This window comes from Rhamphochromis longiceps, linkage group LG20 (genome assembly GCF_057381845.1).
Source record: "Rhamphochromis longiceps isolate RC_006_pf linkage group LG20, R_longiceps_female_GT1.1, whole genome shotgun sequence".
NCBI classification, from domain to species: domain Eukaryota; kingdom Metazoa; phylum Chordata; class Actinopteri; order Cichliformes; family Cichlidae; genus Rhamphochromis; species Rhamphochromis longiceps.
Window position 1 is genome coordinate 28,271,969 of NC_140576.1, and position 72,089 is coordinate 28,344,057.

A 72,089-nucleotide genomic window follows, 5' to 3' on the forward strand; every position below is an offset into this window, starting at 1 on the left:
GACCTGCAGAGAGCTGGGACCAAAGTAACAAAGGTCACCATCAGTAACACACTACAACGGCAGGGAATCAAATCCCGCAGTGCCAGACGTGTTCCGCTGCTGAAGCCAGTGCATGTCCAGGCCCGTCTGAAGTTTGCCAGAGAGCACATGGATGATACAGCAGAGGATTGGGAGAATGTCATGTGGTCAGATGAAACCAAAGTAGAACTTTTTGGTATAAACTCAACTCGTCGTGTTTGGAGGAAGAAGAATACTGAGTTGCATCCCAAGAACACCATACCTACTGTGAAGCATGGGGGTGGAAACATCATGCTATGGGGCTGTTTTTCTGCCAAGGGGACAGGACGACTGATCCGTGTTAAGGACAGAATGAATGGGGCCATGTATCGTGAGATTTTGAGCCAAAACCTCCTTCCATCAGTGAGAACTTTGAAGATGAAACGAGGCTGGGTCTTCCAACATGACAATGATCCAAAACACACCGCCCGGGCAACAAAGGAGTGGCTCCGTAAGAAGCATTTGAAAGTCCTGGAGTGGCCTAGCCAGTCTCCAGACCTCAACCCCATAGAAAATCTGTGGCGGGAGTTGAAAGTCCGTGTTGCTCGGTGACAGCCCCAAAACATCACTGCTCTCGAGAAGATCTGCATGGAGGAATGGGCCAAAATACCAGCTACTGTGTGTGCAAACCTGGTAAAGACCTATAGTAAACGTTTGACCTCTGTTATTGGCAACAAAGGTTATGTTACAAAGTATTGAGTTGTATTTTTGTTATTGACCAAATACTTATTTTCCACCCTGATTTACGAATAAATTCTTTACAAATCCTACCATGTGGATTCATGGATTTTTCACATTCTGTCTCTCACAGTTGAAGTGTACCTCTGGTGCAAATTACTGACCTCTGTCATCATTTTAGGTGGGGGAACTTGCACAATCAGTGGCTGACTAAATACTTTTTTGCCCCACTGTACATACATTTTCACTCCTATGCAGATGACACCCAGCTCATGAAGCCAGATAACACACACCAATTAGTTAAACTGCAGGAATGTCTTAAAGACATAAAGACCTGGATGGCCGAAAACTTTCTGCTTCTTAATTCAGATCAAACTGGGGTTATTGTACTTGGCCATGAAAATCTTAGAAATATGGTATCTAACCAGACTCTTACTCTGGATGGCATTACCTTGGCCTCCAGTAACGCTGTGAGGAACCTTGGAGTCATTTTTGACCAGGATATGTCCTTCAACGCACATATTAAACAAATATGTAAGACTGCTTTCTTCCATTTGCGCAACATCTCTAAAATTAGAAATATCCTGTCTCAGAGTGACGCTGAAAAACTAGTTCATGCATTTATTACTTCCAGGCTGGACTACTGTAATTCATTATTATCAGGAAGTCCTAAAAACTCGCTGAAAAGCCTTCAGTTAATCCAAAATGCTGCAGCAACAGTCCTGACAGGGACTAGAAAGAGAGAGCAGATTTCTCCTGTTTTGGCTTCCCTTCATTGGCTTCCTGTTAAATCCAGAATTGAATTCAAAATCCTGCTCCTCACATACAAGGTCTTAAATAATCAGGCCCCATCTTATCTTAACCCTTTAAGACCTACCATAGAACCAAGTCCGCCAGAGCTTATATTATATTTTTACATGCTGTGGAGCCATTTTTGGGAGCATTTCAAGTTGCTATACATCAATACAACCATTATAGCCCAGATTTTAATAATATGTATTCATTAAGTGCATAGTAATTACATAAATTGCAAAAAAGTGCAATAAACTACAAAAAAATTGAAAATCGTTTTTGCTTTTTTAACATATATTTGTACTTAGAGAAATTTAAGAGGCTTATCCCTCAATACTGTAAATACAAAAAAGTTGCACAACATAGTTTCCCACCACAGGAAATTTATTTTGAGTGTCTTCATAGTTTTATTTTTGAAATACACCAATTTTTATACACTGCAGGAAAAACGAAAATAAATATTATACTGCAAATTTGCAAAAAAGCAGCATATGCATCAAAATAAACTATTTCCAGCAGTGCAATATGAGTCCTAAGCATCCCAGAAACGACACAGAAAGTCATAAAGTCAAAGATAACTTTTAAAAAGACCAGTATAGGCCCTGAGGCCCTGGGGCCTGTTCTTCGTACCGCGCTAAGTGAGTTAGCTGGATGAGATTGTTGACGATTTCGCGTGATCCTGGATCGTTCGGTTCCCCGAAGCCCATCCGGGACTTGCTGTCATAGCAACAGAGCCGTAAGCGTAAACCTGCTGGGGAGCAGGTTTACTTTATGTAAACAGGATTAGATCGCGGCCACGCAGGTATGTCCGCGTCATTCATACGAAAGCAACAGCGATATTCCACCACTGTTTCACCATAAATAAATAACATCAATGTAACTAAAGATAATGCAGCACTTGATCCTTTTATTGATTTCACACAGATACATACAGGTCATTCCCTAAAAAAGGGAAATGTACTATTAACATTCTATTACATGTATGTGATTATTACAGATGTAATTCATATTTCAGAGTAGTAATTGTAAATTACTTCGTGTAATCAAGATGAGAGACCACGGCTATAAAAGCGAAGGTGGATTTGGGAAGTCTGTCGCAGTCATATCCTGTCCGTTTACGCGAGCAACCCATTGCGGAAGGTGCAAGATTGATAAGGAGAGTCCTCAGAATTCAGCGTATATTGCGGGACAGACAGGATCCTTTAGCTCAGCGCGACAGTGTGCTCATAGAGAGATATCGATTTTCCCGTGAGGGTATTATTCACTTAACCAACTTGTTGACGAGGGGGTGCAGGACCACCACCTGTCTTTTTTTTTGCTCTGCCCTTTTCTTGGTTGCTGTTATGAACAAACAAACAGAGTATTCCAGGGTCTCTTTCCAAGAGACGACAAGCAATATAAGTGATAAATATTACCATTCTGTAGAATATTCTTATATTTCACTTTTACTTGTTCCCATGTTCTAGTGGGTCCTGTTGTGGCTCTAATGTGAAAGGGGATATAATATAACATATTATAATATAATATAATGTAATATAATATTGGATAATATGGTGTGATATGATAAATCTACCCTACCGCCTACTGGTGTTGGCCAGAGGGGCCGATGGCGCAATATGGCAGCCTGGCTTCTGTCAGTCTGCCCCAGGGCAGCTGTGGCTACAACCGTAGCTGCCTCCACCAGTGTGTGAATGTGAGAGTGAATGAATAGTGGCATTGTAAAGTGCTTTGGGTGCCTTGAAAAGCGCTATATAAATCCACTCCATTATTATTGTTATTATTGAATTACTTACGAGTTTGATTTGTCAGCAACTTTCTGCCAGCCCTCTCTCCTTGCTTTTGCAGCCTTTGCAGTGTTCCCTTGCGTTTTAATTAAACTCTGAAACTCCTGAAATCCCTCACTCAAGAGTTCTTGCTCTGCTGCCGAAAAATACCGAGCGTGCTCCTTCGACATTTTCGCCGACCAATCAAAGGGTTGCCGATCAATGTTTCTACTATCGATGCGTAGCCCCTGTTGGGCCACCCAGTGATCTCACATTACTTCATCCAGCTATACTAATCGTCAACAACAGGTGTGTTCGGGGAACCGGAATAGCGAGCTCAGAGTTAGCGCAATGATTTGGTCTTGGATGTTTCATTTGATCTTGGATGTAGTAAGCGACGTACGAAGCACAGGGCCCTGATGGTAAAAAAAGACTACATTTCCGCGAAAATGACGTCACTTCCGGTTTCGGGCAGGTAATGGCGGAAATGCAAAAGTTCGCGCTGATGTCTATTCCAACGTAGGAAGTGTTATGAACAGCTGATCTGATCGGCAAAGCGTGTTTCTGGAATGTTATGTTTTTGTTCCTGCAAGCGCTTTTTATGCAGTTTTTGCAAAGCTTTATGTGGAAGGAAACCGTGACCTAGGACAAGCTGATGGCATAAGATGTAAGTACAACTCCTCCGGTTTCATATGAAAAAAAATTTTTTGCGCTAGCTTACGTGGTTGCAGTGCTTCTGGGATTTAAAAATAGTTACGCAAAACAGAGCGTGCCCGCTCCGATCGGCTCTAAAGGGTTAATGACCTTGTAGGACCATATCACCCTATTAGAGCACTTCGCTTTCACACTGCAGGCCTACTTGTTGTTCCTAGAGTATTTAAAAGTAGAACGGGAGGCAGAGCCTTCAGTTTTCAGGCCCCTCTTCTGTGGAACCAGCTTCCAGTTTGGATTCTGGAGACAGACACTATCTCTACTTTCAAGATTTATGTTATGCTGCAATAGACGTAGGCTGCCGGGGATTCCCATGATGCATTGGGTTTTTCCTTTCCACTCACCTTTTTCACTCAGTATGTGTTAATAGACCTCCCTGCATTGAATCATATCTGTTATTAATCTCAGTCTCTCTTCCACAGCATGTCTTTTATCCTGTCTTCCTTCTCTCACCCCAACCGGTTGGAGCAGATGGCCCCGCCCCTCCCTGAGCCTGGTCCTGCCGGAGGTTTCTTCCTGTTAAAAGGGAGTTTTTCCTTCCCACTGTTGCCAAAGTGCTTGCTCATAGGGGGTCATATGATTGTTGGGTTTTTCTTTGTACCTATGAAGTGCCTTGAGGCGACTTTTGTTGCGATTTGGTGCTATATAAATAAAATTGAATTGAATTAAAGTCAGCATCTTTAACTAAGGATGACCACAGCAAACTGCAAGTGACCAAAGCAATCAGATTGAGGTTTTCAGTGCAACATTGTATTCTTCCTTTGTGATTGAGTTCACCTATACTGCTAACAACCTCCCACAACCACTTCCCAACCGGTCAGGGAATAAACATTTTCCTAGCAACCAGTGATGACCAGGCAGTAGTTAACCAGTCGCTAGGCCTGCATAACTGGGGCATAAGGGATGTCACAGCAATTTTAACATATACACACCACATATAGAAGATGATAAAAAAATAAATGTTGAAAAGTGAACATAGAATTTACATGCAAATCATATTCTGTTATAATACTTCAGTAACGATTAAACCAATAATCAATAAGTTCTTTGATAGTTTAAAATTAACAACACAGCATAGAAGGTTGCAGAATTTCAGTATGTAATATCAAAACCCTTTGCACAAAGAAGAAAGAAGGCAAACAATTGAAGACTACATGTTACCAAAGATGATTAAAGCAGTAATTTCTTCCAAAACAAAACATCAATTTATCTGTTAGCAGGTTGCCTCTTATTAGCATGTTTTAATTATGAGCAACACTAATGCTAATTCAATCATGTGTGTAATAGCTCTTCCCTAGATAATTTTATTCATTGTGAATCAAGCATTTCACTCAGGAAATTGTGATGTTGTTTATTTACGCTGTCCTTATCACAGTAGCGAGTAACATTAAAGCACAGTGTTGCTGAGAAACAAGATATGTAGAGTTAAATGTATTGTCTGTTACATGCAGCATATATAAGAACAAATAAAGCAATTTACAGTATTATAAACAACTCAAGAAAGGCTGGTTTTGCTAATTTTCAAAGCTACAATTTAAATTTTGTTTTTGTCTTTTTCTGAGAAAAAAATATTTCACCCTCATTTTTAGAAGCTTGAGGTTCTTGGGATTGATATATCAATCACTGACTGCTTCAGCATCATTGCCCTAAAAAAGTGTTCCAACTGCATAATGTTGGAACACAAAGGTTAAAAAAATATGCTATTTGAATAAATAAATGAAATCAAAATCTGTCTTTAAAACACCAAAATATTCTTCTTCATATACTCATGTACACGCACATATGTTTTTGTATACTTATTTCAAAAATGATATTAGCGTTAGAAGTAGCTGACATTGCATCCTGTGCAGATTTGGTTCCTGAAGAATAAACACTCAGGTCAAAGGTCAAACTCTTTTCATCCAATAAATGTGGTTTGTTGCCTGAGAGCGACGCCATGCCATAGAGAGCTAAACACCACTATTCCAAAGACTCAAGACTTGCAAATTCAAATATGTGCAACTTGTTATTCCCCTACTGCTGTCTTTGATATCAGACTCAGGGGATCAGTGAATGAGAAACAGTCATCTGTTTTCCAAATAACTTCAGAAGAAAAGCTGGACTTTTTAGTGTCCAGCTCTCTTAATCACTTTTCTTTCCACAAGGGGATTCAATGATATGTGAGAGTTGCTTGGATGTTTTCATTTCTACAAAATTTTCTCTTTGTCTCATATTTCTTCTGACTAATCTCCATCATTCTGCCCTCGATGCTTCTGACAATTTCAGTTATAGGATTTCCCTCATCCTACACTTGTCCTTGCCTATTTGTCCCAGCCTACAATCCTTTTATAACATTTCCACCTCCCTTTGTCTCCTTGAAAATTTTGCCCTCGCTCTTTGTTGTTGAACCTTGTGTCTGTACATGTAATTCGTGAAGACTGTAAGTTCCGGTTGTGTGACAGCAAGGCTTAAACTGTCCAAGACGTTCTCTACAGTGATTAGCTCCAATTCCACAACTCGGCTAGAAGCTGACAATCATGTTATGACTTTCTCTTACATTTTATTGCACTTTCCCCTTTTCAAACTAATGGGGGTGAGCATGCATTCCTATCTTGCTGTACGTCCCTCCCCTTTCATTTTCTCATTTTAAGTGTCTCTGCCTTGACTTCATCTTCTCGGACTGCTAATCCAGTCTTGCCCCTTGTACCCCTGACATAGGGAGGAAGTGGGAGGTAACGTAAATAATCACAAAGACAGGCAAGACAGGCAGACGTGGTGTCATATGTGTGTGTGTGTGTGTGTGTGTGTGTGTGTGTGTGTGTGTGTCTCTCTCTCTCTCTCTGTGTACAGTACTTCTGTTTTGAAGCTTGTCACTTGTATGGAAAGAGGGCAAGCTGAAGTCAAGACAGTTTTAGCACCCTTCACAGTGTTGATAAAAAGTCAGCAGAGAGTTATGTTTTCTGTTAGATGTGACCCCGATTTAAGGAAATGGTTTCACACTAAACGATCACATTCTGTGAGATCTTATGAACCTTCATACTGGTCTCATTGATAACATATAATCCATAAATCACCTCCATAAATCAGCATGCGTGCTATAGATCAGCTTCCAGTGCCAGTGCTTGACTCAAGACTGCCAATAAATTGCTAAAATATAGAAAGAGAGAACCTAACGTGGAACTTTTCCATTATTGATCTTTCAAGGTAAAACCAGTACGTATAACCATGGTTAAAAAGAAAGTACACCTTCCATTAATTCTAAAGTTTTACATATTACGACATATAAGAAAATATCTGGTCCACAGTGTGATTATTTATTTAACACAAACTAAGCCAATGTACAAAAGCAGTGTATGGAAATCTAAGAACACTAACAGGCACTTTTAGCAGCAATAACTTGAAGTATTATTTTTCCATATCAGTCTTTCACATTGCTGTAGAGGAACTTTGACCTGAATTCATGGTCAGCTCAGTGCCCAATTTGCCCAGATCTTGTGGCAGCAATGCAAAGTCCAGTCATTTCACTGCTTATATTCTCCATCCATCCATCCATCTTCATCCGCTTTATCCGGGGCCGGGTCGCGGGGGCAGCAGCCTAAGCAAAGAGGCCCAGACCTCCCTCTCCCCAGCCACCTCCTCCAGCTTATCCGGGGGAATACCAAGGCGTTCCCAGGCCAGCTGAGAGATATAATCTCTCCAGCGTGTCCTGGGTCTGCCCCGGGGCCTCCTCCCGGTGGGACATGCCTGGAACACCTCACCCAGGAGGCGCCCAGGGGGCATCCTTGTCAGATGCCCGAACCACCTCAGCTGGCTCCTTTCGATGTGGAGCAGCAGCTGCTCTACTCTGAGCCCCTCCCGGATGGCCGAACTTCTCACCCTATCTCTAAGGGAGAGGCCAGCCACCCTTCGGAGAAAACTCATTTCTGCCGCTTGTATCCGCGATCTCGTTCTTTCGGTCACTACCCACAGCTCGTGGCCATAAGTGAGGGTAGGGACGTAGATCGACCGGTAAATTGAGAGCTTCGCTTTTACACTCAGCTCCCTCTTCACCACGACGGACCGGTGCAGCGTCCGCATTACTGCAGCTGCAGCCCCAATCCGTCTGTCGATCTCCGGCTCCCTTCTCCCATCACTCGAGAACAAGACCCTGAGATACTTGAACTCCTCCACTTGGGGCAGGAACTCATCACCGACCCGGAGTGGGCACTCCACCCTTTTCCGGCTGAGAACCATGGCCTCAGATTTGGAGGTGCTGATCCTCATTCCCGCTGCTTCACACTCGGCTGCGAACCGTTCCAGTGCGAGCTGGAGGCCCTCACCCGATGAAGCCAACAGAACCACATCATCTGCAAAAATCAGAGATGAGATTCTGAGGCCACCAAAGCAAAAGCCCTCTGCCACTTGGCTGCGCCTAGAAATCCTGTCCATAAAAATTATGAACAGAACCGGAGACAAAGGGCAGCCCTGGCGAAGCCCATCACCCACCGGGAACGAGTCTGACTTATTGCCGGCAATGCGAACCAAGCTCTTGCAACGGTTATATAGGGATCGAATGGCCCGTAGCAATGGGCCAGACACCCCATATTCCCGCAACACCTCCCACAGGACACCCCGAGGGACACGGTCGAATGCCTTCTCCAAGTCCACAAAACACATGTAGACTGGTTGGGCAAATTCCCATGCACCCTCAAGTATCCTGGAGAGGATAAAGAGCTGGTCCAGTGTTCCGCAACAGGACGGAAACCGCATTGTTCCTCCTGTATCCGAGGTTCGACTAACGGACGAACTCTCCTTTCCAGCACCCTGGCATAGACTTTCCCAGGGAGGCTGAGGAATGTGATCCCCCTGTAGTTGGAACACACCCTCCAGTCCCCCTTCTTAAAGATGGGGACCACCACCCCGGTCTGCCAGTCCACAGGTACTGCCCCTGATCTCCACGCAACATTGCAGAGGCGTGTCAACCAGGACAGCCCTACAACGTCCAGAGCCTTCAGGAACTCGGGGCAGACCTCATCAACACCAGGGGCTCTGCCACCAAGGAGTTGTTTAACTGCCTCAGTGACCTCGCCCCCGGAAATTGGCGGGTCATTCCCCTCATCCCCAGACTCTGCTTCCTCCTCGGAAGACGTGTCAGTGGGATTAAGGAGGTCCTCGAAGTATTCCTTCCACCGCCTGACAATTTTCTCAGTCGACGTCAGCAGCGCTCCGCCAGCACTTTACACAGTGCAGGTAGAGCACCGCTTTCCCCTCCTGAGACGTCTGACGGTTTGCCAGAATCTCTTCGAGGCAGTCCGAAAGTCTTTTTCCATGGCCTCTCCGAACTCCTCCCACACCCGAGTTTTTGCTTCAGCCACTGCCCGAGCCGCATTCCGCTTGGCCTGTCGATACCTGTCGGCTGCCTCCGGAGTCCCACAGGCTAACCAAGCCTGATAGGACTCCTTCTTCAGCCTGGTGGCTCCCTTCACCTCTGGTGTCCACCATTTGGTTCGGGGATTACCACCACGGCAGGCACCAACCACCTTGCGGCCGCAGCTCAATGCAGCAGCTTCGGCAATGGAGACGCTGAACATGGTCCATTCGGACTCAATGTCCCCAGTCTCCCTCGGAATGCTGTTGAAGCTCTGCTGGAGGTGTGCGTTGAAGATCTCGCGGACTGGGGCCTCTGCTAGACGTTCCCAGCACACCCTCACTATGCGTTTAGGTGCACCAGGTCTGTCCAGCGTCCTCCCCCGCCACCTGATCCAACTCACCACCAGGTGGTGATCAGTTGACAGCTCAGCCCCTCTCTTTACCCGAGTGTCCAGAACATATGGTCGCAGGTCTGCTGATACGATTACAAAATCGATCATCGACCTACGGCCTAGAGCGTCCTGGTGCCACGTGCACTTATGGACACTCTTATGTTCGAACAGGGTGTTCGTTATGGCCAAACTGTGATTAGCACAGAAGTCCAATAACAAAGCACCGCTCGGGTTCAGATCAGGGAGGCCGTTCCTCCCAATCACGCCCCTCCAGGTCTCGCTGTTGTTACCCACGTGAGCATTGAAGTCTCCCAGCAGGACAACAGAGTCTCCAGGTGGAGCACCCTCCAGCACCCCCCCCAGGGACTCTAAGAAGGCTGGGTACTCTGAACTGCCACTCGGCGCATAAGCGCAGATGACAGTCAGGACCCGTTCCCCGACCCTAAGGTGCAGGGAACAAACCCTCTCGTCCACCGGGAAAAACCCCAACGTACCGGCAGCAAGCCGAGGGGATATTAGAATACCCACCCCAGCCCGCCGCCTCTCACCAGGGGCAACTCCAGACTGAGACAGAGTCCAGCCCCTCTCCAGGAGACTGGTTCCAGAGCCCGAGCCATGTGTAGAGGTGAGCCCGACTATATCTAGCCGGTACCTCTCAACCTCACGCACTAACTCAGGCTCCTTCCCCACCAGAGAGGTGACATTCCATGTCCCTATTGCCAGTCTTGGCAGCCAGGGGTCAGTCCGCCAGGGCCTCCGCTCCTGGCCGCCACCCGGCACACAATGCACCCGACCCCTATGGCGCCTCCTGCGGGTGGTGGGCCTGCGGGAGGATGGGCCCATGTCTCCTCTTCGGGCTGTGCCCGGCCGGGCCCCATGGACTGAGGCCCGGCCACCAGACGCTCGCCCTCGGGCACCCTCCCCAGGCCTGGCTCCAGGGCGGGGCCCCGGTAACCCTATCCCAGGCAGGGTAAACTGTTCCCTCGGTGTCCTTTTCATAAGGGTCTTATGAATCGCTCTTTGTCTGGTCCCTCACCCAGGGCCAATTTGCCTGGGTGAGAATGCTTATATTCTCACATTTTGAAATTGTTTGAGAATAACTGCATAACTTGGCTCCAAATCTGCAGCTACTATTATATTTGTTTCCTATGAGAGTCTGACAAAAACTGAACAGTCCGTTCTTTGGCTCTTTTCAAACTATTTGCAAAAGCATAAACATGCTATTAAAGATGAGGGATTTAGAAATCTTCAGCAGTAGACCCAATAGCAGTAGATTTAGAGTCTGATTTCTTTTATTTTTTATTTATTTATTTATTTTTTGGATAAATCTTCAGCAGTAGCAAAGATGTTTGTTTGTTTGTTTTGTTTCTTGTTTTGTTTTGTTTGTTTGCGTGCTAAAGAAAACCTTCAATTTTATCTTTTCAATAAAGAAACCTTCAAATCCTGTCTTGTGTAAAGAATTCATTTACAACTTTTCTAATCTATTTCTTAGGCAACCCCAGATGCTCAGCCCTGCTATTAGGTATCTTTCAGACCTGACATAAACCACCTATTATGCTGAAACAATGAGCAACCTTATTGCTTTTGTTATTGTCTATCTTTAACCAGATTCTTTAAAATTACACGTATTAAAGCTGCTTTACATTCTTTCAGCCTTTTGTACTGAATTTTCTTTTCTGTTTTGTGCTCTTTCAGTGTTTCTTTTTGTTGGCATATTGCATTCTTTAGAGTAGACCAGATGAAATCACACTTCAAATTCTACCCCTTACAAGGAATAAATGGTAAATGGCCTGTATTTATATAGCGCTTTACTAGTCCCTAAGGACCCCAAAGCGCTTTACATATCCAGTCATCCACCCATTCACACACCCATTCACACACTGGTGATGGCAAGCTACATTGTAGCCACAGCCACCCTGGGGCGCACTGACAGAGGCGAGGCTGCCGGACACTGGCGCCACCGGGCCCTCTGACCACCACCAGTAGGCAACAGGTGAAGTGTCTTGCCCAAGGACACAACGACCGAGACTGTCCAAGCCGGGGCTCGAACTGGCAACCTTCCAATTACAAGGCGAACTCCCAACTCTTGAGCCACAATCGCCCCGGGAACTGTGTGCATCTTTTGTTTATTGCAATAGCTGATCTCTGATTTTTATGGAAGCATGCTAAATGAAATGAGGTGTCGTGGCTGCAAAAAATAAATGGATAAAGCAGTTTTTTGGACATTCTTCTTAATAGCCTAAATTATACACAAAAGAGTAGTAAATTTGGGTTTATAACTAATATATGAAGTACAGCTTCTACTTCATTTGCTTGTTATTACTGACAACAGCTAGATTTTTTGTAATATTTAGTTGTAACCTAAATAATGTGTCATTCTAGTAGCCCAAGACCTGAAATGATCAACAAGATGAACCTGAATTATTTAATAATACAATAATATAATGACAGAGAGGTGGTGATATGATTTCAAGTAATCTCGGTGGAAATTCCTGCTATTTGTGTCTTACCTGACTTTGTGGTGTAGTTTCTTAGTTTACTCATAAATAATTATAGATGGTAACAGAAAAAATTTTTCCTAATATTTTGTGCTAAAATAATTGCATATATATGAATCTTTCATTCCTCCTGAAGAGTAATAGGTGATTGTAAGCTAAAAGATTGTGTAGTTTACAGTATTTCCTCCACTCGATAATGCTGTTTGAGTGCATCAGGCTTCTTATCAACTAAACCTGTAGATGGTCTGACTTTATAGCTGCAGTACTTTACTGCAATAACAAATATTAATAACTAGGGATGGGTACCGGTGTCCGGTGCCATGATGGCACCGGTTCTGACATAAACGGTAGTAACCAGACCGAAAAGCAGCGCACATTTCGGTGCTTTATTTCGGTGCTTTTTTTTCCTGAGCTGTGATACACTTTAGAATCTAGCCAATCATTTTACGTTTCCGAGGACAGTAGGCGGGGCCAGGTACGTACGTTCTGTTAGAGCAGAGCTACAGATTAAAAATGTCCAAGGCGAAGCGGTCAGAAGTCTGGCTGTACTTCACAGCAAAAGATGCAAACTCAGCAGCCTGCAACAAGTGCTTTAAGCTGATACTGTGATACTGTCAAAGGAGGTAACACCTCAAATCCGATGAAACACCTGGCGACGCATAGCGTTTTTTTTAAAAGCCCAGAAATGCGCTGTATTTGATAGCTTGCTGCGAGACCTCACACCGAGCACATCTACTGCGGGTGGGTTGCCTGTTATGCAACATCCCCCAAAAACACGAAGAGGAGAGTCCTGGCCCCTAGCCCTGCCAGTGTAGCAGAAATGATGACGGATGATGGTGGCAGCAGCAGCCGTTCTTCTCTGCGTGAGTAGCTAATTTACGTTGAGTAGGCTAACCACGTTATTACATTAATGCATGTAAGGTGAACTAGCAAACATCATCATAGCTACATGCGGCTGTCCTCTTGTTTGATGGCAGATACTCCCTTCACCCTGGCTAAAAAGGCTAAAATGACCAAAGAAAAAGTGGAAAACAGTTAAACATGAGAGGTTTAGGACAAAGTTTGTGTTTTTTCCATTGTTTAAGCACTGCTTCCAGCCAAGAGTGATACCATATATGCCCCATAGCTGCAGAAAAGGCTAACATTGTTATATTTTTACAAAAAACAGCTGAACATGAGAGGTTTTTGGACCAATTTTGTGTTCTCCATTCTTTAAGCACCGGTTTGAGCACCGTTTGAGCACCGGCACCGTTTCAAAAGTACCGATTTGGCACCGGTATCGGATAAAACCTAAACAATACCCATCCCTATTAATAACTCGTCAAAAGAACCAAAACAAACATGAAAATGTTTTAAAAATGGATCACACTAAATTGTTAACATTTTAGTAGAGGTCTGCATAGCTGCGTCTCTGAGGCCCAGGTATGCTGTATGTCATTATTTGATCTTTTCAATTTTGCCACATTCTTCATTTAAATGGTTCATTTCCTGAACTGACTGCCAATTGAAATATATGTTTTTGAAACCAGAGCTACCAACACACTTTTTTATTAAGACTAATATAAATTTTAAATGATATAATGGAGAGTGAACAGCAACACCCAAGTATTACAAATAAAGTATTTGTCCATACCTATTTCTTTGTCCAAACTCACATCTTCTCATGTACCCTAACCAACTATTTCTTCTTTTTAGCCAATAAAATCATTAGTATCTCCTCATTCATGACCCATAATCGCAGTCACAAACAACTCAGGTTGACCAGTACAGTAGTTTACCTCCCTTCGGGCCATAGACATAGACAGCCCATGTGAAAATATCCTTGCTTTAGCACAAACTTTGTTCCAACATGTGATGGTAGAGTATTTTTTTTTATCATTTGCAATCATTTAGAATCAACTTGCTGATAGTCCAGCCATGGTATGAAGTCTGAATACAAATGTCTGAATGCTGAATATTCAGTGTTTATTCATTAAGGCATAAAAAACCTTAATGGAAGTTTGGCTTGGCTCCCATGTACACTTAACTTGTTGCACATACTCAGAACTGCACATAAAATGTAGTCTGAAAGTCTGAGTGCACAACAAGAGCACATTTATTCCATCATTCATTTTCAAATGCTGTGTCTTGGGATGTTTTGCTTTACACGAAACAGGAAAAGGGTATAAATATGCATTTGTTTTTTTTCATGTGTGAGATATCCATTTGGTGCTGCCTTGGTGATAAGTCGTCAAACTTGAGTCAGGTTGAGATGAAGGAGAATGAGAAGCAGAAGATTTAAGCATTCTGTGGATTATTGAACTGATTCTGAAATTTCAGGTCAATCAAGGAGACTGAAAATGCAGCATACTTTTGCTTTGGGATCACATTACATGAATGGAATAAAAAGACAAGCTATAAAGCAGAATTTGTTTTTGTTTTTTAACAGCAACGTGTTCAGTGATGATGACAATTTAACAATTATTTTTGCTAAGAGTAATTGTTATTGTGTAATTGTTCACTTATCAAGAGAAAAAAAACACTTTGTTTTCAATGAACATTAAAAAATGCATCTTAATTTAAAGAAGTTCATGCACTAGAAGTTCATCAACTTATTTTCATTAATTCATTAATTCTGCTGTTCATTGGTAAGTATTTTCCTCTTGCTCTCACTACTGGACTTGAGGTCAGCATACATTCACTCTGGGTTCCTTTATACCTCTATGTTTGCATGCTGACCATTTTTTTCGTCACTAAAAACTGTAATCAGCTCTCTGCTCATCATACAAAAATTGAACCACCATTCTCTGCACCTGATTATAAAACATGCAAAAAAAGATTGCCTCTTTTTTTTAGAATCTCTGAAAAACAAATTTGTATATCAATCAACTTTTTAATTCTCAGCTTGGTCCCTGACTCCCTGGTTACCATCCCTCTTTTGGCTACTGTCCACCCAATTATACTTGTTCCCCATTTTTAGTTTTATTTTAGTATTGTCTTCTATTCCACCTTCAAATTGTACGACCCTGTCAAGGTTCAGTTTCAAAATGGGCCTGTAGTGTGTGGCAGGGTTAGACCGTTAGTCTGGTATCTTCGGGTAGATCACTCTAGGATATATCACTATGGTAGCCTATGCTCCACATACAGTATAACCTGCTCCAACTTGCTCTGTGTTCAAGCTCCAGGCTGAAAACCATTACCATTTTCCACAAATGGGAATGCAGTGGTTTTCTTTCCCTAGACATAAGACAATACGCTCTATGTCTCATCAGTCCTCAAAACATTATTCCAAAAGCCTATCATTTTATTTTTAGCGGAAAACAGATGTGCACATGTGCTCTTTTTTGGGACGCAGTGCTTTATTGTTGCTCAGTATTCTCACGATTATTGACACATGAACATTAGCAAATATGGGACAGGCTTGTAGTTCCTTGTGAACTCTTTCTGGAGTGACGTTTGATCGCTCATGAAGAGCAGATCAATAGTCTTGAATTTCCTTCATGTGTATACCCTGTCTAAGTGGAGTATTTATCAACTACGTGACCAGCCTTCTCCTTTTTTTCCATCATGGTATGAAGTGAAGATCAAATTTTTTTAGAGCCTTCTTTCTTAAATAAAAATTGTTTCCTACGAACAGTTGTCACTAGTGCCATTGAAAACACCTAATTCTAATTTAACCAAACATACTGATAAATCTGGGATTCACTTATTATGGCCCTTTGCAAACGTGAAGTGTATAATTATTTTTCTTAGGTAAATGAACAAGTGTAATGGTTTCACATAATTTGATTAATTAGGTTCTCACATTTAACTTTTAGGACTTTAAAATATGATGTTTCAGGTCATATTTCTATTTAATCTTAAAAAACAAATGAAAAGGGAAAAGGCGAAAAATCATATGTCACAAAACATGGCTGGCTTGAAAGTATACATATCAGCTGATGTAGTAACTACAGCTTGTCACATATTACATCCAGCAGTTTATGAGAAAAAATCTACTTAAATACTGAAATTGCATATCTCAATACTTATGCAAATACTAAAGCAAGTGTTTACACTTACACACAAACTTGAGCAGGACTGTATCTACTTACAAGCTATGCTTGGCCACATAAGGGCCACATAAAATTGAATTAGAAAACCCACACAAAGAAATCTCTGGCTCTTTGAAGATAAATTCTAGTGTGAATGGTTATAGGGATTTATACACAAGCAGCTCAACTCTTAACCCCAGGTGATTTAACTTGCCTGTGCCCCTCAGTACAGGTGAAGTAATTGAGTAAATAGAAAGGCTATGAATATATTTCCATCTTATCTCCGCCCATAATTTTCTGTAGAAAGCTTACATCAGCAACTTGTGTTGGTCACAATGAAAACTGTATTGGCAGTGGGTCATGCTGTGTATGCACATCTCTGCCGGCCTTTCAAGATAAGAGTGATTATGAAGTGAAGGGTGGCATCGGATTTCTGCACCATCTTCTCTTCTCTTCTCTGCTCTAGTCTTTGATGAGACTGCGCGAATTTTCTGAAGGTTTCAAAAAGAAGCAGGGGGAAGCATTAAAGCCACTTGCCTATTCTTCTGTAGAATCACAATATGCAACCAAAAGACTTTTGGTCTCTTGAAGTATAGCAAGAAAAATAAGTTACAAGGATAACTTTGCACATCCAATGGATGCATGACCAGGCTAACATCTGGAGAACTGAAAGGACAAGCCAGCACTTCAGCAGCATGCCTGTAAACATACTGAAAAAGAATTACATGACTCATCAGACCACCCTCACTGTCTTTCGTTGACCTATGGCCTAGTCCTGATGTCCATCACAAGCACATTTAAGTGTGAAACAAAATGGTTTGCAGTATGCAGTTTTGGCACTCTTTTCCTTGGGCACCAATGTCCCCACTGTTGCTTCATCAGTTGATCTTCCTTGGACAGGTTTTGGAAGGTACTAACCATGAAAATTAGTAGCAGCCCCCAACATGACTTGACCCATGTAAAGTCACCTTAAGTTACAATCCTTATCCATTTTTGCCCTCCAACACATCAACTTCAAGGAATTCTTACTTATGTGGCTGATATGTTTAATGACTGTCTGATGTAAATGATGAAATATGCTTGATATGGCCTCCTATTTACACAGTGTTGATCAGGGTGAACTATTTTGTTGTTGTGTTCAATCCTCCAAAGATGTCAGTATGTAACATTTTAATGCAGATATTTTTGCCGTTGTGTTTTTATGCCTGAGGGTGAAAACACATATTCTGTGTTTTTCTTCCTTTTTATTATACCCGTCTGTTTTTCCATTTTTGTTCTAGATGGGAAATGCCTCCGAAACATTTCTGTTCATGTCTAAAATATCAAAAGACAATGACTTCATCATGGGAACGCTCTACACCATTTTTGGTGAGTGATTTATCCCCCCAAGGTCAATCCTTTTAATGTGGACTCAAATTCTTCAGCTCTTTACATTATATTGCTCTGTGTCCTAGGTGTGCTGTCGGTGCTTGGAAATGGCATCCTGCTGTTCGTGGCCTATAGAAAGAAGTCCTCCTTGAAGCCAGCAGAGTTCTTTGTGGTAAACCTGTCCATCAGTGACCTGAGCATGACCGTAACCTTGTTTCCATTTGCAATACCTTCAACCTACACACACATGTGAGTGACAATTCAGGTTTTCAATTTTTTTTTCAAATTTCATCTAGTCCTCTTTTATGTCATCTTCACATTTTTATCTTCATGAGAGACAAGGATAGAAGGAAAAAGACAGATGAAGAGTGAGGTTAGAGGAGTGGTTTGAAAGGCAAGGCTGTAGCTGCCGACGAAAACCAGGGCTTTAACAGCCTGAGCAGTAGTTTACGACATGCATTAAAAGACAAATTAAGGTTTTGTAAGCAGATGCTTGCAGACATAAATTCATCATATTTGATTGTTTGTGGATACGACAGATAAAATACAAATAAATGCATTTTTAAAGGATTTTGTGATTTTTCCATTTGTATAAAATGGAGGTGGAAATATACTATCATGCTAGATTTGCAACACATTAATGGTATATCTGATATTGTCACTTCAGCAATCAAAATTTGAAAAAACCCTCCACATTTATGAAAACGTTGATATTCTAATTTTGAGATCATTTTTGCTTGTAATTCTTGCTGTGTGCTCATAGCATAGACCTTGGGAAGAAGCAGTAAGTGATTTCTGCCTCTGAGGGTTTTGCCTCTGAGGCTTTACAAGGTTGTTGAGCCCAACTGCAGCCTGAAAAGATGACTACAGATGCTACTCAAGGTTGGAAAAAATGCTGAAAAAGACACAAGTAGCATAGCAAGGCCCTGTGTAGTGCAGATGAAAAGCCAGAATTTTCAGTTTAACTCTGTGTGAAGTTTCCAGGTGTATGATTTTAAGTAGTATTTGTGCAAAAAACAATAAACAATGCAAATGTCTTTTTAACTCCACTGTCATTGAGCTTTGGACAATAACATGTTTCCTATTTTTGTAATATTTTCTATGTGTTGCACTGATAAAAATGTTTTAGATAATGTGGAAAGCATTTATGTCTCCTTTGTTCATGCATCCTACATAATACCTTTGTCTGTCTTCTGTCTCTTCCTATGATTGTCTGCCTGCTGTCTTATTCTCTGACCATTTGCTGCTGATAGCTGTCATATGCACCATTATTGGGTCAGAGTGCTTCACCGCATGCTACAGTTGAATATGATCCAGGAGACCAGAAAATGTATTGCAGTCTCATTGACTGAAATTCACCAAAGGGAATTTGCAGGCAAACTCTCACTTAATATCACACAGTAACACATGTTCTGTTTTCTTTCTCTCTCCATTCAGGTGGTTGTTTAATGAGACAGCCTGTACTGTGTATGCCTTTTGTGGTGTTTTGTTTGGCCTGTGCAGTCTGACCAACCTAACAGTGCTCTCCTGTGTCTGCTGGCTCAAGGTCTGCTGTCCTAACTACGGTAACAACACCAGTTTTTAATGCTTTACATTGCAAAACAATGCACTATTTTAACACTAAGGAATTTAGTGACCCGCGAGAATGACCCAAACTGAGGCAATAAAGAAAATCAAAGACATGGTTGTTTAGGGTTATTGTGAAACCAGTGAAATAAGATTCTGTGTGATCTCAGTGAGTTTACTTGAAATGTAATTCCATTATTGGTTGTTTTCCATGGATGATCTACAGAAACCTTTTGCAACTTTTCAGGTGTTTTCCATTTAACATTTTTTCATTCTGCAACTCATTTTGAATCACAACCAAACTTATGCTCACTCACTCACATGAACCACTTTGCTGTGTCAAACTGTTTCTCTATGGGAGTTCTCAGGATGCAGTTGGCATAAGATGCAAGTGTCCCTGCCTCTTTCCAGTATCACTTCACAATAATTATTTCACGATGCTTTATATTGTAACTAAAGACTCTACAGTATTATTCCAAGGCCCCCTAACAATCCAACTATCCCGGCAGCCACTTGGCAGCAGTGGGAATGAAGAACTCATTTTAACAGGAAGAGACCTCTGGCAGACCCAGACTCAGGGAGGGAGAGCAATCTGCTGTAGCCATTGGGGAGTATGAGAAGAAGAGAGAAAGAAAAGCATAGAGAGACAACATACACTACCAACACGTACACATTGCAGTGCATCAAGTAATATTCTTTTGTTAGACGCAGATAACATCACAAACAAACCCAGAAGGTGTTTTTGTTTTGTTCTTTTTTGTTGTCGTTGTTGCTTTTTAAGTGGCTGCCAAAACAGCAGCATTATTGGATGTTACTAGAAAAAGTCTGCATTGAGAGGAGTGGTGGTGGAGTATGCTAGTTTCTTGTTTATACTCCTTTTGGATATTTGAGTTTGGAGCTTTGGCTTTGTTTTAACCCTTTTATTTATTTCATTTGTGGCTATTTTTTATTCTCACCTGACTCACTGGTGCCTCACATCAAGACAGTCCTGAGTTCAATTCCACCATCAGGCCAGGGCCTTTCTTTGTGGAGTTTGCATGTGCATCTCCCTGTGCTTGTGTGGGTTCTCTCTGGCTTCTCTCACAGTCCAAAGACATCCAATTATTGGGGTCAACTGGTAAATCTAAATTGCTCACAGGTGTGAATGTGAGCAATCTACTGTTAGGTCTGTGACAGACTGGAAACCTGTCCAGGCCCAGGGTGCCTCTTCTCCTAAGACAGCTGGGATAGGCTCCAGCCCTGAATTTGATTGAGTGGAAGAATGAATGGATGGACTTAACTCATTGGTTAGGTTGTGTTGTATAGAGTACTTCCTTGGGCGAAGATAGAGAAAATAGGCTTTGGCACTGGAAATGACCTCAATGCGTGTTTACCCCTTCCATTAAAATGATATGCAGGAGTCTATTACAAGCATGTGAGTGAGAGGTTTGTCTCACTGCTGCCTAGACTGTGCACATAAGGCGCTGACAAAAAAAATGACACGTGGCGCATATCTGTGAGATGCTACCAAATTGACACAACATCAATGTTTCATGCCCTTGGAATGAGACCTAACTGATGCATCTCTCTTTTTTCCCTGTTTCATTCCTGCACATTTAACAGATATTTCTTCTTTCTTCATTGAATGACATGATTCAATACTTTGTTCCATTCTTGTTACAGTTTAGGATGAACAAGTCATATCTGATATCCACATTTGGCCTCTTAGCTAGCATTACCTTATTTATTTGACTTGGTCAAGGAATCAAAGGGCTGGCTGTATGATGCTTCCAGTGTAGATATAGCTTAATTCCAGCGTAGCTCTAAGAAGACCAAAAAAAATTACTGTTGCAGAAGGGTTTTTTTCTTATTCTGTATCATACATCCCCAAAGGTTCTGTGTGATATATGTACAGTGGGGCAAAAAAGTATTTAGTCAGCCACCGATTGTGCAAGTTCCCCCACTTAAAATGATGACAGAGGTCAGTAATTTGCACCAGAGGTACACTTCAACTGTGAGAGACAGAATGTGAAAAAAAAATCCATGAATCCACATGGTAGGATTTGTAAAGAATTTATTCGTAAATTAGGGTGGAAAATAAGTATTTGGTCAATAACAAAAATACAACTCAATACTTTGTAACATAACCTTTGTTGGCAATAACAGAGGTCAAACGTTTACTATAGGTCTTTACCAGGTTTGCACACACAGTAGCTGGTATTTTGGCCCATTCCTCCATGCAGATCTTCTCGAGAGCAGTGATGTTTTGGGGCTGTCGCCGAGCAACACGGACTTTCAACTCCCGCCACAGATTTTCTATGGGGTTGAGGTCTGGAGACTGGCTAGGCCACTCCAGGACTTTCAAATGCTTCTTACGGAGCCACTCCTTTGTTGCCCGGGCGGTGTGTTTTGGATCATTGTCATGTTGGAAGACCCAGCCTCGTTTCATCTTCAAAGTTCTCACTGATGGAAGGAGGTTTTGGCTCAAAATCTCACGATACATGGCCCCATTCATTCTGTCCTTAACACGGATCAGTCGTCCTGTCCCCTTGGCAGAAAAACAGCCCCATAGCATGATGTTTCCACCCCCATGCTTCACAGTAGGTATGGTGTTCTTGGGATGCAACTCAGTATTCTTCTTCCTCCAAACACGACGAGTTGAGTTTATACCAAAAAGTTCTACTTTGGTTTCATCTGACCACATGACATTCTCCCAATCCTCTGCTGTATCATCCATGTGCTCTCTGGCAAACTTCAGACGGGCCTGGACATGCACTGGCTTCAGCAGCGGAACACGTCTGGCACTGCGGGATTTGATTCCCTGCCGTTGTAGTGTGTTACTGATGGTGACCTTTGTTACTTTGGTCCCAGCTCTCTGCAGGTCATTCACCAGGTCCCCCCGTGTGGTTCTGGGATCTTTGCTCACCGTTCTCATGATCATTTTGACCCCACGGGATGAGATCTTGCGTGGAGCCCCAGATCAAGGGAGATTATCAGTGGTCTTGTATGTCTTCCATTTTCTGATGATTGCTCCCACAGTTGATTTTTTTCACACCAAGCTGCTTGCCTATTGTAGATTCACTCTTCCCAGTCTGGTGCAGGTCTACAATACTTTTCCTGGTGTCCTTCGAAAGCTCTTTGGTCTTGGCCATGGCGGAGTTTGGAGTCTGACTGTTTGAGGCTGTGGACAGGTGTCTTTTATACAGATGATGAGTTCAAACAGGTGCCATTCATACAGGTAACGAGTGGGGGACAGAAAAGCTTCTTACAGAAGACGTTACAGGTCTGTGAGAGCCAGAGATTTTCCTTGTTTGAGGTGACCAAATACTTATTTTCCACCCTAATTTACGAATAAATTCTTTACAAATCCTACCATGTGGATTCATGGATTTTTTTTTTTTTCACATTCTGTCTCTCACAGTTGAAGTGTACCTCTGGTGCAAATTACTGATCTCTGTCATCATTTTAAGTGGGGGAACTTGCACAATCGGTGGCTGACTAAATACTTTTTTGCCCCACTGTATAGGTTGAAAAATCGAAATAAACCACCAGACAACCAAAAGGCACGAGAGACCACAGAAGAGAACTAAAGTGCGTGATGACAGAATTATTTCCATGGTTAAGAAAAACTCTTCCATCTCCACGGTAGTTTGCGTGTCATTGTTAAGGTTTATAATCAAGATATGTCTATAGTCAATATATGTCTTCATGACTAGATAACAAGAGGGTTTCCTCAAGGTTTATATTAGTAGTTACACTGAAGATTATGAAGGCCAGAAATAGCTGTACTATTTTAATGGTTTGTTAAGCCCCTTGAATTAAAGCTGAAAGTCTGCGCTTTTGTCACAATTTATTTAATCATCCACTCTGGTGTGTACAAAGACAGAAATTACAACGCGAAATGTGTCATTGTCCGAAAACAACTAATGACTGCAGCTTTAGCAGCAAGAAAGGCTTCTATAGATGAATTGAATGAATCCAAATAATTGTAATACATAAAAGTTTGTGTTTCCTGTCATTCATTGTGTGTTTTAAAATGTTAGTTGTTCACATGTGCATTTTTACCACTTCAGATGTTATAGAAAAACTGGTAATTGTTCTTAAAAACTGTAATGAATGTAACATTTCAGTATTTCAGTTATCTAAATATCGTGAAAGCATCAAAGGCATCTTTATTCTGGGTTAAAAATCAAGGTGTTGATTCCTTGATCTCAACCTTTCAAAACTGTGCCAGGCTTGTCTGAAAGCTCTTTTAGTTCAGCTACGATGGTCCTTACGTGTTCACTTTCAAACCTCTTCACCGTTTCTTTATTATTTATCTGTATTAGCTTAACTCAAGGTCTGCTTCGTATTCATACAAGTACTTAAGGTAATCATAGAGTTGGCTGCACAACAACAACAATAATAATAATAATAATAATAATAATAATAATAGTTTCGTCTTCAAAGCATCAGCTCTTTACACAGGTTAAAGTGAGTAATTTTTTTCAATATATACCAATAGAGTCTTAGTGTTATTGCTATGCGAAGCTTCACTAATCATACTTCTACTCACCTTCTTTTATTTGTGGGTTTGCATCCATAGTCTAAAAGTTTTAGATAAAATTCCCATTGAGTTCAGATAGAATAATGAGATTTTTTCCAGTCACAACTAAAAGGGTTCAGCTATTTGCTAATTAGCAGCAGTAAAAGAGTAAAAGTAGACTGATTATTGAAAAAAAGACCAGATTTAGAAATGCTGAAGTTTTGAAATTAAATTCTCAAAACAGGGACAGAATTAGGGAAGAGAAACATTTATTGCAACATTCATGTTTGTGTAGCTGGACAGTATAAACCAGTTAAAATTTCATTGTGTCATATATATTAATTATTCACAGTTAGCATTTTGTTTTTAATCCTGGATTTTACCTCTTTAGTTCTCACCATCATGCTGGCGTTTGTACTGCTACAAATCTGATGGTAATATGGTGCCCTTTACTCTTGAATCCATAGAAACCAAGGGTTTTATGGGACACTATAAACTGAGGGAAATTCTGCTGCTGCACTCCTCCACAAAATGTTAAAAAGCACAGTTACGTTTTGTGGGCTCTGAGAATTTGTTGTTCTACACAGTTATTTATGACTAAGCCAAACCAGCACAAATAGCTGATTCTGGATCAGTGTAACATTTCAATACACCGTTAGCACATCCAAAAAGCACTGAATTCATGGTTGATAAAGGTTAATTTTCAAGACTTATCATTTACTTGTATGTGCTTCATTAAACCATTCTTTTCTTTAATATTTGAAACTTTGATAATCCGAAGCAGCACTTGACTATAATTCATAATTTATAATTCATAAATCATAATTTAAAAAAACACTGAATATGCAGGCATAAATTAATTGATAACCTGTAATTTAGTTTTAATTAGGAACCCTTATTACTATCCTCACTCGATGAATGGGTGTGCTGATTAAGTGCCAGATTTAAGCAATATTCTCATTTATATCCTTTGCACACTTGCCCATACACACTGCAGGGATCACAGAACTGGGGGCTGCATCGATCATCTTTATAGTCCACTAAGTAAAACCCTGCCTAACAGGCATGTTCTAGTACTTTAATATAATAGAAAAGCAGGTCAAGCTGTTCAAGAAACAAAATCAAAACAAATGGAAAAAAGAGCACAGAGAGCACAAAACTAATGTAGTGCTGCAGGATGAGTTATGAGATGCAGGTGGAGATTATATACATCTAATGAAAAGTGTCCACTTACAGTATATGATGCAGATATTTCAGGATTTGTCCTAACTTTGGCTAATAGGCACATTATAATTGAAGGCTGTGTTATGAAATAGCTCCTCTTGTCTGTTTTTCAGTGGCGCACAGTCTATAATGCAGAGAATAAAAGCCAAGAGACTACAAGCTTCACAAGCAAATGTGTTTGAAATGCAAATGAGCACAAATAATTACACTGTCATATATTTTTTCCTGCAAGAAACTTTGTTCAAATGTGTTGTTTTCTTGCTTTTATACACTGTTACACAGCCCTCCTAGTCAAACAAGCACACAAACAAAACAATGTGGATGTTTGGATCCAGACAATAATTGCAAACATGCAGTGACAGGAGTTTCACACCAACTTATCCCATCTGCTAGCAGAAGGTTAGACCAAGAATAAGTGTAATTTATTGACTCAGAGCAAGCCTCCAACATATTTGCGCCTCAGAAATCCTTGGTCTCACGCTACTTTATGTAAGAATGATTCTAATAGCTTCCAGTGGGCTAGACTATAAAAGGGAGAGTTGAGGACTTTCTTAGAAATAATAATTCCTTCATGTGCCACGTGGATAGCTGGAGTTCTGATTGGGAAAGGGGTGGCCAAAATCAGATAAAAGCCAACTGTAATTGCTGACACAGTTGAGTGAGTGCCTTGGGGCAAAATGACCCCCCACCATCAGCTTGAACCATAAAAAAGGGCTGGCATCCTGCTGAAGGGGCTGTGTGGTGTCATGAGTAAGGTTTCCTCTGTTCTCATCTTCACTTCACTCACAACAACTTTAGAAGAGTGTTGCCAGTAGTGATGTGCGAATCGATACTGAAATATCGATTCCTCCGATACCAGTCATTTATGTTCTAGAATCGATTCTCATATTAAAATATCGATATTTTGGTAATTTAGGGTAAATTTGTAGTTTCTTTAACAGGAACACAGTGGAAAGAAACTATATAATTGTCTACTTTTGAAGGAACTACTTCATGTTCCGCCTTTCATAGTCATGTGTGAAATACGGCTGTATAAATGTGTCGCAGCCCCTTGGCGTGCGCACTCACAACAATGACTGAGCGTAAATGGAGTCATGCATGGATGTATTTTACCTCCACAAACAGCCGAGACGTGGTTTGCGATACATGTGGCAAGACAGTGAGGTGTTGTGGCAACACCACTAACCTCATCAAACACCTCACAGTAAATCGTATCACAGAATATGACGAGTGTATGTTGAGGCGAACTGAAGAGGAGGAGAGGGACAGGTGGTGCTAGAGGGAGACAGACGTCTCTCACGGAGTCCTTTAGTGCTACAGGCAATGTTTTCAAGTAGGCACAACTTCAGTTTTTTTTTTATTTCTATATGATAATTCTGCATTATTAAGCGATAAGAACAAGTAGTCTGATGTCCCGTAATCATTATGAAGCTATAATTTGAGATACAGTAAAAGATACAATAAATAAAATATGTTTTTGTACAAAGTATCGGTATCGGATCAGTATCACTGATACCACCCTGAATTTTACTTGGTATCGGATCGGAAAGGAAATCAGTGGTATCACACATCACTAGTTGCCAGGGTTGTTTTGGCATTTTTTTCTGAGCCCCTTATTTGCTGGATAAGTGCAGTACTACTTGTAGTATGTTAATAAATCACAGTGTATCTTAAATGGAGCCTACTATATCTTCTTTATGTCCTTATCTGTCAATAATCAATTCTAAAACTCTTTTCTCTTGTCCTCCCTCTGCCTTCTCACACTCGTCTTTAGGTAACAAGTTTTCATATGTCCATGCATGCCTGCTGGTTGCAGGCATCTGGTGCTACGCTGGAGTCTTTGCTGTCGGTCCCCTGTCGGGCTGGGGAGAGTACGGGCCTGAGCCTTATGGTACAGCATGCTGCATCAACTGGCATGCGCCGAACTATAATTCTGCAGCTATGAGCTACATCATCTGTCTCTTCTTCTTCTGCTATATTTTGCCCTGCACTATAATTTTTCTTTCCTACACATTCATCCTGCTGACTGTCCGTGGCTCACACCAGGCTGTGCAGCAGCATATGTCCCCACAGAACAAGATCACCAATGCACAAGCGCTTATCGTTAAGGTACGTGCATTATTTTCTTTTCAAATGACTTATACTAAATATTATTTCCTTCATGAATTCATGTTTGCATTGCATTTTATTTGCTGTGTTGTGTCTATTTTTTAGCTTTCAGTGGCAGTTTGCATCGGTTTCCTGACAGCATGGAGTCCATATGCTATTGTGTCTATGTGGGCAGCGTTTGGTAACTCAACAACTGTACCACCTATAGCTTTTGCTGTGGCAGCTATCTTTGCCAAGTCCTCCACCCTTTACAACCCTATCGTCTACCTGGCTTTCAAGCCCAATTTTCGCAAGTCCTTGTGTCGAGATGTGGCGAATTGCAGAAGGAGACTCTGTGGATGTTTGTGCCAGGGTGGCTCTGCAGAGAAGGGAATTTGCAGGCAGTCCCATCACAAAGAAGAATGCAACTCTACAAGGTTATCCAATGGGTTACCAGAGAACCACAGGACCTGCAGACACTGTCCTTGCCCAGAAACAGACAACGGTAATAGAGAAAATTGTATAGACTACAGTCCTCAGCAAACCGCCAGGATTCTTCAAGGATCCGTACACAGTGAAGTGGCTGTCAGCCAGCTCTCCAATGAGATGCAGAGTGACTTTCTCTAGAGGAACAAGTGGAAAATGAAGTATGAAGCAAAAAGTGGCACGAATGAAGCCCAAATAACAGTAAGTGCAAGTTGGGGGGAAAGTGAAAATGCAATCAAACAAACAAAAATGGTAAGACTGATTTAAAAGAAATAAAAAGTTTAAAACTACTTTCATGCCTCAAATATGTGATACTGCCAAAAAAATATGTGGTTAAAAGCCAATACAGGAGGATAAGCAAGCCAAACATTTCACTGGTGTGTGCATCAGCATTTTATCAGGTCAAATGAACAAGTGTCAGCAACTATGTGATCAGTTCAAGTGTAAACCAAGACTGAAGAGTCACCATGCAAGTCATTTTACGCTGGGCTTGGAGGGAGGAACTGACGATGAAACTTCCTACTCCCTGAACCACATTTTATCTGTTTATTATGAGTACTGTATTTAAATATTATGTATTTATGTATGCCTCAAATTGAAGGACCACAGGGTTATTGTTATTGTTGTTGTTGTCTTTGTTGTTGTATCTAAAATGAAAAGAGTGCTTTCACCTCATTGTCGAGGAGAAATCAAAACCTCTACTCCTATAGTTAAAGCAGACACTTTGGGTGTTAATACAAAGCACTTAGGGAAAGATTTGGCTTGGTGAGCCACCTTTTTGTCCAGAAGGTACATCTGCAAGGAGGAGATGTTGTCTTCTATTTCCATTTTTCCTAGTCACCTCTGTCCAGGCAAGAAGATTTTGATGGAGTGGAGAGTGTCAGCTGTTTAGGCGTTTCAGCCATTTTTTATAATAAGCCCTTTTTCAGTGACTCAAAAGTAATTGGACTAACTAACATAATTTTATTGTTTTCAATACTTCGATGAAAATACGCTGCAGTCAATCATTGGCTGAAATCTAGAACATGGACGTCACCAGGTTGTTGATTTCACCGGTCCTAATGTTTTTTCTGATAGAACTGAAGAGGTGAAAAGTCTTCATGCAACATCTTCACAAAACTTAAAGAAGTTCAGCCACTTTCTTTCCAAGCTCCTTAGACTATCTCTCTGATAGATTTTATATGACTTTTTAGGCTAATCTACAAAGAAAATATCAACATTTAGAGTGAACAGCTACCAAAAAGCATGTTCAGCAATTAACTCCAATTCTTTCATCAATTTTAATTTGTCGTAGAGTAACGATGGAACAGGTCTCATCTGGGCATGAAACCTTTTGACAGTAAATCGTCCAGTTACATTTGAGCCTCTAAAATTGAGGGACATATAAAGTTGAAAAAATAAATAAATAAAATACAATACAATAAAAATGACTGTAATTTCTGAACTTAAACTTTAGGTTATTGCAGTTACTTTTGTTAAACTTCTTGTCTGATTTAAAACTCACCGTGATGGTGTGCAGAGGCAAAATTGCCAAAAAAAAAAGAAAACACTGTCCAAATACTTATGGACACTAACTGTTTGTGATCAGAACTACATTGAACTCTGTCAGTGATTCTGTTTGGGTGGTTTTAGCACTTTCTGAAGACCAGTTTAAAAGAGCAAAAAGAAATTTCTTTGTGCAGAATTTCTGCTGCAAATGAATTAGTATCTTTTATGACATTAACTGTGGAAAAGACTCATTAAAAGGCTGATTGATGATTTATTTATCTTGAATTCCGAGCCTGGGATTATAAGGTTGCCATTGGTGGCAGAGCTGGGTCATATTTTCATTCTTTTCAAAAGGAAGAAGAAAAAATAAATAAATAAAATGAAAAAAAAAAACACCTGCAGCATTTAGAACTTAAAAGCTTATTTTTCATATTTTGGGTTAGGATTTTTTTTCATGTCACAGAAGCATCTCTACAATGTAGCCCAACTAGCCAAGGAAAAAGTGAGATGGTTATTTGGTTTAAAACAAGCACTTTAGGAAAACAAACTTTTTCATTATCTTTGGTTGCCTTAGGGCTTGGAAAGAGGCTTTAATCAGGGTACTAAAAAAATGTTGTCCTGTTCCAAATTTCCGCAAATAAACAAGTTAGTGTGTTATTATTACTGGCTTCACTGAGCACCAAACCTATGAGACTAAGACCCAAAATTGTAATAAAGCTGAGCGATCTTTTAATCAGAGCCATTTTAACAAAATGGGAGAAAAAAGCCTGCCTGTGGATAGAACGCTTGCCTTTAGTACTTCTTTTGCTTGTTTTTAATGTGAGAGACACAAGGCTTTGCCTCAGCACCCATCAACATTATTTTAATTTAAAAAAAAAAAATAAAAAGCATAGTGAGGATGGATGAGGTTAACTGAAATGTTTGTCCAACAAGCAATTTTATACCACCTCCCTCCCGACAGCATAGGCCATCAACTCAAAAGTACAAAACGACCTGCCATGGGCAAAATTAATTGGATGTGCTGGAGTGCAACTTGTGATTAACTGGCATGACTTTGATACCATGATTCCTTTCTTACAGAAAGGCTGAGACCGAAGACTGCAGTTCTGTGCAGTTTACACACAAGCGCGCACACACACACAAAAACTACAAAAGCATTTCAGATTTTCTGCTTTCACGTTCAGTTTGGCATGGAATAATTAGCATAAAGTCATGCAAAACAACCAGGTCACCACATGTGGTGCATTCTGCTGTTTGCTACAATAACTCCTCTAGCCTCAGTCGGGACAGTTTATGGAGAAATGGATTCAAAATTACTAATACCACCTGAACTATAATACTCCACATGGGCTTTTCACAAGACACTTAGCCCTGGGCTTAGACGCTTGTTAGCTCAAGGCTTATTTCTCAGTTGTGAACTTAAGTTGTGTTCAGGCTGACATTAGCATTGCTCAGTTTGCTGAGGCTAGAACACTGATACGTGGGAGATTCAGCAGAATTATGTACTTCTCTTTTTGGTGTTGTGCATGTAAAACTTTGTGGTGAGGTCTATTGAATATGAAAATGAATATGCACAGCCGCACACAATATTATTCAAATGTGGATGATGCCGAAAACAGCAGCTGCACAGTATTTCCTCACTTGCTCTGGCACTGTGCACAGGCAGTAAACTGTATAACCTTGGACAAGCCAGGAAAGAAAAGGAGGGGGAAGTCCAATTTATTTTATTAAGCAGCTTTAATAAAATTGTCCCAAAAAACACTGCCAAACTTATTAACTATTTCAAATCCAGGAATTTTTTAAAATATTAGCAGAATTCTTTCTGAAACACGTATGAGCACTGTGAATCCAGGGAGTTTGAATAAATTAAAGTAAGTCATACTTACTTATATATGTCACAGATATGAACGAGTGCCAGATTCTCCACCTTTAAAGAAATTACTTCTGCAAAGAAAAGACACAAGTTAGGGCAGAATAGTGATTAAATGGGATAACTCACTAGATACTCATTAAATATGTGACAGCAATGCAGAATATGAGAGAGGTAGGTTGCAGAAGCATGTCTCATAGTGTTGTAATTCTAACTTTTGTCTCGATGTTAGGAATTACTTCACAGTTTTTTGCCATCTGATGGGACTCATCTATTACTTAAACCAGCTTTGCATGAATATGTTACTCAATCAGATCCACTACTGACTTTATGATTAGTTTAGTTTTATTTATTAGTTAGTCACATCTTATTAGTTTATTGAATATATAATTTCCTACAATATTCATTAACTACAATGTCATTAAGATAAGGGAAGGCCATAAGTATGATTGTATCCATTTTGGTTATGCGACTAATCAAAGCTAATAAGGTCAACACTTTCTGCATCGCATAAAAACTCTCCCACACCGACACTAAAGATCAGTCAGGAGGTACTTTAATGCGATATGATACTAGGTTGGTGCGTCTTCATCCTCATGCAACACACCACCAACAGTGCAGCCTTTTGCGTTTTCTACTGCAGTGCTGTTTCCTGGCTGAACACCAAATGACAGCTGCTTCAGTCTCTAAAGTGGGATAACCCCAGGCAACCTTCAGCTCAGAGTTTACAAAGCCCAGATCTGTAGTATTTGCTGTGATATAACTCTGATTGTTCTTAAAACTATTTTGTGAGGTTTCATGAGAATAAAAGCAATGGAAAATCTCGAGTCTGGCCATATTAAAAGAGTTATACACGTCAAGTGTTGTGAAGTTCAAGTTTGAGAATCTTTTGAACCTGGAGCTAACTGTGAAATGAGGTGAGGAAAGCCTCGGGCCATCTGGAGCTCGAGTTTATTTCAGCTGACTCATGTACATGTGAAAACTTGCTCCCTTTGCAAAGACAACAACAGGCTCTCCACGGACTCATAGAGTCAGTTTTTTATTTTTTATGAGGATGTTGTAGACAACATTATCTTCAGCTTTTCATTTATATATCAAAGATTTCCTGGATGTTCAGGGTAAGCAGCTCATTGCTGTTTCTTGCTCCACAACCTCCAGGTTGGAAAAAAATAAGTGACACAAAGCCTTTGAACTGTGTGCAGGATGGTATGGTAAACATTTCCTAGAAAGAAACAAATGATTGTACTTATTTTTCTGTTATGTGACTAATGATGGTGGTTTCATAGTAACTATAACATTTTAAACATGAGAAAAGTAGTATAAAAACTGAAGTGTGTGAAGTTTCTGCTTGTCATGCTGCAACCAAAGGTTACAGTCACCTTTACACTAACTGTCAAAGCCAAAAAAATACTGTCTTGGACTGTCATATTTTTCTACCAATATCCAGGTTAACATAATAAAAAAGAAAAGAAAATGAAAAACAACATATCAAAGACTCGGCTTCAAGTCCAGTGCTTGATAGGCTCTGTTTTGCCCACAGTCTTTGGGCAAAAAAAGGACATTCAAAACAGGAAACATAACTGTGAAAATCTGATTCTGATGTCTATTTTTTCTATTCTGTTCTACTCTATGAACAAATATTGCAAGTACCTAGGTGTGCAGTCTGTACTACTAGCCATTCACCTGGGTAATCTACACTGACTTTACTCCTTCAAATAATATTGCATTGTATATATCTGACGTCAGGGATTTCATGTCGATTGTTTGCATGGATGAAGATAATACGTGTTTGTACAAATGCCTAATTATGATGTATGTTATTATAAATATCAGTCAAAACATGAAAATAGAGATGGAGCAACACCTTGCAGTGTCTTGAAATGGTGATGATTTTTATTTTCTTGATGTTTTAAATGCAGTCCAAACAAGTTTCAGTCCAAACGAGCTGCTTACTTCCTTTTCCCCCTTCTAATGTCTATAGAAAAGAGAAAAAAGGCTGGATATTCAATTGGCCATAATATAAAGCCCATTATCCAAGTGGAAAACTTATCTATAATGATGTTAATGTGCATGCATCTGGTGAACTTGAATTGAAAGATTTAAGTACTTTGAAGGCTTTAATGTTGTTAAACAAGCTTATATGAGCATTTTACAATGAGGGAGGTTACATTTAGTGCCAATATGTCTGAGCTGTCTGAAAAAGTTCAAGCTTGGTGCAATTATAGTTAGTCCTTGCATTAATAAATCCTGTTCCCACCATTAGAGTGTGTTAAAACTTTTGCTAATCATATTAATCTTAACCTTCTTTCTGAAGGTTTCTGTATCTGTATCTTCTGTATCTCTATATTCTGTCAAGATACAGCCTGGCAACATGGCAAAGACCTTTGAGTCTATGCTTGGTCAGAATATTACGTTACATTCTGTTTGCACTGTGTTATAATAGCTGTATTAATGCATTGTAAATAAAGATTAATGTAATTGAGCAATGCAACTAGAATTTTCTGACTAAAACAGCCAAGTCTTTAAATCAGTCCATGTTTCCCTTTTTATTTTCTGAGATGCAGTTTTGTTCATGAGTACACAAACACCAGGAGTTTTGATGCACCTTTCTTCAGCTTTTTAGACACAAACAAAGCTGAATGTGTTGTGTAAATATGTATATGTGTGTCTGTATGTATGTATATGAAAACAATTCTGTCTAACTACATAGGCTTGAACAAATGCGTTAGATGTATTAAATTATTCTCATTGTTGTCAGTGATGTTTCAGATGCACTGTGAAAATGTTTACAGCTTTTGTTTCTTGTTTTAAAATTATTAAAGATTGTTTAAAAAAGTGTAACATATATTTAGCCAATGCAATATCATTTGTTCAGAAGTAAAATGGAATGATAAATAAATATTATTTGGTATTTAATTGGGGTTTTCTTTAACTACTTTTAAATACTATACACAGAGCCCTAAAAGACACAACTTAGTCCTCCAACCATAAACACTGAAACTGGGTCCAGTGCAGTTCAGGCATCAGACATAGGCAGGGCTTCTTGTTGTGACGGGATAGCCACAAGCCCCTGTTGATCACTACTGCTTTTCTGGTGTTTTTCCTGGAGAGCCTTACCTCACTTTAACTTACTGGATCTTACCAACCACGAGTTTGCCTTGTAATCGGAAGGTTGCCGGTTCGATCCCCGGCTCGGACAGTCTCGGTCGTTGTGTCCTTGGGCAAGACACTTCACCCGTTGCCTACTGGTGGTGGTCAGAGGGCCCGGTGGCGCCAGTGTCCAGCAGCCTCGCCTCTGTCAGTGTAGCTGTGGCAACAATGTAGCTTGCCATCACCAATGTGTGTGTGAATGGGTGGATGACTGAATGTGTAAAGCGCTTTGGGGTCCTTAGGGACTAGTAAAGCGCTATACAAATACAGGCCATTTACCATAATATGGTAGTAGTTCCATATATCTGTCTTTATGTGGGGATTTCATTCATCTTCAGTAGAAAAACATGGAGGTTAGTAATGGGAAGATTGGCCTCCCTGACCTAAAACATAGCAGCTTTTGATTGTTCTGCACTAAGCATTAAAAAGCTATCGCAAATATCATGTTCAAGCATGAAGTAGCTTATGAGTGCACTTGTCACTGCAGTACCCTAGGCCAAAGGTCAATAATAGACTTTTTGTCATATCAGCTTGTAGCCATACATCTCAGACGGTCCTGTCAAGTGACCGCCAACTAGATTACTTTACTGATCCGTGTATTTTTGAGCATCAGCCTTCAGTTTGAGGAAAAAAAATGTTCTAAGGAAAAGCATTGCCTGAGGTGAAGGTCAGCCTCTCTCTGTCTCTGCTAACTTGTAACTTGTGTCTATCCCTATTTTCTTGTATTATGTCCTGCTTGTGTGCACACACAAACATGTACATCATGTTTTATTGGGGTTTCATTAAGAGGATGGCATGGACTTTTAGTCATAATTGACTTTTACAACAGCGGTGTGCACTTCCAAAACACGAATCCTGACTGACAGTGGTGATTATTTGTCAGCTATTCACCTAAAATGAGAGGTTTTTACATGAACTTCCTTTCTTGTGTGCGTGGATATATTATGAACGTGAAAAAGAAAAATTGAGCTCATATATTTAAATCTATGTTTTAGCAACATCTTTGACCTTGAAACAACGTTAAAAAGCCAAATATTTTTTCCCCATTTTATTTCATGGGAGATTGAAAACACTATCAGCTGCTGTTGTTTCTGCCCATCATTTTTTTCCCATTCTTTTCCTTGCACACCTGGCTTATTGCATTAACCCTGCAGATTTAGATATAGTTGAGAGCAGTTGCACTCCATGCAAACAGATGGACGTGATCTGGCTACCTCACCTGAACAAGATGTCCCTGCTGAACGCCATCTGCCAAAATAGCTACACTCTGCCAGTAGCAGGATGGGGAGGCAAGTATGATCGTGGAGTGACTGCAGAAGCTAAGTCAACACATTCTCACTGCCGGCTCGTCACATTCTGACCCCATTTGGTTATACTTCAATGAACTGGGTACCCCTTTAGCAGTGTTTTTCCCCTCGCAGGGTAGTACTTTGAAATAAAGCAAAATGCAAATGAGAAAGCACAAACACACTAAGCAAAGTTTACAACTGGAGACACATGAGGTGGTGGTTTAAACTAGGATTTTCAGCTAGAAGGAACAAGATTATATCTCATGCATCCTTCTACTTTGTAGGTTTTCATTATCAGAAACTTTGAGGTTAGATTTACTAAAAATAAAAATAAATAAATACAGGTTATATAGGCACACATTCACTTCACATTCAAACACATAAAGCAAACTTTTTCCATCTGGAACAAGCTTGTCCTCCGCGTTTTTGTCCTGACACATTGACAACACTATCATCTAGCAACTTTCCCACAGCCTTTGTTACGATGGTAATTGCAGCTGGTCGATCAATAAGAATCCAGACTAACAGACATCATCTGGTTTGTTTTGTGAAGAATATAAATAATAAATTACTTAATTACCTAAATCGCTGCACATCAAATCCTAATCTTGCCCAAGGCACCAGGAAGGGTGCCTGACTGTTGTCCCTTTATGTGAAAATTTACTTCAGTGAGCCAAATAATGAGTGAACTAGCTGTGTAAACAGGGCTGAGCATATGTAAATGAATCCCAAGGTCCTTGTATACACTGTCAGCAAAAAGCAGCAAAATGTGAATTTATTACATTTTCCTCCTTCTTTATTTCAAAGTAATGAAGTACAATTAATCTTAACAAGGCTTCAGTTTCAGGGACAGCTTTTAATCATAAACTTCTTCTCCAAGTGCCAGTACTTGCAGTGTTTTTAATAGTTTCAGGGATCAAATCCTTTGTGCTTTCACACTTATGCTCGCATTTTATTTACTTGTTGGATTCTTTCTTCTCTTGATCCTGGTTCCACATCTTATGATGTGAAAAATGTCCTCGTTAAGACCTAAGCCAAGTCATCATTTCCTGCTTAAAATTTATTTAGAATCCCTACCCTTGTCTTCACTTCCACAGTCTGCATGCTGTAGTGACTCAAACTACACTACACTGCCAGTAACAATAATTTCATCAATGAATAATAACATCCAATCTCCCATACATGAATAAGTCATCCACGAACACAGGATATTAGTCTAATTAGATTTTCTGGCTGGAATAGTATTAAAGTAGGTTAGACACAACTGAAATAACCAACCAATTCAGAAAGGAACACAATGGTGGTCTCTTTCTGTATGCTGTCTTTGTAAAAGTAGAAGTATGTCACTGCAGAAGTCACTGAACAAGCCAATTTGTTTAAGACAAGCTGTGAGAAGATGGGTGGGATAGAATGTTGAGTATGATGCAGTATGGTGCAAAAAAAGTGTCAGCTAGGACAGAAACTGAGCTTCAAGAACTGTTTTAAATGGATCACTGTGCTCAGGTGTTGTCAGTTTTAGAGGTGTTATCATCTGCCAACACCTCCCCTCCTGTACCTGCAAGGCATGCTGCCACAAATCAAGTAAGAGGAAGAAAGTAACGCAGGACAGAGAGTTAATTAAAAAGCTGTAATAGAAACACTATTTTTGTTTCCTTCCAGCGGTAGTGAACAAAGAAGAACCCACCTGAAAACCAATTACCCAGAATGTTTCAACAAACGTTAATATCTTGAGAATATGTGTAGAAATTAAGTGATATTCAAAGTGCTCTGAGCTCATCAGTGTGTTTGGATAATTGCTACCTCTGAGAGGTTTTATGGATATTTCCTGTGCCTCAGACAGAGTGAGATGCTGCCTACTTTGTAGCATGCTTGTGTTAAGCATTAATGTTTTCCCACCAGACTTTCAGAAGAAAACTCATACCTTTCTGTGCTTAAGCAAAGAGCATAAAAGAAGAAAATAATGTGTACATGACTTACAAATTATTGCTCTGACAGATTAATTGGTATGAGATTTAATTTATACACTCCCAAAACATTTTGGGTGCTTTAGAAAATAGCATGTAGTATGTAAATTGTAGTTTGCAGTAACTCGCCCTAAAATATACAGAAACACAAACAGAAATTTTTTAAATGTGAGTGCAACACATGAGTGAACCAGTCTGCAGCTGCAATAACAACACAGCCACTGAGGTTACTGTATAATTAACTGTGCCAAAGGCTAAATGGTTTTCTAAGACTCGAGCCCAAAACACTGACTATTAAAAACAATACACTGTAATAAATATTCTGGTTTTAAGGTTGGTGATTATTTCCCATATAATAAGCAGCCACAGGGTCTTTTTTAAATAATTTCAATAAATCATGATTGAGTGAAGTTAAATAAGCAATTAGTCACATAAGCCAAGCGACCAGTCAGCAACCCCTGGCAACCTCCAATCACCAAGGAAACATGTCTACTCTCTGACCGGTTGGCAAGTTGGTCAGCTGGTAGCAACCAAACCATATAGTGGGCACACAGCAGCTTTCATTTTTATGGAAATATAATCAGAATCCAACCTGTTGGAAACCTGTTCAGTCCAGTCCCCCACTGCAAAGGCAGATGTCCCAGACAAGCTGCACTTATTGGTGCAGACCGTCTCAGACTGATTGCACTGTCTGTGTTTATGAATTAGACAAAAATCTAAAATCGATTGAAAGCAGTAACCAGATGTTTAGGACGTTGCTCAAACACTCCACAACTACTTGCAATCCGCTGTCAAATGAAAAAACATCTATTTATACTATTACTGCTGTTTGCCATACTGCTTATACTGGTGTATAATCTTGCAATGCCATGTGTGACATATTGATACGGCATTTTTTGTGAGTTTTGACACTTCTACATACATCACCAGTGTGATGCCCCTCCCCAGATTTTTTTAATTTGTCAGAGTGATCAATAAACATGTTTTTCCGGCAATTGTTTTATGGATCAGGCTTTAAAGAGGCCATTTCTGATCTATTTTTAATAATACACACTCATGTTAAGGTCCACATTTGGAGAAGCCCCTATTGTTATTCACATGGACATTATGTAATTTCCCCCTAGTTACTGAATGACAGGGCATATTTTCCTCATGTAGACATTCAAAACTAATTTTACAAATGATGTGTGACAGTGCCAATGCCTCTAATCTACTGTATGTCTTTAATATTAATGATACATCTATAATATAGGTGTTGTAGACACTTGTCTTTGATCGGGGAAAATGATTGGTCATTAAAATGCTGTCATGTTCAGGTAGAATAAGGTAAGATTTGGAAACCAGAAGCAGGTATTTTTCATCTCTTTGGGCAGACTATTGTCAGTGCCTGCAGTTACTTATTGATGTGTGTAAATCCTCCTGATGATTATCTGCAATATTTGCATGTTTTTTGGTCGTTGTTTTTTCACTGTAAGGTGGAACAAGGAATCATTTTGCAACGATCAACAGTATTCATGCAGTTCAGAAACAGAATTTTTCTTGCAGTGGGATGATATGATTTCATAATAGCATGTCAGTGTCAGATGTGATTATCAGGACTGGACAGGCAATGCTATATAGTTGACCATCTGTCTTGTTCCATCATTCTAATCTTTAAATCCTTCTCTTAAATCGTAGCCTGTGAAATTTGTGTGGGAAAGTATGTGTGCCTCCTAAAATGCACTATAACTGATTAGTTCAAGGATGTTTAGCCCTTTATATATGAGAGATCAAGAATGTAAGTATCTAGAGTACATCCATCCATCCATTCTCTTCCCTTTATCCAATTCAACATTTTCAGGGGTGGAGCCTATCCCAACAGTCATAAGGCCAGAGATCGCCAGTCTATTGCAGGGCTTACACAGAAAGACAGACAACCATTACCACTCTCATTCACACCTATAGGCAATTTAGAATCACCATTTAACGTGACCCCACTAACTACACATCTCTGGATTGTAGTGGAGATGGTAGAGTCAAACTCAGTACTGAGTGAGGTAACAGTGTTAACCACCACACCACCACCTATCTATCTATCTATCTATCTATCTATCTATCTATCTATCTATCTATCTATCTATCTATCTATCTATCTATCTATCTATCTATCTATCTATCTATCTATCTATCTATCTATCTATCTATCTATCTATCTATTCAATTCAATTCAATTTTATTTATATAGCGCCAAATCACAACATAAGTCGCCTCAAGGCGCTTCATAGATACAGACAAAAACCCAACAATCATATGACCCCCTATGAGCAAGCACTTTGGCAACAGTGGGAAGGAAAAACTCCCTTTTAACAGGAAGAAACCTCCGGCAGAACCAGGCTCAGGGAGGGGCGGCCATCTGCTGCGACCGGTTGGGGTGAGAGAAGGAAGACAGGATAAAAGACATGCTGTGGAAGAGAGACAGAGGTTAATAACAGATATGATTCAATGCAGAGAGGTCTGTTAATACACAGTTTTAACACTGTGGTGGTGAATGCTGTTTTCTATGCTGTGGTCTGGTGAAGGTGGGCAATAGCTTAGTCCTGAGGGTGGAGTTCTACCCTCTGCATACAGATGTAGAGAGGTGGATGCTGTCAAAATTTGGAGATCTCAGTTCATTAACCATCCATCCTCATCCGCTTTGTCCGGGGCCGGGTCGTGGGGGCAGCAGCCTAAGCAAAGAGGCCCAGACCTCCCTCTCCCCAGCCACCTCCTCCAGCTTATCCGGGGGAATACCAAGGCGTTCCCAGGCCAGCCGAGAGATATAATCTCTCCAGCGTGTCCTGGGTCTGCCCCGGGACCTCCTCCCGGTGGGACATGCCTGGAACACCTCACCCAGGAGGCGCCCAGGGGGCATCCTTGTCAGATGCCCGAACCACCTCAGCTGGCTCCTTTCGATGTGGAGCAGCAGCTGCTCTACTCTGAGCCCCTCCCGGATGGCCGAACTTCTCACCCTATCTCTAAGGGAGAGGCCAGCCACCCTTCGGAGGAAGCTCATTTCTGCCGCTTGTATCCGCGATCTCGTTCTTTCGGTCACTACCCACAGCTCGTGGCCATAGGTGAGGGTAGGGACGTAGACCGACCGGTAAATTGGGAGCTTCGCTTTTACACTCAGCTCCCTCTTCACCACGACGGACCGGTGCAGCGTCCGCATTACTGCAGCTGCAGCCCCAATCCGTCTGTCGATCTCCGCCTCCCTTCTCCCATCACTCGTGAACAAGACCCCGAGATACTTGAACTCCTCCACTTGGGGCAGGAACTCATCCCCGACCCGGAGTGGGCACTCCACCCTTTTCCGGCTGAGAACCATGGCCTCAGATTTGGAGGTGCTGATCCTCATTCCCGCTGCTTCACACTCGGCTGCGAACCGTTCCAGTGCGAGCTGGAGGCCCTCACCTGATGAAGCCAACAGAACCACATCATCTGCAAAAATCAGAGATGAGATTCTGAGGCCACCAAAGCGAAAGCCCTCCGCCACTTGGCTGCGCCTAGAAATCCTGTCCATAAAAATTATGAACAGAACCGGTGACAAAGGGCAGCCCTGGCGGAGCCCATCACCCACCGGGAACGAGTCCGACTTATTGCCGGCAATGCGAACCAAGCTCTTGCAACGGTTGTATAGGGATCGAATGGCCCGTAGCAATGGGCCAGACACCCCATATTCCCGCAACACCTCCCACAGGACACCCCGAGGGACACGGTCGAATGCCTTCTCCAAGTCCACAAAACACATGTAGACTGGTTGGGCAAACTCCCATGCACCCTCAAGTATCCTGGAGAGGATAAAGAGCTGGTCCAGTGTTCCGCGACCAGGACGGAAACCGCATTGTTCCTCCTGTATCCGAGGTTCGACTAACGGACGAACTCTCCTTTCCAGCACCCTGGCATAGACTTTCCCAGGGAGGCTGAGGAGTGTGATCCCCCTGTAGTTGGAACACACCCTCTGGTCCCCTTTCTTAAAGATGGGGACCACCACCCCGGTCTGCCAGTCCACAGGTACTGCCCCTGATCTCCACGCAACATTGCAGAGGCGTGTCAACCAGGACAGCCCTACAACGTCCAGAGCCTTCAGGAACTCGGGGCGGACCTCATCAACACCAGGGGCTCTGCCACCAAGGAGTTGTTTAACTGCCTCAGTGACCTCGCCCCCGGAAATTGGCGGGTCATTCCCCTCATCCCCAGACTCTGCTTCCTCCTCGGAAGACGTGTCAGTGGGATTAAGGAGGTCCTCGAAGTATTACTTCCACCGCCTGACAATTTTCTCAGTCGACGTCAGCAGCGCTCCGCCAGCACTATACACAGTGCAGGTAGAGCACCGCTTTCCCCTCCTGAGACGTCTGACGGTTTGCCAGAATCTCTTCGAGGCAGTCCGAAAGTCTTTTTCCATGGCCTCTCCGAACTCCTCCCACACCCGAGTTTTTGCTTCAGCCACTGCCCGAGCCGCATTCCACTTGGCCTGTCGATACCTGTCGGTTGCCTCCGGAGTCCCACAGGCTAACCAAGCCCGATAGGACTCCTTCTTCAGCCTAGTGGCTCCCTTCACCTCTGGTGTCCACCATTTGGTTCGGGGGTTACCACCATGGCAGGCACCAACCACCTTGCGGCCGCAGCTCAATGCAGCAGCTTCGGCAATGGAGACGCTGAACATGGTCCATTCGGACTCAATGTCCCCAGTCTCCCTCGGAATGCTGTTGAAGCTCTGCCGGAGGTGTGCGTTGAAGATCTCGCGGACTGGGGCCTCTGCTAGACGTTCCCAGCACACCCTCACTACGCGTTTAGGTGCACCAGGTCTGTCCAGCGTCTTCCCCCGCCACCTGATCCAACTCACCACCAGGTGGTGATCAGTTGACAGCTCAGCCCCTCTCTTTACCCGAGTGTCCAGAACATATGGTCGCAGGTCTGGTGATACGATTACAAAATCGATCATCGACCTACGGCCTAGAGCGTCCTGGTGCCACGTGCACTTATGGACACTCTTATGTTCGAACAGGGTGTTCGTTATGGCCAAACTGTGATTAGCACAGAAGTACAATAACAGAGCACCGCTCGGGTTCAGATCAGGGAGGCCGTTCCTCCCAATCACGCCCCTCCAGGTCTCGCTGTCGTTACCCACGTGAGCATTGAAGTCTTCCAGCAGGACAACAGAGTCTCCAGGTGGAGCACCCTCCAGCACCCCCCCCAGGGACTCTAAGAAGGCTGGGTACTCTGAACTGCCACTCGGCGCATAAGCGCAGATGACAGTCAGGACCCGTTCCCCGACCCTAAGGCGCAGGGAACAAACCCTCTCGTACCCCCAACGTACCGGCAGCAAGCCGAGGGGATATTAGGATACCCACCCCAGCCCGCCGCCTCTCACCAAGGGCAACTCCTGACTGAGACAGAGTCCAGCCCCTCTCCAGGAGACTGGTTCCAGAGCCCAAGCCATGTGTAGAGGTGAGCCCAACTATATCTAGCCGGTACCTCTCAACCTCACGCACTAACTCAGGCTCCTTCCCCACCAGAGAGGTGACATTCCATGTCCCTATTGCCAGTCTTGGCAGCCGGGGGTCAGTCCGCCAGGGCCTCCGCTCCTGGCCGCCACCCGGCACACAATGCACCCGACCCCTATGGCGCCTCCTGCGGGTGGTGGGCCTGCGGGAGGATGGGCCCATGTCTCCTCTTCGGGCTGTGCCCGGCCGGGCCCCATGGACTAAGGCCCGGCCACTAGACGCTCGCCCTCGGGCACCCTCCCCGGGCCTGGCTCCAGGGCGAGGCCCCGGTAACCCTATCCCGGGCAGGGTAAACTGTTCCCTCGGTGTCCTTTTCATAAGGGTCTTATGAATCGCTCTTTGTCTGGTCCCTCACCCAGGGCCAATTTGCCATGGGAGACCCTACCAGGGGCCAAAAGCCCCCAGACAACATAGCCCCTGGGATCCCTGTGACACACAAACCCCTCCACCACGATAAGGTAGCGATTCAAGGAGGAGCTTAACTTCCTGCTAAAGTCCTTCAACCGTCTAGTACAGTTTCTGTAACTGCAGTAGACATAATTTACTGTTGAATCACATTACACTTTACATTCAGTTTATCTTTGAATATGATAGTAATTTACTGTTTATACTATACTATGAATAGTAATGTTCTATGAATAATGTTTCCATTTTGTTCTTTGTACAATGATTCCACTTTATTTATTACTTTTCAGTGTTTTTTGTGTAGTTTTTAAACAATACAACATTTTTACTATTAGTATTTGTATTTCAAAAAGTAGAGGCCATTAGAAGGAACTGAAAATGATTTATTGATGTACAGAATTCAGTTTGAAGTATTTTGTGGTTAGACTCCGACGGACCTTCACAGCAGAATGGAATCCCAGCAGTGATAGGAATTAGTGCAGGACTCCCTGGAGTCATGACGTTGGTGCTGGAGATGAAGATGGAGGCTTGAATGGAGTCTGAGTGATGATGGAGATGCGGTGATGGGGAGGAGGTGGGTTGCACAAATGCGTCAGCAAGGGAGAATGACAGATCCAAAGTAAGATTTATGCAGTGTCAAGGCTGATTGGCCAGAAGAAGGTCAGCAGAAAGATGATTGGATTAGACCAATGATGTCACAATCAGCTTGACAGTGTGGGAAAGTGAAAGTCACTTCTGTAGTACGAGAAAAAGGGGTTGGTTCAACATAGACTTACAAAGGCAAAAAAACATCTATCAGTTCAATGCATTCATGTAACACACAACTGCTTTCAGGTGGCATTTTGCAAGATTTGTTCTATGAACCTGGAAAACACACGGACCTTTAGTTAGCTGTTTAAAATGTGGTGGTGATTTAACTTTCTACATGTCTAGAAAAATGAACTCACTCGACAGTATATTGTATTAAATTTCATTTTATTTAACTATTAATTAACTGAAAGTGACGGCTGCTTTTGTTTTAATGTTTCTTTTGTCTGAAAGTGTTGTCTAAATTTGTAATCCATCTTTTGCTGTAGGTGTGTTGTTTTTTTTCTGGGTGCTCTGATCATTACAGGCTTATAAAGGTATTTATAAAGGTAGCAGAAGCTCACTTTACTGAAAAACATGTAGGGGCAGTAAATGAAACTAGATTTAACTGGTTCTGGCTGAGGCAGAAGCAGGAGAAAAAGTGTGTTACTCTTTCACTGAATAATTACTTTCAACGTTTTGCTGACCTTGTACACTCAGCTGACATTCCACATGATGGATTTAACAATCTGAGAAGTACAAATTTAACTGGATTAAACATTTAAGCCTGGAGAGCATCTCAAAATAGTCTCTTAAACACTAACAGATGTGTGTATGTGTACTTCTAGGACTCCTTTTGAGGGGATACAGGTCATTTCAGGATCAAAACAGGACCTAAGCAAGTAAGTGTTTAGGGGGGTAAAGTAAATGTTCTCTCCGCCGCTGATATCTCTGTTTCATCTCTCAAACATTTCATTTGACGATGAATAAGAGCTTCTGTCAGTCTTCAGCCAAACACGTTATACTTTCTCATGATAGCATTTAGTGAAAATCTGATTACTTGATTTAATAAAGCCTCTGGACTGTGTTCAAAATCATCCCTTTATCCACTCATTCACAAATCAACAACAGTTTACTAACAAGCAGTAAATTAAGCTCTCAGTCTGACGGATTACCATCATTTTACTTCTTTGCTGTCAGTTATAAAGTCACACATGATCAGAATACTCACATAAAGTCTGTAGCAAATATGGAGTAATTTGGGACATTTTGAGGAATATTGTGTTTCTGCATAATATTCCATAAAGAGTTTTAGCTTTTATGTTCATAACTTTTTGGACATTTTTTTTATTTTAACTAAGACAATCTAGATGTGATTGACGTGCAGAGGGTTTAACAAAATATTGCATTAACTCTTGAGGAACTGGACCCAGTTCAGTCCACTGTCTTCAGAGACTTAAAATTAATTGGGCACACAAACATAATGTTAAATATAAGGATTGTTTTTCATACTTAGATTCAAATCCTTTGTAGTCAGTGACCATCTGAGGCGTAGAACAGATGGGCACAACCAAATGCTGTGTTTCCTCCTTTGAGATGCTCTGCTTTATTGCAGCCACTTCCAGTTGCTCCTTGTTTGTGGGTCTTTCTGCATTAAGTTTTGTCTTCAGTATCTGAAAAGCATGCTTGGCCGTTGAATGATATTTAATTTATTTGCCTTGAGAAACTTTTGGGCCACTTTTGCACCAAGCTTTGGGCCGTTATCATGGCCAGTGCATTCATTCATTTTTGAGAATGTACCAGATTGTTGATTGTTCTTGAGTAGGTTTATTCTGTTTTGCATTTTGTCAGATTAATGATGATGGTTTCCCTAATGTGCATCAACTGCATCATTGACTTCCAGTGAACTGCTAACAAAAAGTTCAACTCAACATCTTTTGCCTGCCTAGTTTGTCGTGGAATAAAAAGGACTCTGCTACTCATACAATACAATTTTCCTGTTACTTTTGAGCCTCTGAAAATGACTGTTTTCAAAGACAATAATGTCTGTCAAGTTTATAAAATACTTTTGTTAAACTGCTTAAAATAGAGCTGAAAGTCTGCACTTCAATCACATCTTGACTGTGTAAAAACCAATGTGGTGGATACAGTTAGCAAACAATGAATGTATTTCAAGAGTAAGTATGTTTCATCCATGCAGCATGTACTTTTTCTTCAGACTCTCCACAGGGCACTCATCACCATGGCAACCAAGAACCAAAGCTTTGAGAAAAAAGTGTCAGTCCCTGAATTTTAACTTAAACACAGATAATGAAATGTAAATCAGCTGCGTGTGGGGACTATGGTTATTTCACAAAATAATTTATGACACATCAAACTCTGAAGTCTTTAGCCTCAAGCCTCCAAATGTTAACCCTGTTCATGTACATTAACATGAATCAGGTGATACAAGTCAGACCATGTTAATGGAGGAAGTAAAGACCAGCAGACTACAGTCACAGTGAGAGAACATGTTTGTTTCTTTTTATTATTATTATTATTATTATTATTATTATTATTATTATTATTATTATTATTATTATTATTATTATTATTTATTTTAGCTTTATTATTTATTATTTATAAATTGTTATTGTTTATATGGGTTTTTTCTTGGTTAAAGAGACAAACAACACCAGATACACCTTCCATACATCCATTCAACCAATTTCAGCTCATAGTGGGGCTGGAGCATATCCCAGGTCACTTGGTCTGTCACGGTACTAACACAGAGAGCCAGACAACCATTCACGCTCACATTCACACCTACAGCCAGTTTAGACTCACCAGTTTACCCGACTAACCACATGTCTTTGGACTGTAGGAAAAAGTGCCTGGAGATAACACACACAGTCACGTGGAGGACATTCACAGCTTACAGTGCTGTCTCTTCAGAAAATAATTACACCGTGGACTGTTAAAAATCCTTTGTTCTTTGACTACTTAGACATGATAGAAAACATGATGAATAGCATTAATGCTGTTTTTAAAAATGCTTACAACTTGTGTGAAATGTTTACATCATTATGAGATCTTAGGAGATGCCCTGGGGCCAACTCTAGTTCTTGTGCAGCCCTGCATGCAGAGTCCCACAGAAATGCCTCACTCTGAGCCACCACGATGCTTGATTCAGATAATGAGCTGCTGAAGTCCCACTTGCCTAGAAAGGATTTAATACAGATACTTTGTCAGCTGTGTTATTTGAGGAGACTATAGAACATTTTATGATTTAAACTGAATGTTTTAATGTCCTCACTGTAGGCAGACATGCCTCATAAAGCACATCTGCCATTCCAGTTTCACCTAACATCCAGTCTAATTAGCTTGCATTTGCACACATGACTTAAGTGTACAATTCAGCATTCACACACACACACGTAGAAAAACATTTAGTATACACATCCAGAAATGCATATACTATTATATATTGTACATATATTTATTAGTTTCAGATGTAGCCATTCTTGTATTTTGCTTGTTTACATTATTGTATTTTGCACAACTCTGTTGCTTGTGAAGCTCGCACACAAGAATTTCACTCACATGTGCTGTACCAGTGTACCTGCACATGTGATGTAACAATAAAAGTGATTTGATTTGATTTGATTTGAGTTAGAGAACCAAACCCCAATAATTCACTCTGTTTGTATTTTAGAAAATGTGCATAATGAAAAGTAAGCTGAATAATCTTTTTAGCAGTTCTTATTGTCAGTCAGTGGGAGCATTGTTATGCTTTTTAAATACAGAAGCTTTGCAAGATGAAGAGATGTGGTTTTTGTATGTGTGTATGTGTGTATGAAACCATTGCTGACCCTGCATCTTTGTTCACATCCGCAACTTACCGCATGTCTACACCCCGTCTGTTACTGTGACAGCACCATATGTCTCTGTTTCTGTCCCTCTCTTTTGCTCCCCATTTAATTTAACCCCGCATTCACAACCCCCGTAATGACTCATAACACTACAAGTGAATTTCTAAATGACATACTTTCACCCCGCGTGTTATGAGTCACATCCTGTTTTGATCATATTTAGGAAATCACATTTTTAACATATGGAACACAGAGTAAAATATTTATTTATGCTGCCCTTCTGCACATCCATGTTTCAGACCTGTACTTGCTGAGCTCTATTTGAACAGTTGAATATAATTCTGTTTGGTTTTTGGATGACAGAGCATTGCAGCACTTTTTCCAAAACTGAGGGCAGCCCCTCCGGTCCACATGTCAAAATGCCCCTGAACGAAATGCAGAACTCCAGAGTCTTCTGATAAATATGACAGTCCCTTGTTTGCTGTGAGTGGTTTTGGTGTGACTGTAAAGTGTTCTGAATAAAAGAGCAGTATCAGTGCTGACTATTTTCACCAGAAACTGAAACCAAGAATGGCATCTAATTTTACTGGTGTCGAACTTTGATTTTCACTGTGTTTTTCAAAAACGAGACCTTAACACAAACTGTCAACAAGCTTAGTTGTGCATGCATAATTTGAGTGTTTGCAGGTCATAAGCTGGTGTGCAGTAGCTCCCTGAAGAATGTGCAGCGATTGCAGCCCCTAGTTTATGTGGTATCCCAGAGTAACCTCTCAGATTTACTACTGCAAATCTGAAGGGAATGTACAGACTGTGCAAAAAGACAAGGAAAAAAATGTGCAAACTTTTGGTATTTGTAAAATCTGACACTATATGTCACTTGAGGTTTTTAGTCAGAGGAGTTGGTCCTCACTGAATCCAACACTGGGCTCTTGCTGAATGAAGCTAGGACAGGCACTGATGTTTCTTCATTAGTGACAGTTTTCTTACATCCACGTTTTGGCAAATCCAACACTGAACCAGTTTCACGAAACTTATCAAGCAGTTTGCTAACTGTAGCATGGGAGATGAGTGGTCTCGTAGGGGGTCTTGCATTGAAATCTGCTGCAATGACCCGGTTACTGCGTTCACCAGATATCAACACAATTTTGAACTGCTCCTCATGTGTTAACCTCTTCGACATGTCAATGGCTGTGAAGAAAGAGAAACTTGTAAATAACTCATGAAAGAATAAAGTTACGTTGAAACCAAGCACACCATTGTTTTTCTTGTGACATTACCAATAAGTTTGATGTGTCACATGGCCCTCTTCCTATTGAAAAAACAAAAGTTGTATCCAAGATGGCCGACTTCTAAATGGCCACCATGGTCACCACCCATCTTGAGGAGTTTGCCCCCTCACATATACTAATGTGCCACAAACAGGACTTTAATATCACCAAGCATTCACATTTTATTACGGTGTATCCATATAAATGGCCCACCCTGTAGAATCAAAAGCATGATTATGTATTTAGTTATTTCTAATTTCTTGCACTTGCAGAAAAAAAATAAAAACGTCATAAATATATTCTGCTTGAATCTGCACAGAAGATAAAGAGCCCCATTAGAAAATATCTGGTTTCTGATAAAATATCAAAGATACAAAAAAATGCTTTGATGAAGACATTAACTATGACTTGTGTGCAGCTTTTCATTTGGAAAAAATTAAAATCTATGAGCTTAAAATGTCAAGTATGTCCAGTAACCTGGTGATGTGCAAGCTCTTCTCTCAAATACAAGTTTGGTAAAGTGGCCTGATGCAAAGACAGAGTTGCTCATGATATAAATAGAGTGAAGATTTTTCCATAACACACTGTGTCCCTTCTGACTGCCTTCATAGGGATCTTTAGAAATGATCCCCTCTTAATTATGCAACAGTGCAGTGATAAGGCTTCCAGCTGTCAGACAGAATATAACTTATCTCCCATATATGGATTTACTTTCCACTACAAGCTGCTATACAATTAACTTCTTAGTGGAGCAGTTGTGGTCCTAATCTCTCTACTCACTCATCAAGCTACAGCTTATCTTGATTTGCTTTTTACTGAACATATCTTTTTTCACGTTTGCTCAGGCAAACGTGACCCCAACAGAAGACATGAATAATGTGAAGGAGAATAAAGGGCATGTGTAATGTCCTCTGCCTCTAACGCCTTGCTAGAGTCGACATTCAGACTAAACTCCTCTTCAAAATGACCACGCAGACAAGAGGGTTTGACTTCACTCCCTTTACTTAGGCCAGTTGAAGTCAGTGTTGGTCAAGTTACTTGAAAAAAGTAATCAGTAACTAATTACTGATTACTCCCCCCAAAAAGTAATCCCGTTACTTTACTGATTACTTATTTTCAAAAGTAATTAATTACTTAGTTACTTAGTTACTTAGTTACTTTTTAAAAACACGATTTACAACCTGAAGAGGTGATAAAGTGATAGATCTTTCAGCCCAATTCTACTTTTTCTACATAATCCATCATACAAAATGTAATCAAATGGAAAAGTCTCTTTTTTTAACTTGTTTTATCAGTTTTAATCTTTTAACTTTATGCATCAAGCAAAACATTTAATTATATGCAACATTCTCTGACTTGAATAAATTAGTTTAACATTTAAACCTATTTTCTACACATTCCAGCACATAAAATAAAATATTTTTTGTGTTTTCACTCACTCTTTCAAACAGATGCAAGTAAAACACAGCAGAAAATAAATAAAGTCAAAGACAGCGGTCCTTTTGCTCTATTTTCACCTGTAAAGCAGGAGCAGGGTAGGCGGAGGGTTACCCTGGTGTAGGTGTGCTGCGGTCAGTTGAAGAATCCGCGCGAGTGTCTCTGTGAGTTTCCCATCACGTCGTAGCTACTCGGTGCTTGCTCGGAAGTTTAGGGGTTTTTTTCGCTGTAAAAAGAAGTTTTCTTCCCACGCACGATGGACGCTAATGTTTTTGTCACTTTTTATGGAATCAAACTCAAAGTAAGGTCAGTACTTCCACACTTTAAACGCTGCACGCTCATACTCTCTCCCGCACTCGATATATTATCCATTGTTGATCTGCACACAGCTGCTGTCACCAACGTCGCACTTGCTTACGTCACTGTCATGAGACATTCTCGCAAAAAAAAATCACGGTTTTAGTAACGCAGTAACGCAGCGTTCCTACGGGAAAGTAACGGTAATCTAATTACCGATTTTGCAATAGTAATCCCTTACTTTACTCGTTACTTGAAAAAAGTAATCAGATTACAGTAACGCGTTACAAGTAACGCGTTACTGCCCATCTCTGGTTGAAGTAGGGTAAAACTGAGAAACAACATGACATGAAATGCTCTTAGAAACCATAGATGAGGAGAAATACACAATAACAGTACAATGACTTGTTTAGCCGAAAGCGTTAGCTAATTCCCTCTTTACAAACGTTTCTATTAAGCAAACACTGCAATCACATTTCTTCAAGTAGATTGTTCATTAGTAAAGATGGAACAGAATTACATACCGACAATGCCCTTAAAGACCGTCTTAAGGGAGACAAATGCCACTACAGCAGCGGACGGGAGAACGGGAGAAGTCCTTTCCCCAAACAATAACATGCGCTTTCTGATGACATCATAGAACAGAGACGGATTTGAGCACGTTACACCAGGTCATGCCAAAAGGGGGCACTAAAGAGTAACTTTCTCAGGGAAAATCTATTTAAACAGAATACGGTTACATGGTGACAGAACACTCCCCGTCTGAAACTCAGCAGGTTTCACCTATTAATATGACAAGGTCAAACACATTTCAGTCATCTGGAGGAATGAGCAAGATCATCTCATTCACGGGTCGGACGTAAAGCTTTGGTCCCTCTTTCTTAATGACCTTCACTTGCACTTTGCGCACCCTTCCGTCTTTACTGGGATACACATCGACGATGATACCTAAGGGCCAGTCGTTCCTGCTACACTTGACTGTCCTTAAGAAGCACCACACTTCCTTGCTTAAGGTTTGGCCGGTCAGAAGTCCACTTTGTTCGACACTGTAGTGTTGACAGATACTGTTTCCGCCACCTGTCCCAAAATGTGTTAGACAAGCTTTGGACCCTGCGCCACTGTTGCTTCAATAGGTCTTTATGTCCAAAATCTCCTTCTGGTACTGGGCATGGACCTACTTTCTGAGTAAGCAATGAAGCCGGTGTAAGAATGAAAGGATCTGTAGGATCATTTGACACGGGCACCAATGGTCGACTGTTCACTATGGCCGAGACCTCAGCCATGAATGTTGTGAGTACCTCATGCGTGAGTTTGGAGGAGCCCATCTGAAGAAGCATCGAGTCCAGGATACGACGTGTGATGCCGATCATCCTTTCCCACGCTCCTCCCATATGAGAGGAATGTGGTGTGTTGAAGGTCCACGTACATCCGTGTTCTGACAGAAACCTCTCCATGTGTTTCCCATCAAGATTCGAGGGAATCCCCATATCCTTGCAAGCTCTGGTGAAATTAGTACCCTGGTCGGAGCGTATGCTTTTCAAAGGTCCTCGAATCGCCATAAACCTTCTGAATGAGTTTATGAAACTGGAGGCATCCAATGACTCAATTACCTCAATGTGTATAGCTCTGACACACAGACAGGTAAAGAGGACAGCCCACCTCTTACTTTCGGCGTGGCCTCCTCTCGTGCGACGGGCTGATACAGACCAGGGCCCGAACACATCAATGCCGACGTTGCTAAAGGGTGGTTCCATGCTGAGCCTGTCAGGTGGCAAGTCTGCCATCTTTTGGACTTCACACCTCCCTCTCAGCCTTCGACAAGTGACACACTCGAAAACGAGTCTATTAATGCATCTCCTGCCACCAACGATCCAGTAACCTGCAGCTCGGACAGCCCCTTCAGTGAAAAGACGTCCTTGGTGACGTACCTGCTCATGAAGGTGACGCACTATGAGAGTGGTTACGTGATGCCGTCCAGGCAGGACCAGTGGCCGTTTCTCGTGGAATCCTATTTTTGCCTCAATGAGGCGACCCCCGATCCTTAACAGCCCGTCTGAGTCAATGAAAGGATCCAGGGCAACGAGTGGGCTGCTCTTGGGAATGTTGGCGTTTGATGCAAGACACTCCAGTTCTTTCCTATAGACCTCTTGTTGAACTGCTTTGATAATGACTAGCTTACTCTGTTCAAGAATATCCCTGGTTGGGGGTGTGCTGCACTGGTGCCAACCCTCACATTTCTGAGCGACACACTCCGTTCCTTTTTTGAAGCTCTGAACAATGTGAATAAGGGTACCAAGAGCCCTTATGAGGGAACCCCAGCATGAGAAGCGATTGAACCGCCCAGAGCCGAGATGTTTGAGGACAGTGACCGACAGTGTTGTGACTTGAGGCCTGATTTCACTGTCTTGATCTGGTTCCAAAAGGTCAAACCTCTGTACCACCGGTGACGCCCCTTCAAGTCGAGACAAGAATGCCGGTCCAGAGAACCATATTGTGTTCTCAAGGTGGTCTGCTGTGATAGACCGTGAGGCGATGTCTGCGGGGTTGTCTTCTGAGCAGACATATCGCCACTGCTGTGGCGTAGTGCTTCGTCTGATCCTCTGGACTCGGTTGCTCACGTATACATAAAACCTTCTCTTCTCATTGTAGATATATCCGAGCACCACCTTACTGTCTGTGTAGTAGGTGACTGCGTCAAATACAATGTCTATTTCGGAGGTGATGACCTCAGACAGAGTTACTGCCATGACTGCTGCACAAAGCTCCAACCGAGGTATAGTATGCTCTGGACGTGGGGCCAGTTTGGCTTTACTTGCAACCAATCTAGTGCAGCATCCCCCATCTGCATCCACAGTCTTCAAGTAGGCAACGGCAGCTACTGCTTTCTCTGAGGCATCTGAGAAGACACAGAGTTCTGTTAACTTGACAGTAGATGGTGACATGTTTGAGTATGGTCGGGGGATCCTCAGATGTCTTAACTCCTGCAGAGAATCTCTCCAACTTTCCCACACCTTTTCCTTTTCTGCTGGTAATGGGGTGTCCCAATCTGAAGATTGTGAGGCCAGTTCTCGAAGCAGCAGTTTCCCTTGAATTGTCACGGGGGAGACGAATCCTAGAGGATCGTACAGGCTGTTCACCGTTGAGAGAACTCCTCGTTGAGTGAATGCCAAAAGGGGGCACTAAAGAGTAACTTTCTCAGGGAAAATCTATTTAAACAGAATACGGTTACATGGTGACAGAACAGCATGGATGAGAGAAACCTCTCACACAGGAGGCAATTTACTGGAATCACTATCTGAGATAACAGACACAGTTGATAGTTTTATGAATTGTAATGCAAAATGATTAAATAATCTCATGCATCATTACAGCGGTTGCATGCTAATGTCTTAATTATTCTAACATTAACACAGTACACAGAACACCTGTTTTCTTGGTTTATTTGATTAATCTATCCAGTGTGTTTTTGTCATATTAGGATCTTAGGATCTTATATTTTTGGCCAAAGTGCTAACCCAAAAAAACCTCTGCATTCAGTCAAAACAGCCAAATTTAATCATGTTTTAGAGCATTTTTGTATGTGCTGAGTAAAGTCAAGAGTGGAACAGTGTTTAAAACAGTGAAAAGTGGGGGGCTCAACCCGGGGTAGCGGTCATGTCCGGTTAGGGGCTCTGTTGGCTCTCCGGTGACTGTTTCCTCGCGGCTGCGTGCAGCGGGGCTAGGGGAGGGTCTGTGCTGACGGACGTGGGTTACTGACCTGGTAGCCTGGCTGGCCCTGGGGGGGTCCAGGATGGGCGTGAGGTTCTGGGGGCGCTCCGTCTCTGGGCTGGGACCCGGACCGGGCCTCGGGGGCTTGGGTCCTGGTTGGTGTGTTGCCGGGGTTGTGGGCGGGTGGGTGCATGGGGGCCCAGCCCTGGAGCAGGGTGCCGCCGGTGCGTCGAGCCACCTGGGGGGCTCTTCAACTGGTGGGGGAGATTGTCACATCTTGCAGGAGCTTTCCTCTCCTCAGGAGCTCCCTCTGCAGGAGGGGGAGATACAGGAGAGGTGGAGGAAGATCTCAGCCTGGGTGTTTATTGTCTTATGTAGTCTGGAAGATGAGTGGATGGTGGGGTGGGTGCAGTTTTCTCTGTGGTGGGGTTGGGTGGACTGTCCCGGGCTCTGTGGGGTCGGGCGGCGCTGCTGCACTGGGCCCGGTCTGGATGGGCCTGGGCCCCCTTTCCCTGGCGGGTCGCGGAGTATGGGGGTGCCTACTGGGGTCAGCGGGGGAGCTGGCCCCAGGGAGGGGTCACTTGCCCCTCCCTTCCTTCCCTCCCCATCTCCAACTGCCTCCCTCTTCCCGCTCCACCACAACCACCCACACATGCAGGGCCTTGGAGTAGGGGTATGTCACCAGGGTGCAGAGGAGGCTACCCCCCCCCCCCCTCTGTCCCCTTCTGGCTGCCTCTGCCTCAATTTTATCCCACAACTTAGACATTCACATTACTCACACTCTCATTACACATACATATAGGATCTTGGGGGTGGGCACGATACACGGACTCCAAAGTACCATCAGGGTGTACACCCCACCCCTGGCATCGTTGCCCACCTCTCAATTTTAAATACACGTAGACATTGAGGGCTAGCAGGAGGGACCATGCGCTTACCTGCTGCTCTCTGGCAGGTAGCTCCATGCCCTCCTGGGTTTTAAATGCACCTTAGAACACACATGCATCAACATTACAATGAACGGGTGGAGGGAGGTTTGGAGTCTTCTCTCACCCCCGTTCTCTGCGACCTGCTGGAGCGGGGGGGGCTAGGACTAGGAGGAGGAGTTGGCCGTCCGACTGCGGTCTGGAGTGTGGAGCCTTCCTGCTGCTGCGGAGTTGGGGCGGTCTGCCTCCCCCCACCGCAGGGAAAAGGGAAACACCACCTGGGTCTGGGTGCAGTTCCCCCCTCCAGGGGCGGGGGCACCTAGACCCGGTTTGTAGAGTACGCTTGGGGAGTGTGATCGTGTGTACAACGTCTCTTTATGTCTGTCTCCACGTTGGTTGAGTGTGGAGTAAGTGCATATGAGAGCATGAGGGTGGGAATGGATGTTTGTATCTGTGTGTGCCTGTATGTCTGTGTCTATATGTCAGGTTGGGTGTCAGGCGCCACCTCTCTGGGGACATCTCAGGCCCTCCAAGGTTTGGAGGCCTATCTCCCCCTACCACCACTTCCCCTGCCAGTGGCGGACCCCCTCAGACATCGGTGCGTTGGTGGTTCTTTGTGTCCGGGGATGGGCGTCCAGGTACACACCGGCTCACTCCTTGGCGGCCGCTTATCGGGGCCTGGAGCCTGGGGCTCGCTCGGGCCACTTCGGAGGTGGGGTGCCCCCGGCCTCTCGGCCTGGGGCTTGGTCACTCAGGCGCAGCTGGCTGCCGGCGGAGCTCACGGGCGCGTCACTGCAACTCCCCCTGGCTTCTGCTCCGCGGCTGCTGAGTGAGCCCTCATCTGGGACTCTCCTCAGCTCTTTCCGGGACAGTAGCGCAGCTGCCCCTCTGTTGGTCTTCCTTGGTCTCTTGTGTTCTGGGGGCCTCTGGATGTCTGGAGTTTTGATCTCCTCCACACCTGCTTCACGCCCTGGAGGACGGGGCTGTGGCCCCCCCACACCCTCTAGCAGATTATTACATGAAGGAACCTTTTAAAAAAAACAAAAAACAAGCGCGTCCATGCTCACAGGTGTACACACGGGTGATCACACCCACAAACTACACCCTTTTTGGCTCCTACCTCAAAGCACACTGTGTTCTATTGATCTTATGTGCTGCACAATAATGTTTAACATTTAGTATTTACTGTCATATTCCCATATATCATTGTGATGTTGTTTATTCTATTACTCTTGTTCTCTTCTGCTTGCTTTCTTTTTTCTTTCTCAACAGGTGATCCAGGTGATTGATATATGCATTTTTTTTTCTCTGCCCGTTCTGTTGGTTTTTGTCTTTTGCCCTTCTCCCCCGTCCCTCTTCTCAGCTGTTTCTCTTTCCCTCTTTCTTTCTCCCCTTCTTTCCCCCAGTCAAGTCTGTCCCGTATTCAGTAAGTGAAAATAAAATAAACAATAAAAGGTGAATCAAATGGACCATTACGGCAAGGCTGGGATGGTCAGTTTGGTAAAGTAAATCCGTTGGGCATCTTTCTTTGCCTTTAGACAACAATTCTGAGGGCAAAAGAGCCAAACGGGACAGGCCAAAAAAAAGAAAAAAAAAAGAAAAGAAAAGTGTGAACTGAAGCCACTGTCTGTTTCTTTCACACTGCATTTTTATCTGAATTTTTTCTTTGGTATTTCTTCTCTATTCCAGCAACATGCATTTTGGATTTGACAGGACTGCACAGGAGCAGTGGTTGAAAACACCTTTCTGTAGAGAAGGCTGTGCAGAAGGAAATTGACACCGCCCAAAAAAATCATCCACTGCCCTCTGCCACCCCTGGAGACCATCACCAGATCCTCCTGTGTCTGGAAAACCAGGGCCATCACAGGTGACCCCCTGTACTCCACCCACCACCTGTTTAACCTGCTGCCCTCTGATCCTTGCCTCAGGTCAATCAGGTCCCACACCAATAGACTCACAAACAGCTTTTTCCCCAGGGCCATTCAGACTGTCAACAAACACCATCCCCTGACACCCCACCCCTGCCCACCCACCTCACTAATCTGAGCCATGGTCTGTTACCTTCATCACTCTGGCCATTCACACATGAATCCAATTCAGACCAATTCTTTTCTTTCCACTTCCTCCGAGCACTTTGCAACTATTTTGTTCTCCAGTGTGTGCATTTCTCTTATTTTTGTATACATCCCTCTTGATTGTACATATTTCTCCCATTTGCTATTTATTCCTGCTGTCTACTATTTATATTTTATTCTGGCACAGTTGGTGTGGAGCGCTCACAATTTGTACATGCACAATGACAATAAAGGGCTATTCTATTCTATTCTATTTTACTCTACAATTGCAGTATCACGAATTATGTATAACCTGACTTTGATTTGTTTACCAGACAACTCCACATGGTCATCATGTTGTTCATTCAGGCAGACAACAAAGCCAAGCTCCAACATGTCAGCTGGTTTCAGCTAAGCTATCATTAGGTGATAGCTTAGCTGATATCCTCCAATATAAATCTCACTTAGAAGACACAAATGAGAAGCTTTAGGCGGCATGCATTCTACACCATAGCTCCTCCTTTCATGCTATTTCTGACTGCGTGGGCACAATAACGTAAGTACGTCAGTACTGGAGGAGAAGTATAGTAGTTACTAAATTGAATCTCTTAAAGTTTCCACTAAGGACTTTAGGTCTGTGCCACCTACTAGAAGTCACAAGGCATCAGCTGCAACTGTAATGAATGAAATCTGTTTTACTCAGTCACACACAATTTCTATTCCACAATATTACAAAGACCAGAACAACACAGGAACAGCTGGCACTAAAGTAAATTAAACTACTGAAGAACATTGCCATATGAGTTAAATAAGACTGTATGGGCCCCTCCTTGTGTTGCTGATCATGCAGCTGCTTGGTAAGCTGAAATAGTTTTTTTTCTAGATAAATGCCATACTTTATTTGGGCCACCTATAGAGCAATAACAGTATAATCAATAGTATAGTAATAATGATGGAATATTTATTGATCAGGACATACATTTCACTGTGTCCTTGCAGCCAGGTTTGCCTTTATTGCACAGCTGTTGCTCCCCCCATGTGTGTGTTTAAAGTAGTCTGCTTTAAAAATTCATACATAAAACAGCTTGTAAAATGCAGAACAAGGCTGAAGGTGTTTTCTACCAAAGGGTGTTTAATAAGGAAATTTACTTTTTTTTCTGTAATAACAGAAGCACTTACCAATATTAAAAGCACCAATGGTAAACTGTAGCCGAGGGATGAATTCTATCAAGGTATCTAGGTGTATCTAGGTTTACAAGATTACTTATCTAGTAAGAAAACATGGAAAGTGTGAAGGCTACTGTCTAAGAAAGTCTATTAAATGTTTTCTGTCTGGTGATTGTAAAAGCCACAGTATAATATTTGCAATATTTATATACTTCAGATTTGCAAGCATCAACATTTGCCAAAGAAACATAAAAGATTATTGAGGTTTATTGAGGTTTAAGTTCTCAGCTTTCCTTTTTGTTCCTCATATTTTATCTGTATTTCTATGTTACTGTTCTTACTTTTATGAAGTGTTAGATGTCTCACAGTATTATTGTATGTGGTACAACAGCAGAATGGGTCTGATGATGATTTGGAGGAATCTAGGAAATAGTTTTTCTGTTTTCATGTTCGGTGAAAGTCTGACTTGTAGCCATCAGGTCTGTCCCTCTTCCACCCTTCTTCTTTTTATTTTTATTTTTATTTTTATTTTTATTTTTATTTTTATTTTTATTTTTATTTTTATTTTTATTTTTATTTTTATTTTTATTCCTATTTATTCTATTTATCCCCTTCGTATATTTTATTTATATTGTCTCTGTATTTATATATATGTGTGTGTGTATAACTCTGTAACTTCTGTCGGTGCTGTGCTTTTTTGGAAATCGAATTTCCCAGAGGAACCCACCCGAGGGATTAATAAAGTTCTATCTTATCTTATCTTATCTATCTTATCATCCAACCGTTTTATTCCTGCCTAGCCTCAATCTCTCACTCACTCTCCCTCTCCCCGTCTTGGCTTCTTCCGCTGTCACTCCTCGTCTCACTCTCTGTCAGCACATCTGTCCTTCATTGACTCCATTTCCACACATCACTCAGGCGTTTTAGCTCTTTTTCTGACTGCTTCTATTGATCTGCATCTCCTTCTTGTTCCCTGCCTCTCAGTTCTCTCACTCTCCAGCAAATTCTTCAAATTCTATTTGCTCTCTGTTGGGTTGTTATAGCCATCTTATTATGTCTCATCTCTTCATTTTTTTCAGAACGTGTCAGGGGTTTCTTACGCATCAAGAAATGCAAAATCAAGCCATCTCTCTTGTTCTCTCTTATACGGCCTAAACTTATACTCAACAACAGATGTAAAGCCACTGTCGCGTGCACACACACACACACACACACACACACACACACACACACACACACACACACACACACACACACACACACACACACACACACACACACATACTTCACGTTGAACTTTCACTCTGTTGTATCCAACATACATAATGCTCCTTTGCTGCTTATATAATGCACATTACATAACAAATTGCACATTTTTACATACAGCATTGTGCAAAAGTCTTAATGCACCCCTTGTTTTTTAATATTGGTTCCAAGGAGCCAGATTTTGAAATAGTTTTATGGTCATCTTGAGCAACTTCTCCTAGACATTTGGGAAACTGGCTGCTTTTCACCCATTTTCATCCAATTCTTGTACCTGATTATTTTGAGAGGGATGGGTTATTTTTGGTTATTTATCCACTTAATACTGATCTGTGAATCACTGCTGCATAAAAAAAGAACCTCTTTAACAATTAAACAAATAAAGTTAAGGGAAAATGAGGGGAAATTCCAAGAACACAAATGTAATGCTGAAATATTGTCTTGTATTTATTTTTATTTTCATCTTTGCAGCTATATGTTTAACTATAAAACATGATTTATTATTCAGCAATCAGCCAGACACTGTATTGAATCCCTTCAGCACTGATTGGCTAACAGAAAGATCTTGACCCTCATGGGGGCCGGTTTGTTTGACTTCCTTTTCCCATATTTTTCTCACCTTTAGTGAGAAATGGTCTGTTTTTCTCTGACTGTTTTGATTTACCTTTAGGGATCTAGGAAAGCTTTCTTCATGTTAGTCTACTCAACAAAATCCCATATAAGCAATCCAAGATCGAGTATCATAACAGGGGTTATCACCTTTCTTTGTTAACACTGGCTTTCTGGGTCTGTGCATGCGTCTGTAAATGGGGACTGACAAGTTTGACACTTACTGGGGATTTATACTTCAGAGGGAAATTGTAACCACAAACCTATCTGATACCCTATGCTGTAACTTCCAGTCTAACCAACCATACACCTCTCCAGAAATGTAACTGCATGTTGGGTCGATACTGTCCACAACTACTTTGTTCAGTATCGTCAGTTCCTGCTATGCTAAAAAATGAACCTAATCTAATTCATCACTGCAGTTTTTGAATTGATCACAACAAAGGCATGCACCGCATATAAAACACTTTGGCAGGACCACAATGTTATTAATACATACAAATATTTCATAGGGGTAAACAAATTCGTCTCAAAAATTTTTCCATTTCTTTTTGTACATTCTCTTATTTCTATTCTGAGAAATTGTTTCAGCATTTCTCTCCAGGAGTTTTCTGACTTTTATGCTATTATTTTTTTTTTCTTATATTTATTGTTTTTCTCCTATATTGACTCTTATATTGATTGTTATTAGCGACTGGTATTCTCTCACTGATTAATTATAAAACTGCGGCGAAAACCTGGAAATGCAAAGAAGAGGTCAATCACAAATGCATTGACCCAAAGGGTAGTGTAACCTGACATGCATTTCTAGGGAGATGCATGTCATGTTGTACCATAAGCTACTTTGTAGGGTTTGAAAGGGGTTTGTTATAATGACATATTTATAGATGTAGATTTCCTGCTGAGGCATAAATCCCCAGTAAGAGTCAATAGAAGAAGCAAAGAAGGGGGAGTATGTTGAACCAGGACCATATTGAGAAATGCAAAGTTTTTAAAACCAGTCCAACTTTTCTGCTATTTGAAATCAAGGTGCAAGTCCACTGGACAAAGAGGAAAATAGTACACATGGGAAAATCTAAAAACAGTGAGCACAAGGTGTCCATGCTCGTTAATTACATTCTGTAATAATATCTGAAACAGTAGTTTAGAACCTCAATCAGTGAACTTATATACTGTGTTTCTGACACAAAACATGCTTAATAGTGATTACATTTATTACCTGTGAAATGCTATTAAGTGAAGATTTCAAAAATATGATGTTCTGATTCCAGAACACATATTTGACACACAGTCCACGTTTGATTTCAAGTTACAGATGAAGAGACAAAAAAGAGACAGTAGAAATATCAGTGTGATTTATCCGTACTTAATGCCTTTTAATTCTTTTGTATGTAAAAGTTGAACTCAGAACTTTGTTCAACTTTTCAAAAGTATGTTTAAGAAAATGTCAATTTTTGTCGATGCTTTCTCAGGAGCCAAACGATTATGGAGTAATAAGTCTGATAAAAAAAAAAATTGCGAGGGTCACGAAAGAGCACGTTGTAGTTTAGCCTACACAAAGCAGAGGTAATACTTGGAAATGCATCCAAAGATTTAAAAATGGATTTTCTTTTGGCCTGTCAACTTTCACAGTCGCTGAGATTCTTCACTAAGACTGTTTTTCCTTGTTTGTTTTTTTACTTAAACCCTTGGCCAGTAGGTACATGTTCAGGCATGATGATACACATAATACATGTATACTGATGTCTTAAACCACTGATATTACGTGGCTCAAGAGTTGGGAGTTCGCCTTGTAATCGGAAGGTTGCCGGTTCGAGCCCCAGCTTGGACAGTCTCGGTCGTTGTGTCCTTGGGCAAGACACTTCACCTGTTGCCTACTGGTGGTGGTCAGAGGGCCCGGTGGCGCCAGTGTCCGGCAGCCTCTCCTCTGTCAGTGCGCCCCAGGGTGGCTGTGGCTACAATGTAGCTGCCATCACCAGTGTGTGAATGGGTGGATGACTGGATGTGTAAAGCGCTTTGGGGTCCTTAGGGACTAGTAAAGCGCTATATAAATACAGCACATTTACGATTTACATTGCTTAGATTGGATCTGTCATATCTGTCAGTTTTCCCTTCAAACTATGAAACTACATGTATGAATACACTGGATTTGTTCTGGATAACATTTTTTTTTATTATTTATTTACTTGTTTTTTAAATTTATGTATAATTACAGAAAGTGCTACTCCCAAACTGCCACTAACTCTGTCTTTGTTTGTTTGTGTTTGCTTCTGAAATTTTACGTATTAACTTGTTGCACTGCCCATTTCATTTCTCCATGTACTGCACTGTCAACTTGAAATCAGTTTGATAAATACTGACCTAGAACTTCAAAGCAGCAGTTGTCTATCATGATTTACTGTCTGGGTGTGTCGAAACAGCTCACTGAAGTGGTGAGAGAAAAACATCTCAGAGATAGTTTTTATTATTAAATCTTATGGGATAGTATTGATGCAGTTTAACATGCAGTTTAAATACAGCGCATGAGAAAGTGCAAAGCTATTGCCAACATCTAGCCCTTGTAAATAAAACATTTATCACAATCCTTCTGTCAAATCTGAATCCACCTCTGCTGTACATCATCGCAGGTCAGTGCTTATGAAAACAAAATCACAAGTTATGCTGACAGCAAAAGTGTTAGTGTAGACATCAGACACTGGACTCTGAAGCTTGTCATTCGTGCAGAAGCATGAAATAAAAAAAAATAAAAAAGCATTAACAGTTCGACTTCAGAACTACTTTTTGACTGTTCTGGTAATTTGCAAGAGCAAGCTAATCCTATGTGTGCTCATTTAGCTATGATGCAAAAGTGTTCTGAGCAGTACAAAACTCTTCTTTTCCTTCATCTTTGGTAAGTGTTGAAAGATCAAACTGACTCCTAAAGCTAAGTTACAGATATTAAAATAAAATCTGTGCAAGCACAAAGTAGAAGAGCAGTAATTATGTGGAATAAGGGGTGAGGAGTAAAGTGACATACAAATGCACAAATCATTTGTATGTCACAAATGATACTAGGGCTGATGAACACATCAGCCCTAGTAAAGAAAGCCCAGCAGCGCCTCCATTTCTTGAGGGTTCTGAGATAGAACAGGCTGCAAACTGAACTCCTAGTGTCCTTCTACCGTGCCACTATCGAGAGTGTGCTGGTGCACGCCATCCTTGGTTGCACAACAGCTGACAAGAAGAGACTACAGAGGGTCATCAGAACTGCAGAGAAGGTGATCGGCTGTCCACTCCCCTCCCTGGACTTAATTGCCAGCTCAAGATGTCTCTCCAGAGCCAGGGCAATTATAAAGGACCACCTCCATCCTAACCACCACCTCTTCAACATCCTGCCCTCTGGAAAAAGGCTCAGATCCATCAGGTGCAAAACCAACAGACTAAAGAACAACTTCTTCCCGTGGGCTGTCAGAACTCTTAATGCAAACTAAGAGTGTGTAAAGACTTCCCCAACACATCCACCCTGACACTGCTGTTGATCATCTATGTGCAATATCTCAGTCTTTCCATGTTCTGTGCAATATTTTTGGCTCATGTGCAATTATTTTGGTCCCAGTCTGTTTCAATGTTTCCTACACATACAGTACACCATGTATATAGTTCCACTCACATATGTATACATATACACTGCTTTTTATTTTATTCTATTTATTTTATTTTTTATTTTTCCCCCCCTCGTTGTGTATTGGTTTTTCTTCTTCTTACTTTAGCACCTTTGTGGTCCAGCTACCCAATTTCGCTGTGCAAGAAACTGCACAATGACAATAAAAAGCTCTAAGTCTCTCAAAGTCTAACAAATCACTCTCCAATCATGTTAGCAGCATGACACTTTGTAAGCTACTTTCTAGTCAGTACAGCTACTGCAGAAGTAAATAGTAAAACAGCTGGTCTGTTGGGCCATATTTTTTAAGGTCTTTTTAAAAAAGCTGTTAAATGCTAAAGACAAATCCAGGGCTGCCACATATAATTAGAATGGACAAAGATTGTGTCTTCTCAACAAATCAGAAAGTGATGTCCTGCAGATTTCTTTATAATTTATTGAGTAGCTCAAACAACTGGAAGTACTTCCAGGCAGCAGCACACACACACACACACACACACACACACACACACACACACACAAAAGAACTTGCTTGACATCATTATCCATCTAACTGTGAATCAGTTTTACTTAAAGAAGCTACTTTTAGATTCTCCCTTATTCACAAAGTGTCGCCACAGCGGGTAGCTCCATGTGTTTGATTTGGCAGAATTTTTATGCCGAACGTCCTTCCTAACACAAAACCCCAAAAGATTTGTGTCTCGTCACAGGATCAAACCAGAGAGCTTTTGCCTATTAGGCAAATGTGTAAATCACAATACTTTCGCAGTAGTCATTAATCAGACGTGTCCAAATGCCAGACAAGATTGTGCTTGGTGACGTTCATAATTACTGCAGTTTCAATTTAAATTTAATTTGCTTCCACATCCCATTCCCACAACAATGCAAATAATAATTACAATTAAACACAATTATTATTCACCTTTCAAAATAAAGTTACAAAGAATTATGTATCGTTTAACCACAGTTTAATCACATTGTTTAATTAAAATCCAATAAAATAAAAACTTATCATATATAATAATATGAGTTTAAATACAGCGCATGAGAAAGTGCAAAGCTATTGCCAACATCTAGCCCTTGTAAATAAAACATTTATCACAATCCTTCTGTCAAATCTGAATCCACCTCTGCTGTACATCATCGCAGGTCAGTGCTTATGAAAACAAAATCACAAGTTATGCTGACAGCAAAAGTGTTAGTGTAGACATCAGACACTGGACTCTGAAGCTTGTCATTCGTGCAGAAGCATGAAATAAAAAAAAATAAAAAAGCATTAACAGTTCGACTTCAGAACTACTTTTTGACTGCTCTGGTAATTTGCAAGAGCAAGCTAATCCTATGTGTGCTCATTTAGCTATGATGCAAAAGTGTTCTGAGCAGTACAAAACTCTTCTTTTCCTTCATCTTTGGTAAGTGTTGAAAGATCAAACTGACTCCTAAAGCTAAGTTACAGATATTAAAATAAAAGCTGTGCAAGCACAAAGTAGAAGAGCAGTAATTATGTGGAATAAGGGGTGAGGAGTAAAGTGACATACAAATGCACAAATCATTTGTATGTCACAAATGATACTAGGGCTGATGAACACATCAGCCCTAGTAAAGAAAGCCCAGCAGCGCCTCCATTTCTTGAGGGTTCTGAGATAGAACAGGCTGCAAACTGAACTCCTAGTGTCCTTCTACCGTGCCACTATCGAGAGTGTGCTGGTGCACGCCATCCTTGGTTGCACAACAGCTGACAAGAAGAGACTACAGAGGGTCATCAGAACTGCAGAGAAGGTGATCGGCTGTCCACTCCCCTCCCTGGACTCAATTGCCAGCTCAAGATGTCTCTCCAGAGCCAGGGCAATTATAAAGGACCACCTCCATCCTAACCACCACCTCTTCAACATCCTGCCCTCTGGAAAAAGGCTCAGATCCATCAGGTGCAAAACCAACAGACTAAAGAACAACTTCTTCCCGTGGGCTGTCAGAACTCTTAATGCAAACTAAGAGTGTGTAAAGACTTCCCCAACACATCCACCCTGACACTGCTGTTGATCATCTATGTGCAATATCTCAGTCTTTCCATGTTCTGTGCAATATTTTTGGCTCATGTGCAATTATTTTGGTCCCAGTCTGTTTCAATGTTTCCTACACATACAGTACACCATGTATATAGTTCCACTCACATATGTATACATATACACTGCTTTTTATTTTATTCTATTTATTTTATTTTTTATTTTTCCCCCCCTCGTTGTGTATTGGTTTTTCTTCTTCTTACTTTAGCACCTTTGTGGTCCAGCTACCCAATTTCGCTGTGCAAGAAACTGCACAATGACAATAAAAAGCTCTAAGTCTCTCAAAGTCTAACAAATCACTCTCCAATCATGTTAGCAGCATGACACTTTGTAAGCTACTTTCTAGTCAGTACAGCTACTGCAGAAGTAAATAGTAAAACAGCTGGTCTGTTGGGCCATATTTTTTAAGGTCTTTTTAAAAAAGCTGTTAAATGCTAAAGACAAATCCAGGGCTGCCACATATAATTAGAATGGACAAAGATTGTGTCTTCTCAACAAATCAGAAAGTGATGTCCTGCAGATTTCTTTATAATTTATTGAGTAGCTCAAACAACTGGAAGTACTTCCAGGCAGCAGCACACACACACACACACACACACACACACACACACACACACACACACACACACACACACACACACACACAAAAGAACTTGCTTGACATCATTATCCATCTAACTGTGAATCAGTTTTACTTAAAGAAGCTACTTTTAGATTCTCCCTTATTCACAAAGTGTCGCCACAGCGGGTAGCTCCATGTGTTTGATTTGGCAGAATTTTTATGCCGAACGTCCTTCCTAACACAAAACCCCAAAAGATTTGTGTCTCGTCACAGGATCAAACCAGAGAGCTTTTGCCTATTAGGCAAATCTGTAAATCACAATACTTTCGCAGTAGTCATTAATCAGACGTGTCCAAATGCCAGACAAGATTGTGCTTGGTGACGTTCATAATTACTGCAGTTTCAATTTAAATTTAATTTGCTTCCACATCCCATTCCCACAACAATGCAAATAATAATTACAATTAAACACAATTATTATTCACCTTTCAAAATAAAGTTACAAAGAATTATGTATCGTTTAACCACAGTTTAATCACATTGTTTAATTAAAATCCAATAAAATAAAAACTTATCATATATAACAATAATATGAGATTAAAATATTATTAAACATAATAATAAATCAGACAAGACAGAAATAAAACACCGATAAATGTGCATGCTTTTTCTTTTTTAAAAGATGCATTTTAAAAAGCAATTTAAACAACGTTATGCAAACCTCAGATCCAGAATGAGGGAAATCCAAAACAGTTAAGCCCCAAATACAAAAGCAGGAGATCTGAGACTATGCTTTGTCTCATTAGTGCCACATAACTTGATAACTTGTGTTGAGCCAAAAAGTCCTAAACATCCTATATAATTTCTAAATCTATCTAAACAGTCAGAACAGTGAAGATATGACTGTGTGTTTTCTGAGCTCATTTTTTCAGCCAACTGCTGGAAATCTTAATTTATTATTATAATATTTGCAGATGTTTTTCAGATAATTTGCAGGTCATCCAGCACTTCCTGTCAGAAAAGTAAATAATTAAATTAATATTGGAAAAAAATAATAATAATTTTAAAAAAATTACCACAAGTTCCCGATGGGTCACAAACTGATGTGCTACCTTAACAGAGGTAGGTACTCTGGAACAGAGTGATCAGCTGTGCTCAGATCAAGAAGAATTCAAATCAAACCATAGCAGTTGTAACTGCTTGTTAATGGAAAAATCTAATCATATATTGGCATCTAAGTCAATTTAGACAGGTTGACATGGTGAAGATGGGTTACTGAGGTTCAAACTGAGAATCAAAATGGTGAAAAAAAATGTGATTTAAGTGACTTTAAATGTGCACCGATATTCTGAGTAATTCAGAAATTGGTGTTCTAACGGGACTTTCACACACATCAGTCTGTAGGGTTTACAGAGAATGGTCAGAGTGAGTGAGCGTTCACTGGAGCATTCTGTTGTCGATACCAAAGGTCAGATGAGAATGGCTAGACTGTTTCAAGCTGATAACAGTAACTCAAACAGCGACTCATTATAACCAAAATATACAAAAGAGCATCTCTGAATGGATAAGTCAAACGCTAAACTAGATGGGCAGAAGACCACACCAGGTGTAACTCGAGTCAGAGAAAGAAAACTGATGCTACAGTTTACACAGCCTCACAAAATTTGGAGAGGGAGAATATGGACTGAAATCGCAGAGGAGACTTCCGGTTTGGCGGGTCGTGTGATGGCTGTGTAGGATAGTTGCTCCCGACATTTTTTCTACCCCAATTTACCTAACTCGAAACATAAAAAGTTTGGATTTATCTTTGTGGGGTACTATACCAAGGAATAGAAATGCCCAGAAAATCCAAGAAAAAGGATGTAGGAGAACGTACTGAAGCGGAAGAAGATGCTTCGTCGCAAGCTAGCAGCAATATGGAAGAAGACCAGCAACCCGATGCTAACGCCACAGCGAAGGACCACCCAGCTACGATGGACATGATATTAAAAGAATTACGTGCTTTTAGAAAAGACACAAATGATCAGTTTAATGCTATAAGGGAGAAGGTCGTCGGCATTGGTATAAGACTCGACGAAGCAGAGGGACGCATAGACGTAATGGAGACTCGAATCCAGGCCTCGGAGAAGCTGCTAATTGAAATGGCAAATTTTCAGTTGCGATGCGAATCTCAGCTACTGGAATTAGAGGGACGGTCACGTCGCAAGAATCTTAGAATATATGGCGTGAGGGAAGGGGAAGAGGACAAATTTCCATCCGTTGTCAATTTTGTAGAGGTTCTATTTGAAAAGACAATGAGTCTCTCCCGCCCCACGGTGTTGGGAATTGAAAGAGCACATCGAGCCGGTGGCAAAAAACCCCCGGAAGGAGCCCCTCCACGCTCAATTGTAGTTAAACTCGCAAGTTATCGTAACAAAGAAGACATTATTAAGAAGGCCTGGCAGGCTAAGGGCTTCAACTTTATGGATTCTAGGATATATGTGGACAATGACTATGCCCCGGAGATACAAAGAAGAAGAAAGGAATATGCGACAGCGAAGAAGGTGCTTAAAGAGAACAATATTCGCTTCCAGACGCCTTTCCTGGCCAAGCTAAGGGTGTTCTACAGAGAGGGAATTGTGACATACAACACGGCGCACGAAGCGACTACCGATATGGTGAAGAGGGGATTATCGGTAGAAGTTGTGAAAGACAGAGACTCATTCTTGGATCAAATAAAACAGCACACTTGGCAAACAAGTACGAAGAAGAAAGGTGGAAACTCGACTCCAAAGCTGGGTTTCAAGGAACGCCTTCAGATATTTAGGCACCAAGATGACAGTGGATAAACAGCAAGTGTGTGACGGAGCACTATACTAGAGGTAAACTCAAGAATATTGAGACCTAAGATGAACTGAGAATATGAATTTTATTTCGATTTACTTGTTTTGTTATATAATTAGTTAATCTTATAAAGAGGGCATATAAAATTACATTAAAGTCGGGTCATTTATTTGCACAATAAGTTGGACCCTACAGACCACTGGGCTTTCGGCCTGTGTGCCGGAGAGGGCACTCTTCCACAAGTGGACAGAAGAGTTTTTCCCTCACCAAATATAGCTAATATAGCGATTATGTTTTTGGAAGTCAACATGATTATATGTTTTCGTTGTATAATGGGGTTTTTTTGGGGGGTTTTTTTTTTTTTTTTTTTCTTCTTTTCTTTTTTCTCTTTTTTTTCTGTTTTGGGGGAGTACCTTTCGATCTTTGGCTATGTACAGAGATTGGAATTATATAAGGTCGTACATCAATGCCCTGTAAGGTAACTAAAATAGTGTCATTTAATGTAAATGGTCTGGGGAGCCATATTAAAAGAAGTAAAATTATGTCAAAAATAAAAAGAGAACAAATAGAAGTTGCCTTTATACAGGAATCTCACTTATCGAAGCTCGAACATGATAAATTAAAGAAATGGAAATTTAATCAGTATTCCTCTTCCTGCCCTCAGAGCCCTAAAAGGGGTGTGGTAATTCTAATCTCTAGTAGGTTAAATTTTGAATGCATCCAAGAAATCAGTGATAAGGAGGGGAGGTTTGTGTTAGTCAAAGGGTACCTGGAGGGTATACTGATTACTCTTATAAATGTATATGCTCCCCCAGGATCAGAGATAAAATTTTTCAAAAAGGTTTTTGAATTGATTGTTGGAGAGGCACAAGGTACTCTGATTTTGGGAGGAGATTGGAATGTTCGCCTCAACCTGTCCTTGGACTCATCAAACCCACACGCTCCGGGATTGAATAAAACAACCAAAAACATCAAATTAATCTTAAAGGACGTAGGGCTCATAGATGTATGGAGAGAACTAAACCCCAACAAGAAGGATTATACCTTTTTTTCTCACCCTCATTCATTTTATTCTAGATTGGATTATTTTTTTATGTACCAAAAAGATTTTAGCAGGGTGATCAATTGCAGGATAGGAGTGATGGATTTATCAGACCATGCCCCATTGTACCTGGAAGTAGTGCTTGGATACGAAAGAAGAGTTACATCCTGGAGATTAAATACAAGTATTCTAAGCACGATGAAAGAACAAATTAGTCAAGATATAATAGATTATATAGCGGAAAATAATAATGAAGAAGTTTCCCCAAGTATTCTATGGGACGCCCTAAAAGCAGTGATAAGAGGAAAACTCATAGGTTACAGCGCTAATTTAAAAAAGAAGAGAAATGAGCATTTAAGAAAACTCCAGACACAACTACAATATCTTGAAGATGCCCATAAAATAAGCGCAGTTACAAACTTACAATTAGAAATACAAAAGAAGAAAAACGAAATCGATGAAATTTTTTCAAGTGAAATACAAAAAAATATGGTTTTTTTAAAACAAAGATACTATGAGGTAGGAGGCAAATCTGCTAAATTACTGGCTTATAAATTAAAAAAACAACAATTAGAAAATACAATATATAAAATAAAGGACCCTCAAACAAATAACATTGTGTATAAACTTGAAGATATACAGTCAGCCTTCCTAAAATTCTACAAAGAACTATATACACAACCTAGAGTGGATATTAAAGGTATGATATCTTTTTTAGATTCATTCGACTTACCAAAGTTGAATGAAAAACAGAATATAACCCTAATCAAGGACATATCTGAATTTGAAATTAAAAAAGCTATTACAAAATTGAAACCGAATAAATGCCCAGGCCCAGATGGATTCCCATCAGACTGGTATAAAGAAATGAAAGAGGTACTGATTCCTTTGATGAGAACATCATTCAACTATATTTTAAAGACGGGAGTAATTCCCCCATCTTGGAATGAGGCTTCTATCTCTATAATAGCTAAAGAAGGAAAGGACAGGCTTGACTGTGGAAATTACTGCCCCATTAGTGTTCTTAACCAGGACTTTAAGATATTTACATACATTCTTGCCAAAAGAATTGAAAATATTCTTGTTCAGATAATTAGTTTGGATCAGACTGGTTTTATTAAGCAGAGACAAACGCAAGATAATGTTCGCCGAACACTACACGTTATTGATTATGTTAGGAAAAATAAAATTCAGATGGTCCTTATGAGCTTAGATGCAGAAAAGGCCTTCGATCGGGTTAATTGGGAATTTTTATACAAAGTCATGGATAAATTCGGATTCCATCAATCGTTTATCAGGATTATACAAGCATTATATAAATCACCAAAGGCAAGAATCAAAGTTAACGGGGCGCTTTCAAATGTTTTTAACCTACAGAGAGGGACACGTCAGGGTTGTCCTCTAAGCCCCTCACTCTTTGCTCTCTTCATAGAGGCCCTGAGTCAAAGTGTAATACAAAGCAATACTATTACTGGAGTCAAGATTAGGGGTCGAGAGCATAAGATTTCCTTGTTTGCTGACGATATTTTGATTTATTTGACAAATCCAAACACTACTTTCCCCAAGCTATTGTCACTTCTGGAGATCTTTAGTTCAATATCAGGTTATAAACTAAATATATCGAAGACTCAGATATTAACTTTTAACTATGAGCCC

The 72,089-nt window shown here is 41.2% G+C and overlaps 1 protein-coding gene across 1 annotated transcript; it reads left to right on the plus strand.

Moving 5' to 3' along the window:
- Window positions 1-12,522: 12,522 nt before the first annotated feature.
- opn7b (opsin 7, group member b) lies at window positions 12,523-33,589 on the plus strand. The gene is made up of 6 exons (XM_085394523.1): window positions 12,523-13,082; window positions 17,513-17,600; window positions 17,687-17,849; window positions 19,038-19,165; window positions 26,669-27,003; window positions 27,109-33,589. Exons 1-6 carry the CDS (start codon window positions 13,050-13,052, stop codon window positions 27,607-27,609), a joined length of 1,248 nt encoding a protein of 415 aa, XP_085250649.1. The 5' UTR covers window positions 12,523-13,049; the 3' UTR covers window positions 27,610-33,589.
- The last annotated feature ends 38,500 nt before the right edge of the window (window positions 33,590-72,089 follow it).

Excerpts from the sequence above, each read along its gene's own strand:
- opn7b (XM_085394523.1), top strand. The coding sequence starts at position 13,050 with ATGATGGTGGCAGCAGCAGCCGTTCTTCTCTGC. Across the intron at positions 17,850-19,037 it reads CCTTCAACCTACACACACAT|GTGGTTGTTTAATGAGACAG; the intron begins GTGAGTGACAAT and ends CTCTCCATTCAG. Across the intron at positions 19,166-26,668 it reads GGTCTGCTGTCCTAACTACG|GTAACAAGTTTTCATATGTC; the intron begins GTAACAACACCA and ends ACTCGTCTTTAG.